The sequence below is a fragment of the Atractosteus spatula genome, chromosome 12 (assembly GCF_055471065.1).
Source record: "Atractosteus spatula isolate fAtrSpa1 chromosome 12, fAtrSpa1.hap1, whole genome shotgun sequence".
Classification (NCBI taxonomy): Eukaryota; Metazoa; Chordata; class Actinopteri; order Semionotiformes; family Lepisosteidae; genus Atractosteus; species Atractosteus spatula.
In genome coordinates, this window is record NC_142717.1 from 14,102,626 (window position 1) to 14,174,714 (window position 72,089).

General features: G+C 35.2%; 1 protein-coding gene and 1 long non-coding RNA gene across 2 annotated transcripts in view; both read left to right on the forward strand.

Moving 5' to 3' along the window:
• The first annotated feature begins 24,719 nt into the window (after positions 1-24,719).
• Positions 24,720-54,376, forward strand: LOC148822692 (uncharacterized). Its single transcript, XR_016093862.1, has 2 exons — positions 24,720-24,943; positions 51,760-54,376. It is a non-coding gene; the product is annotated as an uncharacterized LOC148822692 (long non-coding RNA).
• A 16,000-nt stretch (positions 54,377-70,376) lies between these two features.
• The window catches only part of znf385d (zinc finger protein 385D), a 65,508-nt gene continuing 63,795 nt past the window's right edge, over positions 70,377-72,089 (forward strand). The window contains exon 1 of the mRNA XM_088929511.1: positions 70,377-70,450. Coding sequence (XP_088785637.1) covers positions 70,377-70,450 — 74 coding nt within the window. The remainder of the gene's footprint in view (positions 70,451-72,089) is intronic.

A 72,089-nucleotide genomic window follows, 5' to 3' on the forward strand; every position in this document is an offset into this window, starting at 1 on the left:
AGAGGGGTTAATGTGCTCATGTTTGCCAAAATTAATAAAAGCATTTTGGGGTGTTTCAACTGCATGAAGTTAATTTTTTTTAAAAAGCAAAACAAAAAACTGAACTAAAAACTGGAGATTGTTTCAGTAAAGATCAATAGATTTGATAATGTGCATGGTAATGCATATTAATCAAGGACTAAACACCTCACTGATCTAGCAGTAGATAAATAAGACACAGTATTGAGATCTGAGACTCCAGCCTCATTATTCCAAATTTAGGTGTTTGTGTAGTTAACACTACCAGTTATATACAGGTGTATGTATCTGATATTTTTTTTATTATTTATTATACATACAGTAATATTAGTTACACGATTTCATATTGATATTCCATATTAAGTAGATTTAAAAAAGTACAGTAAGTACAGAGTACGGAAGTACTCAAGGGTGGCAAAATAATTATTTAATCAAAATAATTTCTCTTATATCCTAATTTTTCCTCATGCCACTAGGACTTGTGGCTACCATAGTTCATACTTTTGGAATTAACTTGAAAATGCGCTCATCTCTGTGACACTGCACCCTTTATAATGAATGGATAGCTAATGCCTCCAAATTGCTTTCTCAGTCTGTCCAAGCGGTGGAACTGAAGTTTCAAACTCCTGCTCCTCTTCCTCAGTTTAATATCTGATACTTCCACGGTGTCAGATATTAAACTGAAAATAACATATTTTTAATGAAATTTAATCTCTTATCTAAATTTTGGCTCTAAATTTGTTTCATTCTCCATTAGACTTCAAAGTGACATCACCCAGAAAATAAAAATGATGATAAATAAAAATAAAAATGAGCAAACTGCTCTAAGGTCATAGAGCTGGCTTTATAGTATAAAGATGATTTGGATTGTACTTTTTTAGAGAAGAAGGAGAATGCAAATAAGAGAGAAGAAGGAGAATGCAAATAAAAGAGCGTAGCCTACACCCAATTCCCCACCCCTCTTTGAGGGGAGACAATGCAATCACCAAAATATGAGACAACCCCACCAGTGTTGTTAAATGAGAAAAGTTAAGCACAAATAGGCGCTGAAAAAGAAGGCACTTTAACAACTTTGTTGAAGCCAAATGAGTATAAAAAACGTACAGTAAATATATAAACTACTAAGAAGACAAAACAGACGGCAAAAAACATGTATTTCACACATGTAATTCACACTTCTCCTATCTGGGAGAAACCACTGTGCCCCCAGGTGTAAAACCAACAGACTCAGGAAATCTTTCATTCCCACTGCAATTACACTCTTGAACAATGCAAAGTTACTACAGTACCTTGTCTCTTGTTTCTTTTCTCCTGTAACACTACGGTATTCTCTTCCCTTTTGATGATGTGTATTTGTCATTGTGTTGTGTTTGACTGTGCCGTAAAACAAATTAAAAACAAATTAATTTATTAAAAGCACAACTTTTGTATAGGCTTGGATCAAACCTGGGCCCTGTCGCATCAAAAAGGCAAGACTTGTATTACTAAACTGCCAGCAACTAACTTATGAAGCTCTAAAACAATTTCATTAAACACAGGAGTATGACATTATTTTTTATGAATGAAAATAACTTTTCATGTTTATTTCATTTCTCCACATTTCCCTGAATTTTTTTTTTTAGCTGAAGCTCACTTTTCCTTTTAATATACACTAACTAATCAATGTGTACTGCTGATGGTACAGTACAGTGCCTCAAATAACAAGATTGTTTGTGTGATTAAAGGTGGTCCAACTCCTTTTTTATGCTGAGACTGTACAATCTATTTAAAAAGGAACAGGAAGTATTTCCTTCACAGCACTGTAGTGCAGTTTAAAATGTTAATTAAATACGTGAAAAAAGACTACAATTTCCGATGTGCCACATGCATCACATGAACTGATATCCACACATTACCAAAGAGTATCATGCAGTACAAATAAATTAACTGCAGTATGATAAAGTCTGTATATAAATACCACACACTGTATATACAGTAAATACAATATGATACTGTATGGTTTTTAAAACACTTAAACATATTTAATTTGAAATACAGTATGTTTTAAATCAACTATGTATAATATATTACAATCAAAACCTTAAATAAATTATATTTTCTAATTCCTAATTATGCACAAATACTAGCAATTAGGTATATAAAAATATTAAATTCTGTTTGTCTTTCTGAATTTCAGGAATGCTCTAAAAGGCTACACATTTAATTTTTATTAATGAAATAAGATTTTCTGTACTTCAAGTTAGACACAAGCCATGTTAAGCATTCATTGTGTCTCCTGGTGGTTTTATAAAGTAGTGCAATCCTACATCAGAATATAAAAACGCCACGTACTTATGTTCTGGTCATGATCAAATTTTGATGAATATTGGGACAGAATTATATGTCCTACTAAAGAAATTAATTTAACTTTAAGCTTCCCCTGGAACCAATATTTATTTTACTGGGCAATGACTCTGTAATGCAATATAGAGGGAGTACAAACAATAGATACTCTGTATCAAGATGTGAAAGAAATGAAGTGAAGAATGCAGAAATAATTCAGTGTAGTTTTTTAAAAAAAGCTTTATCTGAAAAGTATTAGGGCAGGGGGTGAATAAATCCAGGTCAAAGTCGAGGATCTATTTTGATGTAATAGTGTATTCATTACTTGGTATTATTTAAAAAAAATATTTTTTTCTTTTCTTTTTGAATAAGGTTTATTGTGCTTCTTTCCTTGTCCTTGTATAGTACTACTTTATATACGTCTATATACAGTGTATGTTTTCTTTTTTAATAATGCTATGCTTGATATAATAATACTGGAAAAGCTCTGCTTGGGTAGAGGGGGGAGGAAGTAGGTGAGAGGGGAAAGGGAGCTGGGATGGAGATGGCTTGAAAAGGGAGGAAAGGGTGAGATGGAAGGAATTGATTTTCATCCTGTATTTTTATTTTTTATCATTTAAATTAAACTATTAATTGCGAAACCCTTATAAACATATTGATTATTAGGCTTAGTAGTTTCTAGGTTTAATTGTGTACTTCTAACACAGTATATTAGAACAATAGCTAGTGCAGCTATTAAAGTCTCACACTGTGTTTCGGTTATCAAATATTATAAAAACTGTTTGACTTCCTGCTATAAAAATAGAAACACACTGTTGGCAGTATTGAAGAACAATCATTATGATTGTAATTAAATGTCTTTTGCACTGCATGCTCATTCCATGTCAGGTTTTTAATAACTGGAAAAAAAAATTAAATACAGGCAGTATAGGTTCTAAACAGAAAAAATATTCTGTCACTGACGCAGTAATTTATATAAAATCCCATTTTAAGACAGCATATATAAGAAATACAAAAATTACTGTATTCTTTTACAACTGAGGTTCAGTAGGTACAACAATATAAATTTCCAAATGTCATACAAATGTTAAATAAAGCTTATGTGTTTATATTTGTTTTCTTTTATTATTTTGTTCAGGGATAAAGACTGCTGTTTATTTAGTGTATACTTCAGTGTTTATTTTGAGGAATAATGTGTTCTAGGGTTTGTTTAGCTGTTTGTCTTGCATGTTTATTAAGTTGTGTAATTGTGTGACTAAGTACAGTCCTATATGTAGAAAGCATAGAATAAGTAACAAATTAGTTTGGTCTTGCTGTTTCTGCTTTTTCTTTTCTGCTTTGGTTTGTATTGTTTTAAAGCTATGCCTGTTTTTCATCTTTCATCTTTTTGTTATTTACACAAGAAGACCCAATTGAAGGTGCAATAAATACTACTTTGCACATTAATCTGAAAAGTAGTAAAATGCCAGAATGAATCACTTCACTGAAATGGAGCTTAGCTGTGAGTATATTGATTTAGGCTGGTGCACTTAAAACTCCAGGGACACTGGGTCAATATAGATCTGATGTGAACAACATAGAATTAGTTGGATCATCATAAATATTCAAATATCTTTTAGAAACCTGGATAGCAACGCTGAGTCAGGAGTAAAGGGATTAAAAATTCAATAAACTGGTGAGCCTAGTACATTAATTGTAACAGAGATAAAAAAAAACAGACATGGTAAAGTGGCCAGATGTGAAACTCCTGCTGTGCTATCTTCACACAAATGACATTGAAACTTCACACACTTATTTTGTTAATCCTGTTTTATTGAAGGATTTTTTTTAATGTGTCACTGGGTGATGCAATGGTTAGCATTACTGCCTTGCTGCAATGAGGCCCTGGGTTCAGTTCTGGACCTGGTGTTATTTGTGTGGAGTTTATACAGTATGTTCTCCCTATTTTCTCTTGGTGCTCTGGTTTGGACTATGGTAATAGCTTTGGTCCCACAGTCCAAAGACATGCTGGTAGGTTAATTGGATTGTGAGAAAATCGGCCCTGTTGTGAGTGTTTGTTTCTGTGTGTGGCCTTCAATAGGTTGGTGTTCTATCCACAATATATCCCACCTTGCATCTGTTGCTCTCCCGCAACCCTGAATCGGTTGTAAAGGTTAGTAAATGGATGGATATATGATAACCATTTTAAAATCATTGAAATTTTAAAGTATTTTTATGTAATTACTAAAAAGAGCAAGAAAATGGTAGCTTTACATTTCTTGAAAAAAAATGCAAAGGTAAATTAAATATGGTTGAATGATATTGAGCTGAATTTTTTTCTTTATTTTCTCATCAGTCCCCTTTGGTGTCTTCCATTTTGTTTTGGATTTCTGCTTTCCTTTAGTTTATACAGTAAAGGTCACATCACCATTGAAGGTTTAATATAAAATCATTTTCACAACATATATTGTGTGGAACAATTTGCACTCACTTTTCACAGGAAAGCATAAGGAAGCTTTTATCCTTATTACAAAAACAAAGTTTTACAATGTGACTTTGGTAACTGATCCAAGATTTTGTGATCTTGTAGGTATTATATTGATATACTGTATTGACTACAGGAGGAAAAAGTGGCCAATAAAATCAATATTTATTCTGAATAAGTCATTAAGAGCTTGTGTATTGAAATTTTAGATTTCTTTAGCTCCAAGATCGACAACATCCATCATCACATTCTCTCCACAATGCCTGTGACTTCCACACCTCTTCCCTGCCTGTCTAACTTTACTAGTTCCCTTCTCTCCAACTTCTCTCTTCTTGACTCTGCATCCATCAGTACACTGGTTACGTACATGAAATTCACTTTCCCTTTTGCATGACACACTGTTGCTTTACTGAAGTACATTAAGTTGCCAACACAGTAAATACTGCACCAGTCACAAGAAACCTCAGCTTTATGAACAGAGTTTGAGTTTCTTTCAACACTGAGCCTCGATGAACGTTACTGACAATGTACGGGATTTAGAGATCATGATTGTAAAATTTTCCCCGGTCTGCTGAAATGGTATCTTTTAAATAAAAATTCTCATCGAAATGTAAAGAGTTTTGAACTGTTTGGTCTGTGAGTCAAGCTCAAAACCTAGAAAATCAGGCTAACATTAACTTAACCTATCCTGGAGCCTATTAAGATTGGAGAATATGTTGCTATAGTTACTTCACCAGATACAATTCAGTCTTGCTTGTGAAACTGAAAATCCAGACTTTTCTCAAAGCTTATTTTCATCCATGTATGTGATTGGTGCTAACCCAAACCACAATTTAGAATACCACTTTATATGTATAATTAGATATATAGAATTATTTCATTTTAGAAAGATTTGATTTAATGTGTTGGGTGTCAATGTCATTTTCAAATTCAGTATTATAGTATTTCTATTTTATCAAGACTTTGTTCATTGCAAGAAATTCCTGTTTGATGTACTGTGCTGCATCTTAACTGTAACAATTTAAAAAATAATACTGATCTTAAAATATACAAAAATAAACTATGGTTTAAAGACATAAAAATATGGCTTTCTAAAACTCACTTTGCTTCTGGGAAGTACAAACAAAATTTTAAACTAAGCAAATATATTTAGTTTGACTGGACCAAGCACATTGACAATATTTACCTGCAAATAGAAATAGTGTGTTGTAGACATTTCAGTTTTCAGCTATGTCAATGCTGTCTTCAAGATAAGACAGTCAGAAATCAGTTCTGTTATGTTTATTTGACTATAAAAACATGTGATATTAAAATTACAAAAGCAAATAATTGAGAGGAATCTTGTTTTATACTGTTTGTGTTTTCTAAGATTATTATTTATAGCCATTCAAAATAAAAAGGTTTTCTTAAGCACTTTCTTAAAACCCCTATACCCCAATAGCTCTATTTTGTCTATATTTTAATGAGAGTGTGTTTACTAGGGCTGTGCCGGGGGTGGAATCTCTGTATCTGAGTAAGCATTATCTGTCCATATCTGTATGTATGATATCTTCTTGAATTGGCATCACTTGCTCAAAATGTCAAGGAGGTTTAAGAAATGCACAATAAAAATTACAAATGAATTGTTCCTTAGCGCTGCCCAAGAAAAATGTCAGTGAATGTGCAAGCAAGAAATACCAGGGCTCTGGATCCAACAGCCATTCTGGTTTCAACTTAAACATCACTGCTCTTGAGTGACAACAACAGGGCTAGACATGCTTAGGCAATGGAAACTTATGTGCAACAGATTTCTGGCCCTAAAGACTAGTTTTTTAGGTTATCACAGCTGACTGAGCTCCAAGCCCTGGTACTATATTATTGCTTATGATTGAGGCTTCGCCAAACCTAGCCTAAGACACTACTTGTCTCGATCTCCAAAAAAGTCAACTACCCTTTCAGCCTTTTAATCTGGCTGGTAGTGATCAGTGCAGAACTACACCCACACCTCTTTGTCAAGTCAATGCCCATCCTTACTACGTTCAACACATTACTCTGCTTAGCTCCCTTAGAATTAATAGGTCAGGTTTAGCATTCTCTAAATAGTGCCTGTTCAACTGGATCATGGTCACAATTCAGATGTATTAATAAACTAAAAAGACTAGGATCGGGTCTGGTAGAAATACAGGGGGGCATGTTGATGGTGCACTGGTGCTCTGGGGGGCATGGAACAGGCAAACAAGTCTGAAGGGTCCGTAGGAATATCCATGGTTGATCAAAAGTCCAGAGCTGGGTAATCCATCCATGACAGACAAGACAGGAATTAAAAGCCAGAGTGGGATCCAGCAAAGGGTTGGGGGAATAAAAAGGGGTAACGGGACCAGGCACTCCAAGCCCTGGACCCAGATGGTCAGGACACCATTGAGAAGCCTATGCCCTCAAGCCTTAACTGGACTCGCTGGTAGGCAGGCTTCCGGGTGTCCATCTTCCAAAGCGGAGCCTAGAATGGTGGGACTGTCTGGCTTTTAAAGGGAAGGGCTGAACAGGATCAGATGCAGGAAAATCAATACAAACAAGGAAGGGCTGGAGTGCCCTTAAGAGGAGGGACTTACGATCCTGACATTCTGCACTTACTACCCCTAGTAATCCTCCAGGCACAACCAACCAGATAACTGACCACTTTTTGCACTCTTGCAACATGCTCCAATAAAGGACATCTGCATGGCAGCTTTGTCTCCATCCTTATACAACAGATTACTACTTTATTGTGCTGGAGTCTAACTAATGCAGCTGGCCACCTTTTCATTACTGCTCAGGTGTTTTGTCCACATACTGTAGTTGATAGCAGCATTCTATATTGAGAGGAAATATACCTTTGTTCCTTGAAAAGGAACATACTGTAATCATCCTCCTTTTCACCTGACAAACAAAGAAAATTAAAAGAAAACATGTACCATACAATTTGATGTAATACCATTCCTGAATAGGAGCTAATAAACTTGTAGTGTTCAATTTGTTGATAATTAAACAAACATTATATCTGTGGCAAGGAAAACATTTCCAATACCTGGTTTTATACAGAAAATGTACTTATCATCATACATGTCAGCATTTATTATATGATTATGTAAAAGTGTAAATGAGCATTCCTTAAAACAAGGAAATAATGAAAGCAAAAATTATTCAGGAAAATAAGTTTTACAAAAACATTTAAAAGATATGTAAAACCAATATGTATAACATATTTATGAAAACATATTTTTCTGTTAAAGTACACTGGCAATAAAATGTCTTAATGGCATGGCTCTCTTGACCATAGTGGCACATAATAAATAATATTAATAATAAATTGGCTTAATCACTCTGTTCTCCTCCCCACTGAGAGCTGATGTGTGGTCAGCGCACTGGTAGACTATGGCTGCTGTCGCATCATCCAGGCGATGCTGCACATTGGTGGTGGTGGAGGGCAGTCCCTATTACCTGTAAAGCGCTTTGAGTGGCGTGTCCAGAAAAGAGCTATATAAGTGTAAGGAATTATTATTAATTATTATTTGCCCCACTGTAGGTGATGGTGCATATACCTGTAGGTGCAAAACACTTAGCAGGAATGCAAAGGACACTGTAAAGCATAGTTCAGGACCCTGTGCAGACGGTATAATCCGGAAGTAAGTGGAGAAGGACAACAGGGAAAAGACGTAGAGGATCAGGGCGGGTTGACAGACAGGGGGGCTCAGGGACCGTGGCGAAGGCAAACAATCCAAACAGTCAAAAGCGGGAATCAGGGGTGCAGTCCAGAGTCCAGAAACTGGGGATTCATCCAAGACAGACAAAGGGATGAGAACGGGATCCATAACAGGAACAAGGAGTAAAAACAGGGTAACGAGGCCAGGCGCTCTGAGCCCTGGACTCAGACGGTCAGGACGCCCTGAGGAAGCCTATGCCATCGGGTCTCTCCTGGACCCACTGGTAGGCGGGCTTCCAGGCGTTCATTTTCCAATGCTGAGCTAAAAATAGCGAGAGCGCCAGGCTTAAATAATGAGATAGAAAACAGGGGCAGGTGTACATAATCAACTCAAATACGAAAGGGTCGGAGCGCCCTTAAGAGGTGGGATAATGATTGTGACAGACACTGGGGCACAGGACATTTAGGGGTGACCACATGGAGCAAAAAAGTACATGGAGAATGGAACCATGTGGTTAGAGTGCCTGCAAATATAGGAATAATTGGTAAAAGCCGTATGAAAAGGAGTGTAGTACAGTTCTGTACACAAAAGGCAACTGTTTCTTCTCACTTTCAATATCCGCCAAAAAACAGAAGAAAACGTAGGAAGACAAAAGGTGGCACAATTTTCAAGAGGTAACATCAAGTAAGCACCCTGAAAGAGAATGAGAACAAAGGAGGTGGGGGGGGGAGGATGACAGTGCTGAAACAGACAGGTCTGTAGACAAACTACTGCACTCAGGTTCTAATCTAAAATGTGAGAAAGAAAAAGAAACTCAGAAGCAAACAAGCGGTAAAAGAACAGAAAATACATGATGTTTGTGGTGTTGTGATGAAGCCATTGAAGAGACATTCTGCAACTAATGGACAGTTTATGAACAAAATAACTTACAAATTTTAATCAGATTTTAAAGCAAATTAATCACAATTAAAAAAGGTTATATATGCATCTCATACTGTATACTGCATATTTCAATACTAATTACTAATATACTGTATGTGTGCTATAAGAGACATCTTAAATATGTGAGTTTATAAAGCAACATGAGAAATTTAACAGATTCTGATAGAAGTGAAATGGTTGATTTCCGAATTGCAGGTGCATCTTTCACAAAAACTGCATATTATTTAATGTGTCAAGGCGAGCAGTGTTAAAAATCATGTCAGCATGCACCACAAGAGAAACCGCCTCAAAGAAGAGGAACAGTGGTCATAAGTTAGAGATCACTGGCAAGGACAGATGGAAATTTAACAGGATATTTGCTAAAACCTACAACACAATGGCTTTACAAATTACCACAGAACTAAATACACTTCCATGACCCAGACACAACAAAAACTATATGTCTGGAGCTTCACAAAGTTGATATTTATGGTAGGGCTGCCACTTTGGAAACTGTTTACAACCAAGGCAAATGTGTAGCAATGCAAAACCTGGTGTAATGAGCACAAAGCCTGGATTCTGAGCAGTGAAACATGTAATGTGGTCTGATGAGTCATCTTTTACTCTTATCTAGATGGGTTTATGTTTGGATAAAGCCAAAGAAAGCCTTCAACCCACACTGCCTGTCTACAACTGTTAAAAATGGTAGTTGATCTGCTCTGGTATGGGCAGCCATCTCGTGAGATTGGGTCTGATTATTACTCTGCTTGGAAGAATTATGGCGAAGGAATGCAATGCCATGTTAGGCACGTAGGTGCATTCTGTGGTGGAAACATTGTTTTCTCAAGATGTTCCAATATTCCAAGATGATAATGGTCTCGGGGAGAGGGAAAGAGAACTGCAAATTGGATGATGCAGTTTGCAGGGATGCTAGGGTTTGGTATAGGAAAGTCACCCAGGTCAAACAGAAAAAGCTGGTAGAAGACTGGAGGAGCATGGGTGGTAGAGAGAATGGGGCAGGATTAAGGAGTAAGACAGTAAAGAGTAGAAAGCAGTGATAAGTAAAAGAGAAAAGGACGTTAAAGATTATATCTACTGGATACAGTACCTAAAGTAGTGATATACACTACTAAACAGATTCAAAAGTGGTTTCAAGAAGTCAAACACCTCCTCAATCACCATATTGAAACATCATTGAACCATTTATAGGAAGTTTAGGAAAGTAGAATGTGGAGTAGATTTCCACCTTCTTCAACTCTCAAATATTTCTTGGTGTTTCCATTAATTTGTTCATCCCCTTATCATATCGTGAAGTAAAGTAGAAAGGTGTGTCAATCTGATCTCTCCTTTAGAACTGTTTAAAGAATTTTATATTTTGTGATCAGTATTGCATCCTTTTTTCACAACAACATTATTGAAGTTCAGAACTAGTGTATATGAATTTAGAAACAGGTAACAATTAGTTATTTTCATATGCTACTCAAACAATATGTTCAAAATGACCCCTATGTAAGTGACTAAAGAATATCCATTATGTTATGAAATTACGCTAGAATTTTAAAATGAAACCATAAAGCTGAAAGCACTGTAGTGTGAAGTAGTCAAAACTGCAATTAATCACTGAAGTGTGAAAGCAGTCAATACCTGCAGTAAAGTGATCGAAAACAAGTTCAGCTTAATGCATTGTGTGTAGGAGTTACAGTTTTAATACATTGACTGAAGAGGTGCAAGTCATGACTAGGTGCATTTTTGAATGTTTTTGTTTATCTGCAATGAAGCCAACTACATAGAATTATTTCTGCACAAAACCTGGAGCCTAACCACTTGATTTGACTTTCTCTAATCAAGCTTTATATAAAAGTTAGTTTATTTAATACTTTGGAACTGAATTAACAGAAAAAGTCCTCCCTGTTGAGACTGTTCAATCCCTCAAGGGGATTTAACAGCAAAATAATGCTTAAGAGAATCGCTTATGTTTTCTGCATGACAATCACTTCTGACTAACATCCTTTATAAATTGACTTTGGACAATTGGAGTCTTTTTTTGTTTTTAGTGTACATTCTGGTAGCACAATAGTTTTTTTACTAGATAAGTTTGTAATTGCTATTTTTCACTAGAACCCTATAGAGCACTGCCTTCCCTATTGGTATAACACTGTTTTAGCTCAGAGTACTATGTTGGAATACAATGTATGTTCTTTACCACAAGGAAAACTTTGCATCTTTTGTGGTTCAGTAAAATATTATTGTTATGTCTATTTCTAGTGATATAAATTACAAATCGTGTGAGATCTGTAATTTATATAGGGACGGTGTAGTTCATATTATATTCCATAACTGCAGACCAGAGTTTTCCAGCTTGATCATGACAGAGATTTGCATACTGAATATGGGTCCCCCACTATGGTAAATCTAAAAACCAATAAATGTTATCTACTACCAGTTCAAGTTAACTAATCCAACTCCATGACATCATGGCCACATACTTTCTGTGTAATACCTCATCAAAAAGCTAAAACATTCACTTATAAAAGAATCTAGAATCATGTACAATGTGAATGGTCCTTTAGAGTCGAGACAGTCTATAGGACCTATGGCTATTTACTGTGAACTACAGTGTTAGTACAGTTTTAATAAAATTTTAAAAAGGCAGAAATACAACAAATTTGCTATTCCAAATGTATCATCTTTCTTCTGGCTGGTGTCACCTTTTGTATTGATTTTGCATGCTCCTCCCATATTCATATTGTTTTAACAATGACAATTTAGAAATACCTGTGTGCTTGCCTTTGTATGTTGTGTGACTGGTATCCCACTCCAGGTATACAGTAGTACTACCCTTTTTTGATAGGTTGTGGGTTTCTCTAATCCGAACTAGGAATAAGACATTTTCAGATAAGAAAAGAATGGTTTATTTTTATTTTGCATTATAAATGTGATCCCTAGTACTACTGCTCTATTGCAATAATGTTTTATAGTCATTTCTTTTTATATTGAAGGAAAAATCACCAAAATGTACAAACAATGATTTGCATGACAAAAAATACATTCAAGTCAATAAGGTCTCTTAAACGCAGTTTAGTTTAGTTAATTAGGGTCGTCTGTAACATATCAGGCCATTTGCACAGCATTATAGATCACAGCTTGTGGCATGTTGAAGGGGTAAATCCAACTCAAGAGCTATGGCATTGGCATTTTTGTCACTTAATGCATGTGTTGTGGAATTCCTTAAATAGATTCTAATGGAAAATGGGTTTAATTAATGTCAGAAGAATAAATTAGTGCATTTTTATCACGCCAACTTCATTTTATAGATTAAGATGTAGAAATGTTTTCTGTGCATATAATAAATTAGACCAAAACATTACACATGCATATAAAACCCCACATAAGAAACTGTGACCAAGGGTTTCTTATTTATTACTATTACTGTAGGTCTTTTAAAGGTTTGGACAGGAACAGGCTGACTTGACTCCATTTGATGCAAAGTCGTTGTTGGTGACTGGCCAAGTTTTTTCTGCACAATCTGATGTATCCATCTAGTGCTTCCATTTTATTGCCTTTTCAACAAAGAGAAGAAAACCATTTTCTGTTTATTTCTGCTGATGCAAAACATATTAAGTTGCTCTTTTATATGGAATGCTAGACAGCTTAAACAATAAGAGGCAATACCCTGTGTTTGGTCAAAAGTTCAATCCTGTATATTGAGCTACTGCAGTTTTAATCTAACCTTTATTTTTACCTCAGATGGAGTCACTGCTACGCCTCTGTTGTAGAGATTCATAGTTTCTCTGCCTATACACTGTATGATCTGTGCATTTTCAGGAAAAAAAAATGTTCAATTTCTGTTACAAAGGGCACATTGCCATATGCCTGACAAAGTCTTGTTCTCATATATTCCTCATTTTCACTACACAATACCAGTATGCCCCCTTAACATTTGGCATTTTAAATGGCTTGACCTTGCTCTATTACTTTGTTTGGACCCTCAACCCCACCCCCAGGGTCCTTGGACCCCCAACCCCATCCCCAGGCTCCTTGGTCTTGTAGTTACCTGGTTGGGAACTCTTTGTGGAACCCTTCCACTCTCAGATCTCTTTTCTTATGCAGATACCTTCTGACCCATCACATCCTCTTGAGCTTTGTTCTTCTCACAAACTCTCTGTATGCTTGACACTGGAGACCACACATGCCCAGACAGCCTAGTGGTCTAAGGTACTGCATGTAGGATAGGTTTGCCCTGGAGGAGCAGATTTAAATCTCATCTGGCGGATTACTAAATAAGTATTTCACTCAAGTCTTCACTAAGAAAGACGTCAACAACATACTTCAGGGGGTAGAATGACAATGTTCTGCATTAAATAGTAAAGAATGTGAAGCACTCAAGATTAATAAATCCCCAGAGCCCTATGACTTTTTTTATAAAGTTCATTATAAAAAAAATTAAATTATAGGAAAGAAACACTCAGGAAAACTTGTGTGTGAACTGAGAATTGGTTAATAAATAGAAAGCAAAGAGTAATGATAAAGAGTGAATACTCAAATTGAGTACTACAGAGATCTGCACTAGGACCTCTGCTATTCTGAATTTATATCCATTATAATTTATACCAATAAATGGGTTGGTATAGTTAGTAAGTGTGTCAGGATTGAAGATGATAAATTACTAGGATTGACCAACATTGTAGCAGCAGCAAATCAAACTGGAAAAAAAACCTAATCAGATCAAATTCAAGACTGGGCAAACACGTGGCAGGTATTTGTAAACAAGTACAGGGTTTTGTATGCAGGTAGCAAAAACAAAAATACAAACAGGGAAACACTGAGAATATTTTACATAATTAAAAGACTTAAATGTTAAGACATATTTTACACAGTATATGCTATGTTAAGAAGCAATTCAAATATCAGGATAAATAATTAAAAGCATACTGTAGACCTTAAATTAAGGTGCGTTATGATAAAATTGTAAAATGTACTAGCAAGGCTTCATTGGGAATATTGTGTACAATAATGGTCACCACATTATTGAAAATATATTGCTGCTCAGGAATCAGTCAGAAGATCAACCAGATTCATGCGCTTAAGACTGACAGGCTGAAGGATCTGAAACATTTTAGTCTTGAACGGAGAAGTTTGTGAGGGGACCTGATACAACTATTCCAAATCTTAAAAGGCAATGACCGAATCAACCTCATGTTTTTTTTCTAAAATGAGCAGCGAAAAGTGAATCAGAGGATATAAGTGGAAATAACTGGGAGTGCATTTAAATGCACTTATTTAAGAGTTGTGGGAATGTGGAACAAGTATCTTGTTGAAGGTGATACCTTGGTTTCTTGAAACAACAGGAGGTGATGCTTGGATCAATTAACTACTAACTACCAAAAGGTTAGATGGGCCAAATGCCCCCCTATTTGTAACTGTTCAATGTCTCATTCATGCATACTAACTCCAAAACACCCAATTCTCTCTCTTTACAAAGTATCAGAAACTTTGATACTGATTATTCTTTGGAAATCAACCCTCTACCTTATCACTACTTTAGGTACTGTATCCAGTAGATATAATCTTTAACGTCCTTTTCTCTTTTACTTATCACTGCTTTCTACTCTTTACTGTCTTACTCCTTAATCCTGCCCCATTTTCTCTACCACCCATGCTCCTCCAGTCTTCTACCAGCTTTTTCTGTTTGACCTGGGTGACTTTCCTATACCAAACCGTAGCATCCCTGCAAACTGCATCATCCAATTTGCAGTTCTCTTTCCCTCTCCCCGAGACCACCTGTCTGTCTGTTTCTCTTAAGAAGATGGTGAATGCCAATGCCTGAGCCATGGAATGCAGCTCATGGTCAGTGTGACTCCTTAACATCTGCATGTTTGGGTTGTTATGATGGCGTTCCTTCAGCATCCCTTGGCTAGCGGTTGCCCAGGGAAACCATTATGTTCTCATGAGAGCTCACTGTTTTCCAGGGCTTGCTGCATGAACTGGATCCCCTTCAGGTGATTTGCCTTTAACAATTATTCCATTCACTACTCAATTTCTCTTTAAATACGAAGGCCCACTTCAATGGGGCTCAAAGGTCATTGTCCTTTTCACCCCTTTCTATTGCATGTCTGCACCTTTGTTCTCTGTTTTATTTTTATTTACTTCACCCCGTCCTCTCTGCTCTCCTGCTCTCCAGTTCCCTGTCCAGATGGTGATCATCTCGCCCTGGATTCCGAAGCCCGTCTGCCCCCCCGTCTTTGACATCAGGATTCCGCTCCAAAGTTGAATTTCCATTGTCCCTCATGGCTCGGCCACAGGATCCCGTTCAAAGATCGAGATACCCAAGCGTCCTTCTTTTTTCTTGGGAACTCAGCATAGGATTCCTCTCCAAAGCCGAGGTTGCCCAATCCCTGTCAATGGGCTGATTCGCCAGATTTGATATCCCCAGGCTGGATTCACTCATGAGTGCAGTCGCATCTTCCGACTGCAAGAAGGCACCTAGTCTCTGCTTTGGATTCCCTGGACTTTTTCTCTGCTGGTCTCCCTTTCCTGTAGTTCTGTCCCATGTCCAGGAGGCAGCTTCTCCGCGTACAGCCCTGTTCCAGTTTATCCACTCCACTCCTGGATTTCATTGTGCACCACAGTTTCTGAACCTGACTGTACAGAGGTACTCTGCTCTGGATACCCTGGACTCCTTCTCTGTGGTTCCATCCAGCTTCCAGGAGGCCATTCTGGCTCCTCTTTGGGGCAGCTTCCTCTCTTGGTTTAGGGCTCTTTTCTGTTTCTCCTGTCAGCTCTGTCCAGAGAGCATCTGATAGCCTGAGTTCCCTGAGGATTCCTGTTCCCGGTTTCCAACTGGCACCTTACCTTGCAGCTGTGCTAAGTCAGAGCTCTGACAGCTGAGAGACCGTTGCAGATGTCTCCCCCAGATCTCCCGGGTCTAGAGAACACCCGGATATCAGATTCCGTTCGCACCCAGACGTCTCAGTGAAAGAATTTAACCTGGGAGACTGTGTTCACAGTGCACACCTGGCCTGGTCTTGGAGGAGACCCCCCATAAGGGCATGTGCTTTGAATCACTGGCTCTTGAGCCCTCTGATTGGACCTCAGTGTGGGGGTTTCCTGCCTTGCCATCTCGGCAAGACCCCTCCTCTCAGTAATGCCCCTGGGGGCAAGTGCTGCTGCATCCTGAGGAGACTCCTTTCCCTGTCCTGCACTTCGGCCTGTGGGTTTGCCAGCCTTCACCCCTGGCTACTTTGAAGGCTGCCTTCCAGAACTGTGTGGCCCCCTTTACTTTCGGGGGCTTGGTTGCTGGTTCCATCCCAGAGCCAAGGGTCCCAGATTCCAGTCGACAGGATTTGTTTAATTAGGGGCTGGTACTTTGCCGTGTAACTTAAGTTCCTCTTCCGCTCTTTCACTCTTCAGTCGATTTCAGAACAGCTGGAATGGGAGAATTTATCTCAACCATTCCATGTCTCTCAATTGCATGAAATGCAACTTTGTCCCTTTTATACAGAGACACACTGGTGAGCTTAACTTAACCCTTTCACTCAGTTTTCAAACTTCACTTTAATCAATTCTAATCACCCTTTGTAACAAGAAACTGGAACCTTCTAAAGTAAATACCAAAATATTCTACCCAAGTGAATAAACCTCAGATCACTATCAGTTACCCCCTATACTAACTACAGTATTTGTTCCAGATCATCCTTCTACTACAGAAATCGTGCAACTGTCTGCTGGTGTTAAGGAGACCACACTTATGGTATCTAGACTCTCTCTACTTGTTTACTGGACCTTTGGCAAAGACTAATTGCCCTTTTCCTCCTAGCTGCTGATATACACCAGATTATTCATCCAGGGGAGTGGCCAATCACCCAAAGAGCCAATCATTTTTGCCGTTTTCCACATGTGGAGTCTCCACCAAACCAACCTTGTTCCACAACTATGTATGTCCAATTGGGCCAGGAAAATGGGTTACCCATGCATCCTCACTGTAGAGTAGAGAGTAGAGGAGTTTATTGCCTATATATGTGTACATTGAAATTCTTATTCATGCAGATCTCTTGGGACGTACACAGTACAGCAGACAGCACAGTACAAACAGGCAACACCACACAATGTAGACAGTACATTTACAAACAAAGAATATGACCAGAGCAATAAATGTGTTGTGGAAAGTGTACACAGGTCCACTTTGTACGGCCTACTATGCACCTCAGTCCAGCATTAGCATTCTCTTTGACTTTGTCAACCATACCAGCTCGCAGAGTCCCACAGACTTGTTAACCAGCCGAATTTGTTTAGAGTAAAAACTCCTGACTATAGATTTCTCATTTCCTCTCTCTCCCTGTTGGAGCCCAAACACAGATTAAATCCCTTTCTTTCCAACTGTTTTTTTAAGCCTCCTGATTACTATGTGGCAGTGGAGCCAAAGCCTATCCCAGCAAACAATGGGCATATGGCCAGATACAGCCTAGATGGGAGTCTAGTCCATCACGGGGCAGCCAGGCACAAACAGACACACATGCACACTCACACCAGGGCCGATTTTACAGAAACCAATTAACCTACCAGCAAGTCTTTGGACTGTGGGAAGAAACCGGAGCACTGAAGGAAACCCACATGAGCAGCAGGGAACAGGGAGAGCATAAAAACTCCATGCAGATAGCACCCCAGGAACTGAACCCAGGGCCCCAGCCCTGCAAGGCATTCCATCATATACAGTATTTTACTACTATTGTACTATTAACACTTGAATCATGTCCCCTTGTAGTGTGTCTGTTTAACTTCTCTTTGAAAATAAAATAAACATTTATGCAGAGGCAGCAAGCACAATTTAGATTTTTTATATGATCAGATTACTGTATGTTACTACAAAAATCTCTTTTCTCCAGATTTTGACAGGTTGGGTTTTAACTTGTACAAATTAATTACTTGTTCAGATGTGTGCACCACAATTTCCGCATTAAAAATAGTGTCTTAAAATTATGCAGAATAGTCTCATTAGTCAAATAATCCATCTTATTTAATCATGTTTTAAGGAGCCAGTTGTGTTACGTTCAATACTATTGCGCTACTTCACTTTCTGGACAATTAAACGTTATTAAAAATGATTTTAAAAAGTGCAACTTTGCCTTATTATTACAAGTATTTTTTATTGGATATTTGTAATGATTCTAAGGATAGAGATTCATGCTGCATATGCAAATGGTATTTTCTTAGTTGACCATATTAATGTTGTGACACATAACAAAGACACTGTGGAGATACTACATGCTACAGAATCTGCTTTTACAGTTCCCATAAAATAAAATTTACTCTTTAATAAAGCTGTTTTAATATGCACTAAATTCATTAACAAATAAATGTAAAAGAGCTAGTAATTATACCTGTTACTGAATGTTCCCTAGCTTTCACAATTAAGTACTTGCCATGAATAGCATTACAAGCCATAAAACAAATTTTCATGGCTAGTGGTCTCTGTTTGGTCAAACAATATGCTTTTTGCAATTAGCTATCTGATAGTTGCAGCCTGTAAGCACTGATTCTAAAGGTGTTTATATGTAGCAGTTTATGCATGCATGCAATATAAATATATTTATGTGAATGTCTTACTAATCACATTTTGTTATCCAAGGTCTGTGATAATGCAGTACTACTAAAATGCAGATTAGAATTATCCATTATCATTATCAAGTAATTCAAAAATAAATATTTTGCCATATGATTGTTAATGGATTTTTCCCAAACTAGGCAGCTACTTTACATCTGAATGGAAGGCTAGCTAGTTAGTTATAGTCAAGAACATTCAGAGTTGCCAGTTTTAATGTACATTGGCCAACAGGAATTTCATCACTTCTTAACAAAATAGCAGAAAATAAATTAAAAATGAATGGATAGTTCTCTTTCAACCAAGTTATTCAGCCATTAAAAATTAATGCAAAAACTTGAGTATTTGAATGTGATATGTGTGCCCTTAATATACACATTTGTTCAGACTTCTTTGCAAAAAGACCTTTATGGTTTTTAATAACATTTACAAAACATTAATTGTGGAATTATGAGACATGATTTCAATTTCAAGGTCTGTTTATTGAAAAAAAAACATTACAGAAACTGCTTTGCAAGCAGCTAGGCACAATTATAAGTGAACACATTCAAATTTACCCCGTTTGTTTCTTGTAACTGACATCGATCCTGATATGACCAACTTAAATGACTAATTGGCTGTTTTGGAATTTGGCAATTGCTTTCATATTCACCATGTTTTTTGTTATCAATACCACTTTATGTTCATTGATTATATTTGGATTAAACTAATAAAAACATGTACAGTATACTTTATTTAATATATCCTACATACAGTACAAAGTCTACATTTTGCACATCAGAGCAAATAAATTGCTTATATTAAGAAGACAAGCTTTTTAGAAAATGTTCAGTATAAGCATATTTACATGAAGTCTTCCATCCAGTACTGACTTGAACCAGCCTTCATCGGTTTCTGAAATTTAACGTCAAGTACAAATACTAATGCTGCAAGAATGGATCTAAAAACACAGCATTAAATAAAGTTCTAATTTAATAAGTCTTCTACAAAAAAGTATGATAGTAACACGCATATATAGATTTTTTCTCATTTACATTTTTGGTATGAATGGATATGATTCTTTTTTTTCATTAAAAATATAAGATAGCAATATTCAACCTAGAAGGGGTGGCTTTTAAATACTGTATCATGAATGTCTTACATCTGCAAAGCCGGTTAACAACATATTCTGAGTCAACAGATATATTTAAATAATATACAGTATATTGTTATGGCTAGATTGAAATAAATAGAAATTAAAAGCTTTTATCTCCATTTTAAATTTGGAGAAAGAAGTGTCTCATCACATGTTCTATTTTCCATTGTTCTGTACAGTGTATTTGCTTCCATTCCTCTGATGACAATGTTCATTGCAGTGTAGTTATTGTAGGTCATTTGTATTGCATACTTGAATAAAGACACCTCAGCCATGTTTCTGTAAAATATTGTTCTGCATTTTTTACTGCCATCCCCCTGATGATAATGTTCATAGCAGTGTAGGTGGTAATAGGTCATTCATATTGCACACTTGAATAAAGACATTTCGGTCATTTTCCTGCAAAATATACGTGTACACTTTATTCTGCTAAATTATAAAAATAACATTCAAAACAGTTTTCATTGAAATGGCATTTGTGCTACACTGATAGTTTTCAATTCAGCTTCTTAAGCAATAAGCTGTAATAGTTTCTCAAGATATTTTTTATTTAGTCAAATGTTCATGTGTACAAACATAATAAAAACAATAAATCTTGGAATAGGACAAGAAGATTTGGAGCTACATATTTGAGGTAATATATGGTGACTCAACTTGGCCATGGTGATACCTTTACATATGAAAACCTCTCTCTTGTACAGTATATTGATAATAACTGCACTTTTCTTTATTTTTGTCTCATTTTAATTATCAATTGTTTATCAATGATTTGCATTTCTAGGTTTTGGTGTCTTTCTAAGAATTTCTAGCTAACCTATATTTTTTTTAAATGTAGACTTCTTGAAATTAATGGTGAACATCTGCAGCTCAGCTGAAACAAAGCACTGAGGAATGTGTCACATTCCCAAATGCCTACTTGCTTTATATAACCAAATATAATAAATCATGCAAAATCATTGTTTTGAGTAAACTATACAGAGGAATGAAAACAGAAAAGATTTTCAACAGATCCTGTATGTTGAAAATATGCTTTTGAAAAGTTATCAACACAAAAGATAAAGGAAACAGATTCATAAAATGTGAGGCCCATAAAATAAATTTACTGATGGCTCAGTCAGGTAGAACAGCATCAGTTAATTATTAAAAGAAAATCCAATAATATCCACAAAATATAAAGCTTTCTTTTAGTGGCTTTTATATTCTAGGAGATGTCTACTATAGCTTATGGGATAATACTGTTTGGATATAATAATAAATAATCAAACAACTGTTGTATCCTTTCTTCTAAGCTTATCATTGTAATCAGATGTATGCATTATTTATGGAAAAGATATTCAGAAGATAATCAGCAGCATTCATCATTCACTGGCGGTCTTCATAATCGGCCCACATCAAATTTTATTGAGAAGATTGAGCATATTGGTAATCAAGGAGTCCAGTGTATTGAAATTACATTTTCTCCAGTAGGATAAAGGAGAACCATAAGGTTGTTCTCCTAAGGTACTGCGCTAACAGGTATAGCTACGGTAAAGATAATGCTTTCATCTGTGCAGTCTGATAATCCTCTCTGATTCTGCTCCTGCAGTGCCACTTACAAAGCAGTTTAAGAAATGGTAGACAAAATGTAATACATTTTTTGCAAAGATAAAGTTCCACTGTCGTGCTGTCCAGATGTAAATTACAGTTATACACTAAACTATTGAATTTTTTTAAAATTAAAAAGCAACTTCATTAATTTGCAGTTTATAGAAAGTGTTTTCTTTTTATGTACTTGTACAGCATATTGCACTGTATAATTTCTGATTGATATGTCATGATAACGACTGCAGCAATATCACCTGCCTAGGCCTTCTGCTACACAGTGCAGTAGTGAAGGAGAAGACAAGTAATTATTATCCCACTTCTTACTGTTGTGACAAAACAGCATAGTAAATGGGGAAAACAGTTGTTAGATGGATCACATTGTCTCTCTAATCAAGACAATACTGGTGTTATCGCAAAGCTGTTGGGGAAGTCAACTGCTGCATATGGTAATGCCAATATTTAGTGCAGGTATCCAGAGGTAGTATAAAAAGGTAGGAATAAGCTTTGGAGGTAGTAGACCCAGACGATCACAGACTGATGCAAGTATCAGTAAGAGGGTACAGCCAGCACTCACACAAGTAAAATTGAAACCTAAAGTGTTTATTTAAGCAGTGAGGAAGACAAACTAAATCAGAGTAAGGAAAGATAACACCATACTTTCTGGAGACAAATTACCAAATTGTCAGTGCATCACAGATTAGCTCAGGATACAGATTTAGGTACAGAGAAAAATACAAGCTAGCCCGCCACCTGAAGAAACATCTAGGGTATCATACCATTAATGCCAACAGAAGAGACCTCTGTATGTCCACACAAAGTGGAACATTAGAATCTGAGCAGCCTATTGTAAGATTTCATAGCGGACACCTTGCCAAACCAAGCTCAATCTATTTTTTCAATTAAGACCCCTTTTACTTCTGAATACTGCATTTTCCTTTATAGTGTGGCCTAGAGCACAGGAAGTTTTTTGATGTTTTAAAATCATATAGGCATAGACTCAGTTTTATCTGTAAGGAAGCTTGTTGTCGAGTAGGTGGCACGGTGGCATTGCTGTTTTGCATTACGTGGCCCTGGGTTCAATTCTGAACTTGGGGTGGTATCCGGTTGAAGATTGTACTCTTTACATTGTTTTCCTCTGGGTCCTCTGATTTCCTTCCACATACCAAAAACATACTGGTAAAATGATGCTGATTATCATAATAATAATTTGTTTAAAATTAGCATATCAAAACATCTTTATGGTAGATGTAAACATTTATGAGAATAGAAAATAACAAAATAAGCATATAAGAAAGAGAAAAGCAGAAAGAGGTGCAGCAGAAAATACATGGTCATTAGAAAATGGAGTAGATGCTCACACTAATTAAATAGCCTTTCTGAAAATAAATTTAAATGCACTCAGGGTAGGTTATTAAGATACTGTATATTTATCTTTTTACAACATTTTTTGTCATAGTATGTAAAGTATTGCTAATAAATGTTGTGTATTTTTATTTTATTTTAATCCAATCTATGATGGAAATTTAAAGTGGACTTTAAAGTTTTTCTTGTTACATGTAGGGCGCTGAATGCCTTTTCTTGTGCTGTTCTTGAATTTGGCAAGACCCTACTTGGTTGTAGATACTTTTAAACACTCTTAGAAACCTATTACTATAAATGTTAATGTACAATTTTGTTATTCTTTTCGCTGTTTTTTTGCTTCTGTTATGTGTTCTATGCTTTCACTATTGTGCAGTGCTTGTTTTCAAAATCACAAGGACTGTATTATTCATAATCTTTAGGATATTTCATTACAAAATTAGAAACGTTTAACCTAGAATATTTGAAATTTCAAGGAATTATTTTTCTCCAGCATAAAAACAAAACACCTCTCTGGAACAGTAGACAAGTTTTTTTTCCTCACCTGACCTTGATAAACATGTTTTATGGGGTTAACATTTTTATAATCCTGTGAAAGACTATTTTATTTGGAGGTATTATATCTTTGACAAAAGTAGGGTGTTTCTTTTAACAAAGTAATAATGAAAATCTGTAGGTGAGTTTATTTTAGGTTCCTAATATCAAATGTGAAGGCTTGTTTTCTTCTCTTCAAAGCGCAAGCAAGACTTTCCAGAAAGCAGTTAAAAGGTTTTCCAAATACAGACAAAGCCGGTTGATCAGATAGTACCATAACTAATGGAAAGCGTCGTTGAAGTGACAGCAAGATTAATTAAGTTCCTCCTGTTGTATTCACGTGTGGCACTGCAGAGTTCCTCTGGGTACCAGCTCAGTTAAATGGTATTCATTGTGACAAATAATGCACTTTTCCAGAACTGACACTTCTGAGTCAAGGTTAAAAAACACATGCAATGGGTTTAGTTTGTGGAACTGAGCCAAGACAAAATGAGAGATTTGCTTCTTTTAGATATGGAATAAACTTATTTTCTTAATGTAGGCTCTGGGGACAGGATAGGAGGGATGGGTGAATTCAAAATTAATTGAAAACAGCTGCTGAAGGCAAATCGTCTACCATATCAGGAGAATTTTTATAGAATGATTTTCATGAGAATGATGTTGAAATTTCTCAATTAAAATAGTTAACTTTTCATAATTTAAATACACATTGATCAATACACTTTGATTTACAAAATTCATTAGTAATCAATAAACATAATATTGTTTAATTGCAAGCAATACAGGTTGACCTTCAAAAGGATTGGTGTGTATTTACTGTATCAAACTCAACAGGACAAATTATGTATTTAGGGATTTATAAGAAGAGATCAGTTTTTCTTTGCTGTACATTGTTATCTAAGCATTGCTATAAGTAAATTGTTAGGACACAGATGTGCAAAGCACACTAACCCACCCTTATCATTTAAATACGAGTGAAGCAATTCTAATGGAGGCTCAAGCAGAACACTTGAGAAGCAGACTGTTAGAACAAATCTTGTTCTGGCACTACTGATGTCACAAGCACAACAAGAACATCATAAGGAGGAGTCAGATTTCAGTAAGAGCAAAAGCACAGTATGCTGCCAGTGTACATGATAATCAGGCAGAGACTGTGTTGGGGATAAGACAGCATAGAGGCAACCTGGCTGTAGAGCTGTAATGATCAAACTGAATCCTGAAGGGAACGTAACTGAGCATGTAGAATGAAACTTCCCTATTCTACATGTCTACACATGTAGAAGCTGAAGTGGAAACTCAAAACAGTGGGATTTTTTATTTATGATTAATGAAGAACAGCATGTATTTCGGTAAGTATTACTCATCACTGATGTTATTTTGCCTGGGAGGAAGGCAGAGGAAATTTTCAGCTTTCACCTAAAGGAAAATATGATTTGAAAGATACAGAGTTTTAGCTTGTGATTGTGCAGTGTTTAAGATTTTCTTAACATGTACAGTACAAGAACCCTTTGGAATCTTTTTATTTGTTTTAAAGTAATTGAAACAGGAATAACCATACATGTTTTACATTTATGGTGTATTTTGTGCATAAATGTTTTTTAAAGTAAGGTTGCAACTAATAATGCCTTAGTAATCAAAAATCCAAAGCTTTCTGACATTTAAAAGGATGGTCATCATTGAGGTGATGAGAAATAGATTTAATAACGAAGGAAGTGTTTTCTGCATAAATGATTTATTTATCTAAGTGGGTTATGTACAGTATAGATGTTGAAGGCAGAAACTTATCAGCAGAGTTTTAGGAATATTCTCTAGATCTGTGTTCATTCATGCTGATACTGTACATGGATGAGTATGACAATATTACTCTGAAAATGAAAGAGATGAGACTAACACAAATTAGTCAATGTTACCATTAATAATGAGAACTTAGTTACTATATAATGAAACCCTAAAAGACCACAGCTGCTAAATGTGCTTTTAACTGTATATATTTCAAACCTGAGCTTTAAATGGTACTTAGATGAAGTTGCTTTATGATGCTATTTCATCCTGGAACGCAATTCATGATAACACTTGCTTATCTGACTGAGTTTCTCGTAGGATTTTAACACTATTAATCGATTTGATTAGTTGAAGAGCAAATATATTTAAATGCATTTTGGCAGGGTGTTTAATTATATTCAATGTGTTGTAGAGATTAAATAATTGTTTGCTGTTCCCTTCAAAAGACAGGATTCAGACTGATAGTTTAACCCCCTTATACATTTCTGAATTGATGGAATTTAATCCACTATAAGCCACAGTTTTTAGAAATGTTATTCTTTTTCATCTTGCTCTAAAAATGTCAGCCATATTAATTTATGTTACGCTTGGTTTCTATAAATTGTGTCTATACTAGACAGAATGTTTCAGTAATATGGTGTCTGATGGTAAAACTTGCAAGTTGGAAATTTACACTTTACCAACTTATCCAGTTATTTATGTCTCATTATTTTTTAGAAAATGCTGTCATTAAAGACATTAAATTGAACATTTTATTTTCCTACAGAAATAATATACAGTATATATATATTAATAAGTACAATATAATATATACAATTTTAATATTTTAGTACTATAGTATAATACTGTACTGTACTGTATATTTGCTTAAATGACAGAATAAAATAAGGACCTGCAGAATATCTTGCCATCTCTTTAAAAAATGTGTATGAGGTTTGGTATTAAGATTTCAGAGAACAAGTTGGACAGTTTCAGACCATGTCCTTATAAAAGAACTCTGTAGTGTCTTGTATAGTCTATAGTTTCTTCGTTAACCATTACATGTTTCTAGATTATTCATCCATGTGTTATCAAAAAGCTGTCTGTGATGGTGAGATTAACAACAACCTGGAGCCTCTCGGAATCACAGGGTCAAGTTGGGCTGAGAGCACATGACTGCTCTTGACCTGAATGTGATGAGATAAGTGAAGCTTTGCCTTTTTGAGATGTGTTACTTTTCAACAGAGGTGAGGAGGAAACATTAAAAAAATAATGTTGCTTCTGAAATGTGTTTTCACATCAAATTGAACAAAAATTGAAGTTATGCTTTCACAGAATAAACTTTCAATGGAAGACTTGATGCATTTTAAAATAACACAGAAGGTGCTACCAGTCATTAACTGCCATTGGACTATCAGTAAAAGCAAGCTGTGGAAATGTGGTAATCTACTGCAAAAACTTGAGAAATTCAGAGCAGTAGTCTTGTTTGAACTTACAATTTAGCTAGCAGCAGTAAATCACTAACGATTATTTCATATTTCATTCTTGTCTTTATTTAATGTAAAATGTTCAGGGATGCCTTATTGTTTCTGATTGTATTTTCAATAGCTCATATATAGTGGTGTGTGGGATTTGTCTCTTAAATGAATTTGCAGGATTTGTCACTTTTTAAATACATTCTGTATAGTTGCCTGTGAGCAGCTTTGAGAAAAGTACTGAATCCCGAGTTCCTTGTGCTGGATATATTATCTCATAATTAATAATGCAAATAAACATTTCTTTTCTTTAAAGTACTGAAAATCTCATTACCTTCATTATGACATGCAAAACTGTCTGTGAAACTCTGGAGTTTTCAAATTAATACTAATGAGAAAAAAGTTGGCTAATCTGTTTATTGTGATCATTTCATGGCGTAATAGTAATATTTCCTATAACAGGACAAATTATGACTGGATTTTGTACCAGATTTTGTATCAAATAATCATTTTTTATGAATTTGCACTAGATTTTTGCTATTTTCAATTTATCTTTTTGAGTTTAACCTTTTCTTCTAGTAAAGATATTTGAATTGTCTGCCGAAATGATAATATCTGAAATACTAAAAGCATACAGTGTGCTAGAGACACTTGGCCCTTGAGCATTAATATTCTACAGCTCCCACTTTTCAAAGACCTTCTTTATTGGCTGCTTCAGTAATTAACAGATGCATGTACATGCTGTTAATTTGAAAAATTGTACAAAATAAAACTGAGGGTTTGTTTGATAATGTGAAATACAATTCTCACAGAGGCACTTGAAAACCTACAATGTAAGATCTAAATATATATTTGTTTCCCAAAAACATGTTCGTTTTTAAAACAACAATGTTCTCTTATTCATATACGTAAAATACATTTTTCATATTTTACTATATCATTCAGAAAGAACACATGTTAAAAAGCATACATTCCTCAAATGCAGTAGTAGGCTAGATTCCTTCTTTACAGTTCTGGTTTAGACTAAAACATAGGGCTTGTCCATAAGCTATTCATTGATATTGTAATCACATTGGAATCATGATAATTTAATATTTTTACTCACAACATTAAGCATTTCCCCTGGGTATTTAAAATTGTGCACCTTCTGACTCTCACCAGAAGACGCACCTCGCACTGTTTTATGCCACTATGCCCAGGAGGCTATATAAATAGAGGCCACTCCTATAATTTTTGTTACAGTAGAAATCCCATCACCAGGACCAGTAACACACACTAAACGTGAATAATTTCCCTGAAATAATATTTCCCTGAAATAAAAGTTTGCATGACAACCTACACTGTCTGTACTGTATATGCACCAGAAAAAATTGGTTGAGGCATTTGCTTTTCTAAGGACTGATAATGCCCACTTTGAAGAGCTCCTAAAATTACATGTTACAAGTTACAATATGTTCGGACATTGCCAGCTAGAATGCCGACTAGGTCGTGCTTAAGTGATCACACTCGTTCAGCTGATACTGTTGTATTATGCCATTCATTATCCCATTCTTTGCCTACACTATATATGTGCTCCAAACACCTGATACACCATACCAAAAGAAATCCACTTTCGCCGCTTTTACATCTAGTTTGAAAAGGTTTTAGAATGGCATTTTGTGATTGTTATATCTTGTGTACTGTATATGCTTTTTATGGGTTTGTGAATTTATTTAAATCTTATGGTATTGTGAAAAGTGCTTTTGAAGATTTTAGAGGTGCTACAGGATATAAAGAAAAGTTTTAGTTGTACATCTGTTAGTACTCAGTTTTCTCTTTAACTCCACATTGAGACTCGAGCTATTGCTAACCCTTTTGTGCCTTAGACATCTTTAGAACCCACTGAAGCAAACTTTCAATAAACAGAAAGTTTTAGGAATCTTGTCCTGTTTACTTTGCACTGTAGGAACTCACTACTAGTTATTTTAACACTGTATAAATAGAGCTGATGAGCAGGCAATAGATGTGGTACTTGATAATGACCTATGGCCCCAGAAGGTCAAGAGAGTTTGAAATCAGTCTCCACATTGAGGAGCTTAGCCTGTGAAGTATGGCAAAATCCCAAACCCTGATTAAAAACAGCTGGAGAGTCAATCACTCTTTTTTGAAGTACGATATGTGGTTCCCCAGCTGCACAGAGAAAATTCTCCTCCTCTACAGCTTTTCATTAACCACACAGCTGATGGAACACAGAAGAGTGATTATATTTATCACTTGACTGGCTTTATAGAGGAATATAGCATCCATTGAATATATGAAGATCAGCTATTTACTCATTTCCATGTTTTTTTTTGGGGGGGAGGGGGGGTTAAGAAGAATACAAGTTGATCAATATAATTACCAATTAATATCCACTTTCTTGCAAGTAATAAAAAACTTGTGATTTGCCACCAACTTCTCAAATATTTCATTTAGCAATCTTAGAAAAACAATAACTGGGACAGTGGCTATTGTCCGATGAAAGCATGTGCACTTTGGTTTATGTAGGCTGCTTGCGGGTCAACTTATAGTTAAATCCTATTGCTACACAACACTCTGAAATGATACTGTGAGCAGTCACAATGAAGTACACTGAATGAGCTTCTATAAAATGACACAGGTTTACAGTATAAATTGAAGTAGCGTTGCTTGCTTCTCATTTATTAGATGTCTATTCTTTTAAACTGCAGCCCTAATATTACACAAAGCTTATATTTCTGTAGAAATTCAGTTTCTTCAAACAAAAAACACTTAAACACAATTAAGAAGTAAAACATTAATACTTTTTCATAAGGTCTAAATAACTTAATGGGTAAATGGCCTAATTAACAGTTTTTTAAATAGTGTTCTTAACTGAAGTTCAGAAGAGATGATGACAACCAAGTCATTCTTTGCCCATCACATACAGTAAATCATAATTAGTCCCTACGTCATTTCTCAAAAGTCATACTGTATATCGGCAAAACCGTCTTCTTCCATTTCGTCTCATGTAATCCTCCTCCATCCCATCTCCATCTCTGCAGCTGTACCTTGGTTTCTTTCTTATGAGGATCTTATAATCCTTGTTTTATGGAAAGGATGCTGGTCCTCAGTCAAGCAGGTTAAGCCAAATCACACTACGCCTACGTCAGACAGGTATTCTGGTTAAAGCACTTGTGCAGGAAGAATGAAATGTTTCATGGGAAATTGTTTTGATCTTGCCATGATGGACAGCAGAGAGATCCCTATGTAAAATCCTTAATTTGCCCCCTTTTTGAAGATTTTTACAATCATGGTATTATTTATTCTAGCTCTGTGTGGTAAGAATACGGAACTGTCATATTAGATCCTGTCCACCATGCTTAAATATTTCAGCAAGAAGTCCATCGCCACCTGCTGATTTACTGTTCTTCATGTGTATGATGGCGTTCATCACCTCATTAAGAGTTGCTAGATTTCCAAGCTCCTCTCTAATTGGGTATTGTGGGAATTGAATATATTATCATTGGTAGCAGATTCGTGATTGAAAATGCTCCTTGCAACAGGTTGACTGTGGCAGTGAAGAAATCGTTTGGGGTTACTGGGGATGGTGGAGTAGGGTTGAATGCTGGGAACAGTCTAAGGGCATATATTTTGTCCTTCACCAAAACTTTCTTGATGAAGAGCAGTTATTATGTACTTCATTTCCTGTGAAGAGGACTGTTGCTTTCCAGATTATTGCAACGAAACAATTTAAAGCTTAATTCCGCAATGAAACATAAAGAAGAAACATCATATTCAGTGTCACACCTGAAAAACAGCATTCTCAGAAAATGCTCAACAGCATTAATGTTTACTTATTACTTTACTGCAAATGCATGTTGATACAGTAGCTTCCTCCCCACTCATAGCTTTCCATATGACTGTAATAGTATGCAGTGTCTGGTATTTGTGATACCTCTGTATATTTTACTTTATTCTATTAAGAACTATAGAATATATGAAACTTTTTTTACATTTTTAAACAGGAGGTTTGTGAAATATTTACATTAGGTACTTAATAAAAACATGTCAAATTTATGATCATATCATTCAGTTATTTAATAAAGATTCCTACAATACGTTACTGTACATCATAATGCTTAAGTTAAGACTCATTCCACAAGAGTATGAAGGCATAATTCAAGAGTAACACTTTTGAGCATTTTTATACTGTAGATGAAGAACTATCTTTGTAGAGATTATTGTTGAAGAACATGTCTCCAAAACTGTCACCTGCCATTTTATGTATTTTAAAGTTAAAGAATAAAGAAAATAAATGATTTCTGTAGGGTTCTGCTGTTTAACAATACAAAACATCACTTACAAATATGTTTATATTCTCAAACAATGCAACAGATGTTCCCTAACACCTGCAGGAGGATAAAACCATGTGGGTGCAAGTTTCTAATGTTAATGCTGACAAAGGCAATTTGTATAGGTTAAGCTCTAAATCAATTCCCAACATTACAAACCTGTGAAAATGATGGGTATCAAAGTAAACCATGAATATTTAATTGGAACATACTGTATAAGAGTAAAACAGTAGTGTGGTGGTTAGAACTAAGGATGGATTCCTGGATCATCTTCTGTGTAGTGTTTGCACATTCTTCTTGAGATTGCATGGATTTTTTCAGGGAGCTTCAATTTCCTCAAATTGCTTCCTGAAAATATGCTTAGTAGATTTACAGTAGTTGGTTATTCAAAAATTGTTAATTTTCCCTAGGCCCCAAGATGCACTTACAATGATAAAAATCAAAAGCAAGTTTTAAAAAACATATGCTTAGTAAACTATCTTTTCTCAATATTTTTTTAAATTGTTAACAGTAACATTTATGATTTAAGCTGATTATCAATTTCCAAAGTTAAAAATAGATTTTTTTAACTCTTTTGCGTTATGTTATGTTGTATCAGTTTGGACTACATAATGTCAATGTTAGTACAAGAATTACATTTATGTGCTTACTACATTTATTAATATAATGTTTGGTAAGTTTAAGAGTAAATGTTTGGTATAGGGTTAGGATTTAGATACAAGTTCAGAGAGAACTAGGGGTGTAAAAAGTACTTTGAGAAAATTACTCAATTAAAAGTACAAAACTACAGCATCATCTCTTATCAGTACTCAAGTCTTAGTGAATAAAAAGTGGCAGTCCTTTCTGCTGTTACCATGACTTTATTTTCCTGCTTATTTTCATTAAGTTTCCAGACCTACTATAGTTAACATACTGTCTCAGTTGTTGGTTTGACACTTTCAATGCATAACTTATAGTAAAGTGTGAAAATAGTTCTACCTTTAAACAGATGAATGTCTTAAGGAAAAAAAAGTCTCCGTTTTATAAACAGCATTTGTCACACCTTAGATTTGTGTCTATGAGATTAGTTCCAAGCAGTTGTTGACAATTTCTAGTCTGACTATTAATACAGTAAGTGCGAAGGGTGTTGCATCTTCCCTAAAATGTTCCTTTCTTTTCAATACATTTAACTTCAAAGAGAACTCATTACACCATTTATTAAAAACATTCAGAATGGGCCCATGGTTTTCTGGGTATTTTAATAAGTTGACCAGGACTGAGATGTCTGTGTTTGTTCTTACTCTTATTGGTGTACAAAATGTACAGTAGGGGGGACAGAACACAGCCCAATTGTGATCCAGTGAAAGTGTAGTGAATGTCACACCTGTTGAGACCTGTATGTTAAGAAGTCTAGGACCCATGAGAGTTTCTGCTTAAACAGAGAGTTTTTGTGAGATACTGTTTGTTAGCCTGGCAGATTTTGGAATGGGAATAGTAGATCTCTTCAACAGAAAGGGGATAATTTGTAAAATAAGGACATCTGAAATTGTTAAAGTTAAAAATGTCACATAATTGATCTGCACAAGATTGTAGTAACTCTTCCACATTCGTTGTCTAGACCTGCGCTTTTCCTTACATTAATCATCTTAAACTGTCTATGCACTTCTGCTGATCAGCTGAGGTAGTTATAGGTTTAAATTCAAAACAGGTGTAAAACACATTTAAATTAATTGCATCTATCAAAATAAAGTTAGCTTTTTAGATTAAACCAGCTAGCTAAAGAAGAAATTGCACATACTGTACCTCCGTGTTTCTTTTAATTTGTTGGTGAGTTGGTGTAGGCTGAGACTTCCACCACTCTTACTTATTGCACTAATAAACTGGGGTATATTATGGACTGTGGACAAAAATTTCCCACTTTTAATGTAAACCTACCATACAGAATGGCAACTTTCTAGTAATATTATTGTTATGAATTATACAAAGATACAGTGTATATATTATTACTGTATTATATAATTGTATATGTTTTAAATGTATACAGTATGTAATTTTATACAGTACATCCTTTTAAAGCAAAGCACCCTAGCAAAGTTCACAGAAATGTCAAGAAGCACAGACTGTGTAATCCAACTTTATGTAGTACTATAGAAGAACTCTGAAATAACTATTTAACATACATTATTAATTATTTATTTTAATCTTGCTTTCACAAGTTAAATGTTTAAATGAATGTAATGTCAATGTGACAGAGGAGCCTGTCACGAGGTACAGGTAGCACAGGAAATACTTTACTCATACACCTTCCATTGAGCGGTTGCTAGATAAGTTTCTGAGGGTACACACTCAGGGCTTGACTAGTAACTGCTATTACTTAACTTCATATACATTCACATATATAAAACACAGGTATGAGTGAGTATTGTGGTGTTAATGGAGAGTGCTCTTAAAATGGATGATACTCACCATTTGTTTGGTGTTGGTACTTCTGGGGTGGGTCAGCCTATGGTGGCCTCAGAAGGCCAAACCTAATCCCGTTCTCAAGGTTTATTTATGGAGATGGGAAAAACCACATGCATGTGAAGAGAGGGAAATGTTATTGTTTGTATTGTTTATTTTAACCAGGATCAAAAGAACTGTGTAATTAGGATTTGTGATGTTCTTTGGTTAGAAAGGAATTAATTATGAATGTATAATTTGTGAAATTATTATGAATTGGAGAAATGGTTTGTTCCAGAGGGGGAGGGGGTTACATGCTGTTTAAGCTGGCTCCTCAGCCTAAGAGGGAGTTATTGTCGGTGCTTGGTGAGTTAGGTAGTGTGACTTAAATCAGAGAGAAAGCAATAAGAAAAGGAGGATTTGTCTTTATTTGAAGAGTTATTTTTGTTCCTTTTTGGGATTTTGTTTTTCTGGTGTGGAGGACTGGGAGAACTGTAAATAAACTGCACTTATTTTACTTGAGTGCCTTGCGGCAGAGCCATTCTTTTATAAAATGGACCTACTTTGGCCTTCCTCATGTCTGACAGTCAAACATGTTGTCCATCGCTCAACACACACACAATTGTTAATTTTCAAATAGTCCCCTTAATCCTATATCTTTTTGGAAATAATTTCCGCTTAACATCCATGTTTACGGTACACATGGACTCCCAAATTCCTTTCTAGTGGTATCAGTATGTTTGCTGAATGATTATTTCAAGCAACACCACAGCTTGTGGTTGGGCTTAAGAATAGTACGTCACAGAAGCATGCAGACACTTTGCGCATGCACCTCTACTTTACCCAATCAGAATCCTAGCCCGTATAAACGTCGGTATCTCAGAGGGAACAAGGGAAGAAGACGCTGCTAAGAAATGCAGTGGAGTAAAGTACTGATATTTCTAAACCATTGTATTTCTACTCACTGTACATGAAAAAGTCAAAGTCAAAGTATCCTGCAAATAAAATACTTAAGTAAAGTACAGATCTCAAAAAAATGTATTTAAGTACTGTAGTGAGGTAGTTCTACTTTGTTACTTCACACTGCTGGCGAGACAAACTTCACACAGATAGCACCCCAGGAAATGAACCCCAGCACTGCAAGGGATTATTAGGTTATTATGCACTGCAAGCAATAATAACCATTGCACTATGATGCCGCCCATATTAGAATTATTTTTTCTCATATTGCGCACACAGTAATTGGCTTTTCTAATTAATCCCTACACTGTGGTTCCCAGAAACTCTATGCCTCAGCCTTAGTCTAAACATTTGCATGGTGATTTGCTGTGAAGCATCCGATTTTTCTGATGTGGTAGGGTGGTCTACTTTATTTATGTATAACCCAGGTTGAAGAATTGGAAAAATATTAATTAGATTTAGAAAAAAAATTATAACGTTATTTTTTTCCCTTGTTCTCATTTTTCTACATGGTGCACCAGTCTATAAAACATATCTGTCTTTGAAATACACTTTAACACTGCTTCAAACACAAAGCCTTGGTGAGACATACACTAAATTGCCAGCAGCCATATCACCCTGCAACGCACAACTGAAGCTAAGCAGGCGTGAGCCTGATCAATGCCTGGATGGGAGAACTCCTGGAAAAAACTAAGCTTACTGCCGGAATAGGTGTTAGTGGGGTCAGTAGGGGACACTCATGCTGTGGTCTGTGTGGGTCCTAAGGCACCAGTATAGTGACGGGAACATTATACAGTAAAAAGGTGATGTTCTTCAAATGAGACATAAAACTAAGGTCCCGACTCTTTGTGGTCTTAAAAAATCCCAGGGTGTTTCTCTGTTACCAAATTTCTCTGTGGCCAAATTTCCCATTGGCCTTTATGAATCATAGCCTCCTAATAATCCCCATCTATGAACTGGCTTCATTACTCTGTTCTCCTTCTCACATATAGCTGATGTATGGTGAACATACTGGCGCGTCATCCAGGTGGGGGCTGCACATTACCTATAAAGCGCTTTGAGTGGAGTATTCAGAAAAGCAGTATATAAGAAATAATTAAGTATTATTATAAAATCAGTAGAACATTAATGTACTTGGCTAAGTCTTTTCCATTTGTTCATCTTTAAGATACAGAGAATTGTGTAATTGTTTTTAATGTCATTACAGCAAAACAATGAAAAAAATAACAGTTAAATATACAGTATAAAACTCAACAATATGTAAAAAGAATTTGTAAAGAAATATTTAATAAATGTTTCCGTTTTAAAATAGTTGTGAAAATATGAAAACACACTCAAGGTTATCGGAGATAAGCTCCAAATCTAGGAGCTATTAATGATCAAATTATGTCTTACAAAATGAGGAATATGTTTGAAAGGGACAAGTAAAGTTTTTAGCCAATACAGAATGGAGGGGCTGTACTTGCTGAGTAAAAAAAAAAGAAAACATTGTATAAAGTAATACCAATAGGAAGGAGTATATACTGTACATATAAAAAGCAAATGAACAAATGTTCAACAGTATATACTGAGGTACAGTAAAAAAACGTTATTTTGAGACTAGTGTGAGGGCTTAAAGGATTACATTTAAAATATCTTCCTTTTGTGTCCTGTACAAAGATCAGATCTGAAGATAACATAAGATTACGAGGGGCAGATATCAGAAACCACAGAAAGATAAAGAGCTCTACAAACACAGTTGGGCACAGATGGCATCAGACAGGGCTGGTCTGCAGGCACCCAATCCTACAGGTTTATGGGGATTGTTTAAATGCCAATGTATTCAGAAATAGGGAAAGTTGTTATTTTTGACCAATTAATCAGATTGGCTTTAATGGCAGGTTGGAATGGTATTTAAAACTTCACTAAGGTCAGGGTAAGGCTTGGGTGTGATCATCCTGTGTAAACAAAGTTCAGTGTAAATAAAGACAAAATGTTATGGATCTATTACAGAGATCAACCGTAGATATTTATCTTGATCTATCTTGATAATGTTATAAAGCACAGAACTGCATATTTAGAAAATCTGAATATTTTATGTGGTGTTATACTCTGAATGACAATGGTATCATGTAAAATTATGGAACAATACCTTACAGTATTCAGTCATGACATTAATATTCCTCATCCAGACACATATCAAATGGATTTTATTGTTTTTTTTATTCTAATTTTAATTCTAATCTAATTAGATTTTATTCTAATTTGAAAAAAAATCCTATTGTTCTATATGTCAGTACACCAAATCCATTATTTAGATCTGTCACCATTTTTTGTTTTGGCAAAGTTATACTGTAGCTGCTTTGTTTATTTAACAAGTTCAATGTTGTTCGCAGTACTGCACCATAATAGTCAGTGTGTGGCATTAAAGTACACGGTATAAGCAACTGAGTGAGAACTGTGATTCCTGTGACTATAAAACAATACATTTGTCTTTTCCTTGACAACAATTCTAAAATAATTCAGTTTGTGTTAAAAGAGCACTGGTGGCTGTCACATTCATCCACCAAGGCATCAACAAAGAAGAGGAAACCACAGCAACAGTAACTCGAGGACACACTGTTTCTGTGGTTCTCAGAGGCAAGAGGTGAAAACATGACAATCAGTCATTATGTGCGTGACTATACTTGTTAAAATAGAGCACTAAACCCACAAAACTAAGTGAAGTATAACTTATGTATATTTTATATGTTGTGTTCCATGGAATACAGGCAAGTACAGTATTTAACCCTGGAAATACAGATACTTGAAAAAACTTTATAGTTAAAGGGGACCTGCCAAGTATTTTTCCATCATTTCAGTGATAACTTTCTGAAGTGGATTAAGAAATTGTTGACTGTATTATTTACTTTCATTCTTTGTAGTATTTAAGAGAAATTTAAATTCACTTCAATTTGTCACAAAATAACAAATGCATAGTAGATATTTATTCTCAAATATGCATTTATAAAGCATTTTCCATGTAAATGAGAACAACAAAATGTCATAGAAGTACTTCATAATTAACACACGTTACAACAATTTCTTGACACTGTTATTGTTTTTACAGGTTATAAATAACTTATGAATAGAATTTACCACTCTTAATCTAAAGACTTACCAAATCTATATTGTACTGTATAAAGTGTTTAAGAAGCAAAATATTTAAAATGTCAAAGATTGAAAGTACAGTATTTGTAAAATCATTATGTATTTTTGGACAGGAATATGCAGTACCTTTTGAGGGCTCTGATGAGATATTCAAGGGCTTGAAGAATAGTCAGGTAAAACCAAAACCAAGAACTTAGTGACAGAATGGTGATTTATATTTCTAAATTGGCAGAAAGCTGAAAATGAGATAACTGGAAAATTAAGTCTGTTCGAGAACTTGATGTACTTTTATTATTAAAATGCTGATTCTTTTAAAGCAAATAAAATAACAAATTCTTAAATCCCAAAAGAGTAATACTGAATTTAGAAACATTTCCAGTATGTCCTTAGAATGAAACAGCAATGAAAAAACCAATGATACAAAAATATAATGTGAACTGAAGTTTCTTTTTTTAATGTTGAGGCATTGATTTTGTTGTGTGTTTAGATGTTTTTCCTGGACATGACCTATATCTTTTTCTCATTAACACGATACTCATCTTACAGCCCTCATGTAATGCTTTCCTGTAAGGTTGTTGATGGTAATCTTGATTTAATATATCATCTTTCATGATACATAATCTCATGTTGCTTTTACAATAAAAGAATCAACAAAAGAGACATATGCGGTAATGCATTGAATCAAACATAACTAAAAGCCTGAACATAAACGTGAGTTTAATTAAAGTGAGGATTTGAAAGTGCTGCCTGATTTGCAGGGTCTGATATGAACTGGGAGATCATTACACAGCCTTGCTTTAGGAACTGAAAGAAGGCCAAAGAGCACAAATGAAGTATACTGTAGGTTTAGGGAAATAAAGTTCACTGATTCAGGTGCCAAACCACTCAGGGTCTTAAAAGTTAAAGTTTATATTTTGAATTTTGTTCTGAAATCCACAGGGAAAAATGAAAGGATGATAAAGCAGGTGCTATATGCTCATAAAGTTATGTTTAAGACTTCTGAACATGCAGCAGCTTGTTCAAAATACATTTGGAAACACCAAAATGTATTGCATTACAATAGTGAAGCCAGAAAAAGGCAAAAACATACTTTAAGTGTTTAGACATTGGGTGAGAGAACTGAAGAGGCTCTGCTCATCTCCTGCATGGGCACTGGATCAGAAACATAATGCACTTTATCAAACTAAAAAATTTCGACATACACTGAAAGTTTCCACTGAGAAATGTTATTGCGTTTGGCAATGTTTTCTTACCTACGGTAATGAGCTTACTCTTTCAAATTCTGAAGATGTATCCTAAACTTTTTTTAGTCTTATTTAATTTTAAGCTTGTGTCTTTTCTTTGATTTTTTTTATCTCACTGCTTTATCTTTGTTTTTGGTTTCATTTCTTTAAGTTGATTACCTTCACATTTATTACCTTTTTCCATATTTTTATTGTTTAGTGTAAAGAGAGGGGAGATCTATGGTTAACAATTTAGAGGATTTATAAAGTGGAAAATGTGTTCAGTTGTTTATCTTGATGTATTGCTCCCCTTGCAAAGCTTCAATAAAAAAGATTTGAACTAGACTGGTTAAGATGTGAACAAATACAGTACGTGCAATGTGCAATGAAGAAGAAAAATGACACCTTTCTAACAGTGAGCTTCGAATGCATAACTTGCATCAAGGATAACACCAAGATTCCTGACCTGAGTTATTGAACTGATACTAAGGCCCACAGTAGTCATATTTACAGCAAATTGACACTTGCTGGGTTGGTAAGGAGAATCAGCCTGACTTTGTCTTACCGAATTCAGATGATTTGATTTCTTTTCGTCTTCCTTACCATCTCAAACTCTTCTTCTGTTCCTTGACTGTCCCAGCATTTATCTGAGGTCATGCTCCTGTTTAGACAGAGAGGAACTCCTGAACTTATAGTAAAATTATTGACAAATAACATTGAGCTATTATGGTGAATTATCCATTATTCACAAAGACATTTCACGTTGTCATGCTTCCTTTGCCTGTCATCTTTTAATATTTCAAAAAGCAAACATGAGCCTTCATTATTATGAATTTAGAATGTAGTTTTTCAAAGATATTAAAATAAATCAAACTGATGTGTACATAACACCAGGGCTTCAGAATAAAAAGATATCTGAATTATTCTGATTGAAATTAATTTTCCGGTAATTATTCATATCTCCTCTTTCTTACCGGATAAAAAATGCTTGGAAAGAAAGTAATTGTGTTCTTTATTGAGTGCAGAAACCCATTCATATTCTGGACTGTTCCTTTTTTACTCCAAGTAGAACTTACTGTACAAGACAAGCTTTTAGTTCTTTCTAAAAATGAAATTTCTTTGAAAACACTTGGCCTTTATTTTTAAGTTCAATACAAATTGATATTTAAGTGAGAAATTCAATCTTTCCTACATTATATTTTATGTATGACATGCTTAATCAATTTTTCTTTTAGAATTTTAAGAGATGTATCGATGTACAGTATATAGTTTGTTATTGATACAGTATGTACAGGATCCACCAAAGAATAACATTGTACACATCTAGTTTTTGGTTGTAAAATACTATACTATTGCTTTATCCTACACAGACCTGTTAAAATAACCCCATGAAAAGGAGATTAATGTAAAGCTGGTATATTTAGCGTACCCTTTTGAAGTGTAAGATCTTGCACCCAATATGCTTTGCCTTCTATAAGTGTAGGTGTTAAGTAGGTCAGAGGCAGGGACATATGGCATATCAGCAGCAGTGCTAAAACATGAAGCAAGGAATGCATCCCTTCTTCAGAACAAAAAGCATGGTCATACATGATCATCAAGGTGCTATTTTCCCGTGGCATGTAAAACAAAAAACACATTTCACATTGTGGATAAGCTACATGGCTCATGCCGTCTACTTACTGTATGTTTCCAGCCTATAACTGACCATTTTAGCAATTATACTTCTTGTTTAAGAGATTGATGTATCATTACATGAATTATGCAAATTAGTTTTTCTCCTTGTAAGCTATTAGACACTTTGACGTGTGGTTTTGCCTGTACAGTAGCAAGTGTGACCTTAGGAAACAATAATTGGCTAAACAAGGATACACATCAAGCAGATTGAACTGAAGTGGAGAACTACAGTACATGTTTCAAAGACCTTTTCGATTATTTTCGATGCATATATAGTAGTACATGACTTCAAAAGCCACAACTGGGAAAAGAACAACCATCTGGCCTAATCATGTTATGTAAGCCTGAGGGTTCATTTGTTTGATGTCAGTTGTATATGTTAAACCTGCGATCAAAGTCATATTTGAATTTTAGTCCACCATTGTTTCAACAAATATTCCTAATTTAAAAAAAGAAAATGGTTTCACAGTCAGCTTTCCTAATTTCAGCTGGACCACACAGTGAGAATCTTCAAATCTAACTAAAGAGCACTTTTCCTGAAAAGCATTATTTGAATGCATTGTTGTTTTCCAGCTTCTATATTTTGTTAATAAAACAATTAAGATTTTTTATTATTTTCACAAAACAAGAAAAGATAAAGTTGCATGTTAAACTTCTATTTCAGTAGTTATGAAGGAGAATCACATAACACAATAGTACGATTTACTGTATGTGTTATTTGTTATGTGAAATCAATCTTTTGTTTGTTTCAGTTGTTCCCCATGTACATACTAAAATATCTCAAGGTGCTTTACATTGCTTATATCGGCAATTTTGAAAGTACTTATTAATCTTGTCAAATATGAACATCTTGACAATAGATTTAAAAACAGTGGGAGATAGAAACAAAAAACAGGCATCTAATGCAATACTACAAAATGAAAGTGCATAAAGTAAATCAGCTGTGCATATTTAATTTTGAAAATACAGTACATCTTTACAAGTTCAGATAAAAAGTAGGTGCATTTAATGTGCGCAGGATAATTGTGTCCCATCTTCCTCAAGTTATAGTAAATCAGTGATGATAAAACAATGAAACATAAAAACGGCACTGCTTGAAGGCAAGAGAAGGAATGGTAACCCATCTTAATGGTACATTTCATGATACAGTCATATTGGAAGTTCTCACCCATACACTTAAAAACCATTTAACCATTAACTTCAGCAGAAGACATAACTTGTCTTAAGTGGCATTAGTTTCTGTCTGAAGAATTCTAAGGTAGCTGGTGTACATAAAATGTCACAATGATGTGTTCAGAAAATTTAGATAAAAACATATCTTGCTCTATTATCAACATGCCCTTTAAATGAACAAGTAATACTGTAGGTTTATTCCATGCTGAAAAAAGAATAAAGAAAACACAACGTTTCAGCCGTGGAGCCGTCTTCAGGTGTGAGAGAGACAGGGAAGTAGGCAAAGGTAATGTAGCGGGAGAACAAAAGCTGGGAGGGAGGAGGAGTGAGAGGCGGGAGCAGGGGACAGAAAGAGAGGCCAATCAAGAGGTGTGAAGTCAGGATAGGTGTAGGGAGGTGTGAAATGAAACCTACATTGAATAGAGAGAATTTAGAAGAAAAGTAGTCTGTCGTTAAGAGAAGGGGAAGGTGTGATCCTAGTTGCAGGATAATTTTGGTTACTGTAGTCTTTCTGATGTATGAGTTCAGAAATCCGTCTTTGAGAACACAGACGGAGAGATTAGAGTGGTCATGGCCGTCAGAGGTGAAATGAGAAACAATGGGCTTGGAGAGATCTTTAATCTTCACAGCCCTAACATGTTCTCTAAAGCGGTCTCCAAGTCTCCTTCCTGTTTCTAAAATGTAGATGGCTGGGCATTTACTGCAAGAGATACAGTAAATAAGGTTGCTGGAGGTACAAGATGCCATCTGGGTGATCCGGAATTGTCCTGAGGGACCTTGAATGTGTGTGGTGTTAGTTGTGTACTTGCAGATGATACAGCGAGCTCTGTTACAAGGGAAAGTGTCTGGTGTGGATGCCCTTTAATGTTGACCATTTAATGTTGTTTTGTTGACCATTATGATTTAATATAATTTTCGACTGATTTACAATACTGTATAGGGAGATTTCTGACATTGTTGAATAGCATAATATGCATATTACAGAGACCAATAAAATGCATACTAAGATATAATAAATGCAGATACACATGCATAATCATTGCTTTTACTTACAGTAAAACATTGCATATGGTTAAATAATAAAACAATATTTTTGTTATGAGTGAAAGGGAAAAACAGTGCCATATTTGAAAATGTGAAATTTCTCAGTTACAGTACGATCAGCATTTTCATTATTTTACCGGCAATGTTTTAACATTAATTGTTGTAGTTTGGATATGTACGCAAATACTGCTGGTTTTCAAAAATGTTATTAGTAAAGTTTTTATTAGGAAGTTTATATAGAAAATTGTGCGCAACTAAAATTATTTCAAATGTATATACAGTATAATTATAAAGTTGCACTAGACATACCCCCCTATTTTTTGATAAGGCTCTTATTCTCTCACTTGCTATATGAAACAAAATCCTTCAACTGAAACCAAGTTATGGAAAAATGTTTGAAAACATGATGACATGGCAGATTTTATTTGTCATTTTAACGTTTGGTGTTTTTATTCAGCTGAAATGAGCTGATTCATTTTCTATTGGTATTGTTTTAAATGTGAATTAACTTTAAATTAAAACATCAGTAAATTGAGTTCCTGTCAATAAAGCATGTATATTGTATTTATATTAATAGTTTTTGAGTGCTAAAAAAATTACAAGTCTTAAATATTTTCTTTTCAGATTGCCTGTGGGCCTCCTCCATGATATACTTTTAGAAATAGCTTTCAAATAGTTAGGCAACACAATTCAATAAAACACCTGAAAATGTTATCATTTCAAGAACTGCTCATATTAAGTAGTATTTTACAATGTCATTAAGTAATGAGGAAAATACTTTCTCATACATAGACTATGTGCAGTGTATTTGGGATATAGCTCTCTCAATGACTCTACAGCAAATTAGGTCAATACTTCAAAAAGCATAATTTGAATATGAGGATATGTAAGAACATTAATCCTGCATTTAAATTTTCATTCTTCATAACTATACTTGTAGTGGATTCTATTCTGACTAGAGTAGTATCATGCAGGAGTCTGACATTAACTCTAATAATATGTTGCACGGGCAGAACAATGCTACTGTATGATGGTTAGAACCATTTCCTGCAATATCTTATGTCCTGTATTCAATTCTGTCTAGAGTAGCCTTCTGTGTGATGTCTGGATTTATTTTTTTTGGTTCTCCAGTTCCATTCCACCTTCCAAAAGCTTGCTGGCTATTTTAATTAGTGTCTGGAAATTGTCTTCTTGTTTGGCTGTGTGCTCTGAAATGGACTGGTATCCCTTCCAGGATGTAGTCCTGTCTTGCACCTGGTGTTTCTGAGATCTGGGTCACCACAATCTTTACCATGAATGAACAGTTTCTGATAATGGCAGGGATATACTGCATAACCACAGATCTTACCCAGCGTTGTAGTTCAGTTTCCACCAGATCCAGTTTTTTTATTTAGTATATTGTTTAAAAAGATAGGATAAAGCAATATGTTTTCAAATAGACTTTAAACTGCTGCTACTATTATTTTAACAGATTGCATGTAGTAAAAAAAAAGGCCAAATGTTGCAAATTGAGTTAATTAAATATTTTGCCTCCTGGGATAAAGCTACAGTATAGTGGCAAGGCATTTACTGTACACTAATAGGTACAATTACTGTTAGTCTCATTAAAGATTTGTAATAAATATTCTGTTGACTTGATAGAGTAGTTTAGTCTCTGTGTTAAAGCAGAGGTATTCAGCTTAAAGCATCCTAATGATACATGATGCCAATGGGGTCCATTGAGTCTAGTTATTCCCCATTCTGCTAGGACACTGGCTCAAAGGTCAAAGTCCATCACCCAACAGCCGATCCACCAATGAGGGACGTGCAGGATGGGTACCAGGATTATACTTGATAGTAGCCTAAACCAATCATCAAATGGGATGTCATACCTTAAAAGCTAGTACGCAACTCATTTTCACTGGGTAACTGTAACACTTGGGGAAGTGCAGTCTGCAGCACTACAGTACTGTAGGTCACTACGGCAACCGATCACAGCTCTGCTCCCTCCAGTCTCGGTTGAGCTCAGATCTGGGCAGTTCCCTGTGTGCTGTTTGCCTGCTCCTCAACTCAACTGCCTCTTACCTACAGCAGCACTTGGGTTCTCTCATACTCCTGGATTGTGCTCCGGAAGTGGAAGTTAAGAATGTTTTCCGAATGGCAGAACCCCAAGCTCTGTAATGTCCAAATATTTATACTGAACACCACCTGGAGTCATGATCACACCCTTTCCATGTGCTCTTCAGTGTAAATACTAGGATGTGATAGTGGTCAGCCTACTGTCATTGAGATTGGACACTGAGCCCCTCAGGTTTTATCTCTGAGTTTGTTCCTTGCTTGTTCTTGGAACCATGCTTTGTTTCCTGACCATTTTCTCCCCATTCCAAATTTTGTGTCTGTCTCCCAGTAGGGCTGGGCGATATGGCCAAAAACATTATCACGATAAAAATTTTCATATCAGTCGATAACGATAATTATCACGATAAATGTCAAATCATTATTTCTTTCAAGTTTAAAGGCAGATTTTTTTATCCTGAGTGAAAATTAAAGAAACCAGACAGTTAATTGGTAAATTAAAATAACTCTTTATTTTAAGAACACAACAAACACTTGCCAAACAGCAGAAACATTAAACAAATCTGAGGTAGAGAGTATTCAAGTCTTTTTTATGTCAAAATATGCATGAGTAAAATTTACAAAATAAATATCTTATTAGAAAAATTAAATACTGCAGTGTGATAAAACACACATAGAAGATGGCTCAGACAGACTGCAAAGTTTAAAGTGCTCTGTTTTATGTCTGATCATAAAAAGCCAAAATATCTCCAAATTACCGAAGTTGAATGACCTTTTCTGTCGACGACGTCATCGTCCTTCGAGCTGGTCGTTGGCAGCACTACATTTGCTTCAGTGTCGCTCATTTCTCCACTCTAACTACAATCCTGTCAGCCACCACCGTGGGGGTAAACAACACCACGTTAGCTGCCCAGTCTGCAACACGCACCTGCACTCGCGCAGTATTTTGTGCGCATGCGCATATCATGTGCAAAGGATAAACATATATATCGAACATTTATCAAACTTTTGTTAAATAGAGGAAAATTATATCACGATAATTATCATTATCGAATTATCACCCAGCCCTATCTCCCAGGCAGGACGCTGGGGTGCGTTTTCTTGCATTGCCTGGAGTTTAAAGCATAATGAAGGGGTATAGTAACACCCACACTAGTGCAGGCTCTCTGCCACAGGTCACCACAGCAACTGTTCACATCTGCACTCTCCAGTCCCAGTAATGCACAGCTCTGAGCAGTTTGCTGTGAGCTGTTTGCTGGCTCAACAACTCAGCCGACTCTCACCTAACACTTGGGTTACACCCTGGATCGTGCTTCCAGTGACATCTCGGGAGCAATGTTCCCTCTAAGTTGTGTGCACATAGGTTATGAAATCAGAGCAGACAGGAAATTGAACTGCACTCAAAAAATTAAATTCCAAAACAAATATGATAATAATAAAGTAAACACGGTCGTTAAATGAAAAATGCAGTTATTTGAAAAACTGCATGAGCAGTGAGGTAGTCTCGTACCTCACTGCTCATGCTCACTGAACACTCAGTCTCTATGACTGGGCTCGTTGAATCACTGTCCCTGTCTTTTGGATCTCTATGCTTCTATGAGAATTACTATATTAACAAAAAATAATTTCAGGTTTACAATTTTACATACACTCAGTTTAGTGTGCACAAGTTTTTGTCACTGGGGAAAAAATTTGCACAACTTGAAACTTTTGCGCACACCGGCCATTAAAAATTAAAGGGAAAATAGCTCGGGAGCACTTAATTACATTAACTCTCTGACCTATATTCTGGTTCCAATTAACCTCTGATTTTTTTCAGCCATATGACTACAAGCAGTCCTAGTCTGGACTTTAACCCTTCTCCAAGACGCCAGGCCTGGAGAGTGAATTAGTGAATTGTGCCCAAGATATTCTTTCTGTAAAGGAATATTTTTTTCTTCCACAAACCCACTGTTATTTTCTCCTGATTAAAGAAATAAGACAGTTTGACTATTTATGTCGATGTCCTGAATATTCAGGTACTGTATATTCAGCAAAAAGCTGCAACCAAGATGAACCAAGTTCCCCTGCCCATCTCAGTTGTGGCAGGACCCAAGACATAACTGTTTAAAAGACAACAGTTCAGTGATGCTAACTTGGGCAAAACTCTCTGTCTCTCCTTTGTGCACTGGAACACTTCCAGCACACAGCAAGCAGCTGCCAAGTTGGACCATGGACCAACCCAGCCAAGGGCTGTCTGCTTAGCAGGAAGTTTAAATCCATCAGGAACATTTGGCCAAGTGACTTTTGAGTATAAGACTTCTTTATTTACATTACAGTTTAATTATTTTTCCAAATACATTTATTTTTTTAGTTCATGATAGTAAACATATACTGATGGAAAAAAGAAACACAACACCTCCTCCTCTACACTCTGGCCCGCCCATCTGTGTGGAACAGGCTGAAGAGTGACTCATCCATGAAGAGGACCTGATGCCACTGCTGACTAATCCATCGCAGCCTCTGTCTGGCTCAAGCCAGATGGGTGTAACGTTTAGGAGGTGTGAGCAGAGGGCCTCTGACAGGTCGCCTTGCTCTAAGGCTAGCAGCCTGGAGCCTCACTGTCCTGGCACTGATGTGGGCATTGTGTCTTCCAGCAGTTTCAGCAGCAGTACGGGTGGCAGATATGAAATGATCTCTGAGATGGACCAGTCTGATGTGTCAGTCTTGCTCTGGTGTGGCCACTCGAGGGTGACCGGATCTTGGACGGTCGTCTGTCCTGCCGGTCTACTGAAATCTTCTCTGCAGTTAGGACACAGTGGAGCAGCTTATTCCTGCAGCATGCCAATGGCCCTCTCCCTTGCTTCTGGTGATATTTGAGGCATTATCGAATGCACAGAAAAACTGAAAAAAAGTGTGGCCTATTTCTTGCAGTGACCTAAGCTTTGAATTAAGGCCTTTTTAAAGGTTACCTGATCAGTTATTGTTTCACCTGGATCTCATTGGGTAAAAGTGCACCCAACGAGCTTTCCTGTGATTGGCAAGTTGCAGTGCCTCAGCTCTATTGCTGGTCAGAGGGCTTAAAACAAATTGACAATTTTTTTTGAAAATACTGTACATGAGTTATAACTATAGTATTCTCATTCCAGAAAATGTTGTGTTTCTTTTTTCCATCAGTATATAAGTCAGTATATACTTCTATGTAAGAATATAAATGTGATTTAACTATACAAGACTATTCTATTGTGTTTGTTGTTTGTAATGCATGTTTCATTGCAATATCAATTAATAATATATTGTATATTTAGCATCCGTGAATGAGAATTTAAATTATGCTTCATTGATTCCTAACATTCATCAAAATACTCTCACAATTTACTATTCCAATTTATAATTGTACCCTCAAATCACTACAAAGGCAACAGGGAGAAAAATAATCCACAGAAGTTAAAAAACAGGAAGTAGTTCAGAGAATGGAATTTCAGATGATACAATAGTAGACAAGGTTAAAAACAGGCATGTAAACAGCATTAGAGAATGGACCACATAAATAGGGAAAAGAAACAAACCAGGATCTGGAATATGTCAATGCTGTCTTTATGCATTAGGAACAAAAATTGAACAAATGAAAGTTAATGCAAGTTTACATAGTGAATGATACTCTCATCTGTTTATTATTAAACCTGCAGTGTCTGTTTATCAAACCTTAAGATATGTGTATATACATATATTTCCTGTTAAACATAATGATCCTTATGTTCAAAACACTTAAATCTCCTTGGACTTAATAAGGATTTAAGTACTTAGTTTTTTTGAATATGCAATTGCTTTTCCAACTAATGCAGAAACCACGTTTTAAGTATTACGATTATTTAAAAGAAAGCTATTTTACTGTATATAACTTTCTTTAATGCTGTTGCAAGGACTGATTCAGTTTTCATTTTATTTAAAATGTACAATAAAATAAAAGGAAAATAATAATCAAATGAAATAAATTGATATGTTTTTAAAGAACTAGAATTTAATCCAAGGATCTTGTAAAGCCTTGAACATGTCCATGGTATATTAGTCATGTGAAGTGAAAGTCATCAAATTCAGCAAAATGTCCCCTTGAGCTAGAGGCTATATGGAAATCATTTTCAGTAATTTGTCTGATAGATTGGTGAAAAACTAATCATGTCCCTGAAATGTGAAGTAAATTAAAACAACCTGGTTATTTCGATACAGTATGAAAGTTTGACTATTACACTGGTTTTAAAACAATAACACTGTAACACAGACTGAAAAATCAAAGAAAACTCATACCCTGTAGTTTTAACATACTGTATAATTTACATTTCCTGTTAGGCAGGATAACATATATTTTCAGATTTCTTAAAAAGTGTTTTCAGATTTCTAAAAATGTAACACAAAGGAAGTTGACCACTGGCCAAACTAACACAGTTAAAGTTTCTACTGTAGAATACAAAATTATTCTAAAAAATTAAAATTTTGACTAAAATATATAGTGTGGCTTTTCAGACACATGTCACAAGACTAAAACCACTGGTATTTCATCAAAGAATAGAGAGCCGAAATGTAAATGGTCAATTTAAACCTACTGGTTTAATAGTAAAAGGGAAGCCCACCATGTACACAGAACTCTGATTCTAATCAGGTTAGCTTTACATTTCTAACATGCCACTGGTGGACCATATCTCATTGCATTATTTCCTAGTCAGCAGTATTGCTTAAAGTTTGAAGAATGTATATTCCATGCATATTCTATGTGAAGGATGGATTGTGCTCTATTCTATTAAGTGTTAATTTCCCTGTTGTCTCCTTGTGTAAGAAATGGGACAGACTTTGAGAAAGTTTGCTACTTCCATCTGAAAAGGAGCATCATCATCTATAAACTTTTCTGAACATAAAGTAGCAGTGGAAATCCAGGTTACATAACAAAATTTGCTATGGTGATTAATGATGTGTTAGTAATTATTTTGGAAATCCTTAACTAGCCAATAATGCCTGTAGGGGCAGTTCATACTTCCTGGTCCACAGAGCATTATCTGCTAATTATGTATGATGACATCTGGCTGATTAGCACAGTTTTTATTTACAAAGAGAAAAAATTAAACCCATACTTCTTTTGGAGTTTGTGGCATTTTATGCTCAACATTAATTGCACAGATGTAAGACTAGGACCTTGTTAGCATTTCAAACACAGTTCTACAATGATCTAACTTTTTTTCTTACTACATTAAAAATATTACAATTAATGATAATTATAAAAAATATTAATGATAATTATAATGAAATACAACACCAATATTTTCTCAGCTTGCATATCTAACAAAATAAAACTAAAAAAGAGGTATATTGTGTAAGCTCTATATTTCTTTATGGTGTTGCACTTTGAACATGATTAAATGTAGTTAACATAGATGAGACTAATATATGCTTTTTGTTGTGTGTTAAATTAGCATGCAATACACAATAATCAGAATAGCTATGGAAAGACTGACTAAAATACAACCTGTTATCTCCTTATCCTGCAATATAGAACCAAAATCAGCAAAAATATTAAGATAGTTATAGATGCATATTTGTTTGTGTTGATTGATTTAAAAGCAGTAGATTTTAGTTGTGGATTGGGCTTGAAGGTAAAATAAAGGACTCCATTACATTAATCCTGCATTATATTGAAATATACCAACTATTATGACTCTCTGTGATTAAAGACAATAAACTTCAGAACATTGGTCTTCTTGCACTGTTATAGTTATAGTGTTCTAAAAATGCAAATATAAACTCAATTGTTTCATTCTGTTACTTTGTCTAATTTCAGTGGTGTATGATGTGTACAGTATGTAAGGATAACTTCACAGAAAGCATAACTTCCTTTTCTGTAGAGTGTTATCTCTACAAATACTTATACCTAGAAGAGACCTGAGTATTTTGTGTAGAGTATATAAAGATTGGTACACAAAAATGCTACACAACGAATCAACAGTTATAACATGCTGTATATAAGTATATATACAGTATATATATACAGTACAGTATAATGTGAATACACTACTGTAAGCACATCAACGTTTATGTCCATACAAAACCAATTCACAAGCAATATGTAAATGTGTTTTAAGAATGATAAATATTCAACAATTTGCTTCTGTTATACATCTGATTAATGCTTTGTAACAGTAGCATATTACTGTTGTACAGTAGTAATAAAACTTTGTATAGGCTTAATAATTGAACATTTTTAAATAAGAATAACTAATTAAGCTATTTTTTATCCAGTCCTATACATGGTGTGAAGAAATATTCCCTAACAATATATTAAAGTATACACAATAAAAAATATAGAAGTGTTGTAGACAATGTTGTTCTTACTCTTACTATATAACACTGTTATGGTTATGTTTTAGTTTTTTAGTTACTTATGAAGAATGATGAAACTTCCAATTAACAGATGGGCCTTTGAAGCTCAGTAAATTGCTTTTTATTAAATGGGGCATAAATGCAAGGCTACTGTGTTTCGAATTCCTAAAGAGAGCTGAATAGTGGGTATCTTCAGCTTCCTGATTCCTTGTGTGAACTTCTGCTGTCTCATTTCACTTACACAGCTCTTCTGAATGTCAGAACTATATGATTATTCACACTTAAAATGAACTCAAGAGTATGGGTCTTCGCTCTAGAATTCCCTGATCATAATAGAGCAGAATATAAATGCTAACCTGAGAGCAAAAGTGTATAACATACAGTAAATTCTCATGTGCCTTGGATTACATAATGCTTTTAATAAGGTGGATTCCATAAGAGGTCTGGAAATGTCTGATATTGACAAGAAGCATTCTATTATGTAATCACAGGATATCTATTTTCACATGCAATTTACACTGTTGTTGAGAGTTATGCTGTGAGTAACCTTTAATCTTGTTTCTCCACTTTACTGTAGGTAACACATGCCAGAATGCAGTCTTGCCTGCTTTGGTGCGAACTCCCCTGCCTGCAATGCAGCCTTCTCTGGATATGAAACCATTTCTTCCATTTCCACTGGATACAACGTCTGCAGTTAATCTTTTCCCCAACTTTAGTGCGGTGAGTGATAATGAGCCAAGTGCAGGGAAAAATAAAATTTAAAAATGAGTCACGGTTAAACAGGACCAGCAGATTATTATCAAGACAACAGTTGCTTACAGCTGAATAAGCTTCGGATTATCTCTGGAACAGTTTGACAATAATCATTAAAAACAGTAAAACAGAATCACACACAATGTGTAATGATAACAGAAAAGTAAGATCTATAATAATAGCACAGTGTAAATGATTTACATTCTTTCTGCCAATTCACAAGGCCTTAGGGACCTTACAACCTTACAGTAACTGTATTCAAGGTAATACAGTTTCCTTGATGACTTTTATTAATGTACTAAATATATACAATAATAACCCCATCCCAATTGTATTTCCAAGACTGATGTTGAAACTTAATTTTTTGGTGAGATGCACCTAAAGAAGTGCTGTGAAATGTACTTCAGTGGTTTGGTTACATATAAATAGTTTGTGCATTTCTAATATAATCTCCTTTCAATTAATTATCTTTGATTACAGGTTTAATAAAAGTATTTTCTCCTTTAAAGCTTGATTACAATATTTGTGATTGTTAAAGACAAAATGTTTTAATTATATGATGACACTACTTACAGTATAATGTTCTCAAAATATCTTTTTCATGTGTGCTACACATTTGATAATGACACTGGATTTTAGCATCTTACAATTTTTCAGACATCTACACATAACTAGTCCTTTACAGTTTACAAAGAACCAGGCTATGATGTTTTACACAGTATATTCTGTGAATATGTGTGCAAGTACTGAAAAAAGTTCAGATTGAATAAAGAACCATAAACCACCTGCAATGGTAACATTCCTACTCTACATAAAAGGAATACATTTGATGATAGATTTACAGAATTCAGCAAAAACAGTAGCTAATTTTTGTTTTTAAACAATCCTGTTATGCCAAAATAAAATGTTATGGAATTTTTTTAGCTCTTCTTTTTAACAATGTGATTCCATTTGTTTTTCTTCTATCTTAGATCATATTTTCTGAGTGCATCATTAAACATTATATTCTATATTTAAAATGTATTAAATTTACAATGCGTAACATTATACATTCTATAACCACAACAATTTATTGCACTGTTCATTCATTTGTGTTTGGTTTGCAGTTCCATCAATCTATTAGAAAGCCACATTTCAGATAGGGGTTGCAATAATTTAAGGCCTATCCATCCCTAAAATGTACAGTATAGTGGACAAAGCAGAACAACACAGTGGACATAATTATATTCAGAAAAACTGACAAATATTTAGATAAATGATTGGTATGACTAAAAATAAACAATGCCAAATAATGCGATGGGTGGTTTATAATTTAGTCACATTTTAGATCACTAAAAAGCTTCCCATAACTGAAAAACAATATCTAACAGATTACCTGCTTACAGATAATGGCTTTCAATTCAATTCAAGCTTTATTGTCCCCTATGGGAAATTTGTTTTACAGCACAGTCAAACACAACACAATGACAAATAAACATCATCAAAAGGGAAGAGAATACAGTGTTACAGGAGAAAAGAAACAAGAGACAAGGTACTGTAGTTACTTTGCATTGTTTAAGAGTGTAATTGCAGTGGGAATGAAAGATTTCCTGAGTCTGTTGGTTTTACACCTGGGGGCACAGAGGTGTCTCCCCGATGGGAGAAGTGTGAATTCGCAATGGAGGGCGTGAGACACACACTCCATGATGCTTTTGGCTTTCTTAGTCAGCCTCTGTTTGTAAAGGATGCTTAAGTTGATTTGACTATTGCAGATTATTTTGCCACTTATATTCACTGATTTACCCAGCCTATTACAATTACGGGTACTTAAAGTTGCCAAACCAGCAAGTGAAGCAGTATGTTAAGACACTTTCAATGAATGATTTGTAGAAAAGTGTTAGAATAGTTTTATCTACCTTAAAGTAACTGAGTTTTCTAAGAAAGAAGAGTCTGTTGGCCTTTTTTATAGATAGTGTTACAACATTTGTCCCATTTTAGGTTTTTGTCAATGACCAGTCCCAAATACTTACAGTCATCGACATTTTCAACAGGCTGACCATCAATTGTAGTGGGTTGAGGGGGTGTGGTATTTTTCCTAAAATCAATAAACAGTTCCTTTGTTTCTGAAACGTTTAACTTTAAGGAGAACTGGTTGCACCAGTTAGTAAAATCATTTAGAATGGGCCCATGATGGTATACTGTGTCCTTTAATAAACTGACCAGGACTGTGTCATCAGCAAACTTAATGAGATGTCTATCTGTGTGTTTGCTTATGCTGTCATTAGTTAATAGTTAAAAAAAATTTGCTTACACTTATATAGTTCTTTTCTGGACACTCTACTCAAAGCGCTTTGCATGTAATGGGGACTCCCCTCAACCACCAATGTGCAGCATCCACCTGGATGTACATTTAACAAAATGAACAAGTAATAGGTTTATTCCATGCTGAAAAAAAGAAGAAAGAGAACACAACGTTTTGGCCGTGGAGCCTTCTTCAGGTGTGAGAGAGACAGGGCAGTAGGCAAAGGTAAAGTAGCGGAAGAACAAAGGTTGGGAGGGAGGAGGAGTGAGAGGCGGGAGCAGGGGACACCCACCTGAACATTTAACAAAATGTACAGCGGAGGGGACAAGACACAGCCCTTTGGATATTATTATTAGGGATGTCTGCTAATATATTTGAATTGTTTTAAGCAGTGACTAATCATTGTAAATATATGAGTTTTATGTGGATTTGATTATTTAATTAGACTGAAGGGGGGAATTTAATTTATTAAAAAAAACTATTTGAGAATACCACACGCGATTAAACTATATCTCTAATAGACATGACCTGTAATATTAAACAGTTTCTTTTTTAAGATTAGGCTTATTTTAACATTTCTACTCAGATTCTTTTAATAAATCATTCTTTCTCTTCTCTTGATAAATCACAGGCCTTCCCCATAAAACAACGGATGCAAATCAGTCTGTATTGTTCTGATTAATGAAAACGTTTCTCAGAGGAGTATTTTGACAGAGTGGGTACTGCTGAGGAGAAAAACAAAGCCCCTAATTTTAGCTGTTTTATTATTTTGCATTCTTTTTGCAGCATTAGTTAAAACAAATGTGTTGTTTTTATGTGAGTTTAAAAACCTGACCTATCTAATACCTTTTGGGTCCAGGAGGAAGCTTGCTCCTGTTTTGATGTCAGTGTCAAAGAAGACAATACAACAGTTTGTGGTCAGTTATTAACTGGATATGTGCTATTCTTTCAAGAAAGCAATTTGAAGTAGCACTTTCAGAAACTTTTGGACAGTAAATTGCCCAAAGGTATAAGCTATACTTGCATTGTTCACAGGAATCATTTTAAAGCAAATGTTTTTCTTCAGGCAAAGAAGCATGAAGAAATCAAAAATACAACAGATAAGTTCCCCATGAGAGGTTGCTATTTTCTTCTAAAAAATAGAAAGTGCAAGAATGAAAAAGAATGCTAATGATTTATAATTTTGTCACAAAGACATACTGGATAGGAAGCTTCACTGAAAAAACACTTGCAAAACAGATTTACTTTGAACACTTAATTTGTGTTTTATATTGTTTTTATTTATCATTTGAAGCTAAAATCAATGAGGCTTCTGTTTCTGTTAATAACCATATTAATAGCAGTGGATTAAAAGTGTTCATTCCAAATTCTAGAATGGTCATTTGCATTAAATTTAAAATTTAACACATTTACTTCTATCTTAGTTTCTTCAGGTGTTCCTCAGAGTTCCAATTTGGGGCTTATTTTTTAGAATCTATACATTGTCTAACTGTGGTAGTATACCTTTGCGGTAAAGTTGTTCATTTACAGATATGAAAGGCAGGTTTTTAGTTTTCATACAATAATTGGATGTCCTTAATAAGTACAGTGCCTTATTGGCACCCTTGGTAAAGATGAGCAAAAAAAGCTATGAACAAATATCTCTGTTGTTCATCAGCTTGATCTTACACTGAAAATATGAGAGAAATCTAACCTTTCAGTGAGGTGTAATTATTCAAAATTATTCAAAGAAAAAATTGTCACGCCCTCTGCAGCCAGAGGGCGCTTCTTCTCTGTCCTGTCTCTCATTTCCAGTTCTCTGCTGTCCTTCCGGTGTTTCTCTCTCTCTGGGGCTATATATTTCCGGGTCTTTCAGTCTGCCTTCGCTCAGCATTGACGTTCGGATGTCTTGAAACCCGCCTAGCACCAGGTTGCCCCACGCCCGCTACCTGAGGACATAGGTTTCTATACGGCATTCCCTGAACAGCTGAGCCTGGGCTAACCCCCGTCTCGCCGCTACGCATAGGGTCTTTGCTCTCCTGTCATTCCACAGTTCGTCCTCTCCGACATCCGTTTAAAAAATAAAACCTTATAAAAAAATGAACATTTTTCTCAAAAACACATACTGTATCATAGACTTTTTTGATCATCTTTACCAAATATGCCAATAGTTCTGGAGGGCACTGTACATCTTCACATTAAAGAGCATAAACATACTGTACGTTTTGAGTAAACACAATATCTTTAGTTTTATTGCAATTTCTTTTTTTTGAAAAGTCTAAATTTTTTGTCCTACTACATCAGTGTATTCAATTATGATTATGTGTGTATTCAATTAAATGTAAGCATTTCTTTGGAAACTATGTATTTTCCAGAGTAGCTGTAAAAATCTGATTGAGGTTGCAAAGAATTGGTAGCAGTCTGGTTTATTGTGATACCCTTTATATTTTGTCTTTATAGACTGCCTTTGAATTTTGAAATCTGCAGCCTTTCGGCAAGTGTAATTATTGTGACAGAAGCAAGAGTGTCTTGTCTTTAATATAACGAAAATGAATCTAGTTTTACCAGTGAAATTTTTTTGTACCTACAGTATAGCTATTTTCACAGCATCATAACATTTTTTATTTCTCCAAAATACTAAGCTATATCTTAACACTTACAACTGTGATCCACTGGCAATGAAAACAGTATTGATATATTGATACAATATATACAGTATTCTTGATTTCTTGTAAAAGTATTAGTCTCCCTGCAAAGTATTCACATCTTGCATAAACATACAGTACTTATATTGTCAATGCTTAAAAATATTTTTAAAACTAGCAAACGTAATAAAACTTTTAACTGCACATAAACAGATTTATATATATACATTTATTTTTGTTTATCTCCATTAAAAATAACACACAAGCAATGTTTGAATCTATGGCTTATTCTACATTCCCAAATTCACCCTCACAGGGCTCCCAACAGAAACAAACTTCAGGCCAAATTATCAACTCCATCTGGCAAGTCTTAAAGCTCTCCCTGACGGAGTTACATTCCAAAAACCATAGTAACCAAGATACAGAAGTAAAACAAACACAAAAGACACCATTCTAATGCTCCATAACAAGAAGGAGATACTATACAGGTTTGAACATAATCAAATCAAAAACGTTAATATCATTAAAATACCATAGCTATTCAAAACATATGTGATCAAAGAACAAGCAAACTGAAACAAAACGGCCCATAAAGCTATATTAAACAGGATGTGGTATTTATTACAAAGGATGCATAACATGAAGTTAGCTTTTAAGAAATGATGTAATAGTTGGTTCTGCAGAATGATGAACCATGAGATTTGTACAGTGCATTAAAGAAAACATTCCTCTAAGATCTAAGTCTCATTCATTCATAACTAGCTGACCTCAAGACCAACAGCCGAGAAAATTAGTTTGTATTTGTTTAACATTTAACAGATGAAGTTTGCTTATATCTAAGTGAAGAAATATTAATAGGCTAATTTACTATATTTAGCTAGGATTAACCATAACAACTGTAGGTATACTGCGTGGAGTAAGAGTAGTTGAAAAGAGGTTCAAATATTTAATGATGTAAAAAAAAACATTAAAAGTGTGCATAAATAATTATAATAGATTGAATGTACAGTATCATACAGTATATAGCTAAATAAAACGATGAAACCAAGATTCTATATTAATTTGTTTTTGCTATGAATTTGAAGATGAACAGATACCATATTTGGATTAAACGCTATCAAATTAGAATGATTGTTTCTCAGTATATACAGTAGTACCTATTTTAAGTTTTATGTTCAAAACTGTATTGATCGAGTGGGACATCAGTAAAACCAGCAAAGAATATACAGTATATAATGAATAATTTACTGATTGCATAAGTACACAGTCCCATGTCAGTACTTGGCAGAAGCACCTTTGGCAGCAATTACTGCTGTCATTTTTGGGCTGGTCTCTACCAGATTTAGACAGTGGAATGGTGTAATTCTATACATTTTTCCTGAGAAAAATTGCTCAGGTCCTGACAAGTTCATTAGGGACAGTTGATAGACTGCTATTGTCAAGCCTCAACATAATCCAGTTTCTATTGAATTCAAATCAAGCCTTTGACTGAGCCACTCAAGAACATTCATGATTTCCTGCACCCAGGTGTGCCACCTCTTATTTAAACATCCAATTGTAGCAAGATAGGCTGCCTTACACAAAGGTTTAATAAAAACTAGGAATTGACAGCTGCCTAATAAATATAAACTACACATTTTATGAAAAAATTTTATTGAAAATTATTTTTCAATATAATATTATTTTATTGAAATTATTTTTAAATTATTACATGAATCACAAATTACTGTATTTTTCAACTAAAATATTATTAAGATTAAACATGCATTACATTATAATGATAACACAATTAAGCCATCATATCTATTTCTATTGTGGCTATTTGTTTTATGGAACACACAATAATAATAATAATAATAATAATAATAATAATAATAAACTTTATTTTATATGGCACCTTTAAAGGTGGCTTCTCAAGGTGCTTTACAGAATGAAAATGACCATAAAAATATACAAGATATGCACAATGAAAATACACATTGAGAAGAGACAGTAGATGGAGGGTACTGAATACACTAGGAGCAGAGGGATAAATAACAGAACAAGTTAAGTAAAGGCCCTTCTAAATAAGAAGGATATTAGTCTAGATTAGAAAGAGTTTAGGGAAGGGGACTCTCTGATATCCTTAGGGATAGAGTTCCAGAGCTTTGGGGCATAACAGGAGAAGACTGTCACCCACAGAGTGTAGACAGGCTTGAGGGACAGATAGGGGCCCAGAATTATAGAAGTGAAGGTTGCAAGGTGGGCAGTAGGACAATAGTTACTCAGACAGGTACTGAGGTGCCAAGCCATGCAGAGCCTTATTGGTGAGCATGGGGATTTTTAAGTCGACACAAAACCTAACAGGAAGCCAAAAAGGGAGTTTGTAAGGTTTTTTTTTTGGATGCTTAACTACTAAATCTTTGCAGAACAGAGAACATTTTCAAATTAGAAGGTTAAAGTATTACTCATGGCCAAAGTAACATTTCATGCATTTCCAGTCGATAACACTTCAATTTTTACCTCCAAGTTTCCACAACATCCTGGAATTCTGCAGTGCATTGTTCTTCTACACTAAACCCCAAACTGCTGCTGTGAAATCAGTTAAAAAGATTTGCGATTTGACTGCAAATATGCAAATATTTATGTGATTGGCTTTGTGAAAACCGTGAAAGGCCGTGATTTCTCACACATGTTGATTGCTTTTGACCTTAACCTGTAGTATCCAGAAAAAAAAAACTACGTGGTGACTGAAAATTTTGAAACAAATAATCTCCAATCAATTCCTTAGTTGATTAATCAGCCTAATTAATCTCTCAATCAGAAAAGCCCTAAAATACACAATATACCTTTGTATTTCAATGAGAGATGAGCTGATATCTCTCTTTCTTTGCACAGATATAAATCTGCAGCATCTGTTTTTGATTTCCTCAACACTTGATTTGTGGAAAATTGCTTTTTGTACTGTATGTTTAATAACAGATTAACACATTCAAATTTTGTTAATTTCTTAATTTCTTTTTGATTTGATCACAACCTCTTTCATATTTAAAGAAAAATAAAACATGCTAAAGTCATTATGTGATTTACAGACATATTTGTGTTTAGGTTTTACTGAATATATCCTCTCCTATAATATATCCTCTCTTAAAATTAAATTTTAAAAATAATGGTTTAATGTTAAATTTTATATCAATTGAAGTTCTATAAAATATAATAAAATTAACCATAGATATTCAAAAGGGATTAAGGTAAGTTTAGGGCTAGTGTTGAGGTCAAGGTAAAACTTAGGTTTAGGAGGTACACTATTGCATATCTGTAGATGTTTGACCAGTATTCTATAGTACCCCTATTGATTCTTTCTTTACAGTAGCATTACCATATATTTTTACATTGAATTTATGTAATTTTATCTTAATTTCCTTATTTAATTTAGAAATATCCATGATAAAGATACTTAATGCTGTATGTATTAATGCTTAAATGCTTATTTACATAGAGGTTCTTGGCACCTTGCCATTACTGTATGTCCTCAATAAAGTGCTCTTCCTATATGATAAAAGACCTTTTACACATAGAGTAAATGCTAGAATGCATGAATGGCAAAGCATGTTAATATATTTTTACTATTTATGCTTCATTTTGATATAATCTCAGGTATAATGGATTATAGAATGATCTAACTTTAATTAAAATTAAGCAGGATAAACAACAATGTCTGGTAGTGTTTCATTCCATACAAGTACAGTATGTTATATTGAAACAAAATCACTGTAACCTAATCAACAGTTTCGTTTAGTGTTTTACAAGAATTTAGGCTGTTAAGGCTTTCTTTGAAAGTTTACAGGACAGCAAAACTTGTTAATGCCATATGGAATGTCCAGTAACTATGGGTCCTAGCTGAGGATGTTTATACAGTTTCATATAATAAAAACATATTTCTAAACCAATTAAGGAGTTTAGAGTGCAAAAATAAAGGAGCTGGTTCATGTAAGGATTGATCCATAATTAAAGCAATGGTAAGTTTAATGTGCTCTGGGAAACAAAAAATAACACACATATAAGTGTGGGAAAGTGTTTATCATAATTATTTCTATACTGTAATTCACAATTTCTACAGTAAACCAGGTTGTACACACAACCCAACAAAAGTATTTGAAGAGAAACAACAATCATACAAGAAACCAAAACAATGAAACCTAATGATGGCAAAAATACAACTGGTGGGAATTGTGCTCTCCTTCTGGTCAAGATACTAAAGGTGCCATTTAAATATGTGCAGAAATAAATTGCAATAGCAAAACTGGTGTGTGTTTAAACCATTTTTAAATGGATAACATGTATTCTTAATATTTTAATCTAATCATAATTCATTGGAGAATAACCAGTCTAGGACACCAGTTCATTATATCAGCCATCATAATTCCCAGACAATGGCAGTATAAGACAGATAAGACCAAGATAAACAATTACCATAGTTATCGAAAGGATAAATAATGGAACAAACAAAGGAAATGTAGATGTTTAAAAGAATACAACTTCATCTGTGAAGCTCCCGGCTTGGGTATACCTGGCTGCATCTGGAACTGGCTCACTCATTTTTTTGGATGATGTAGAGTAACTGATTATGATATCAGTAAAATGAATTGTGAAGTTTACAGAAATACTGTATTTTATTTACTTATCTAGGTAAAAGTGCTTCCATACCTATTGGCCAATGCAACAGAGTACTTCACTGGTAAACAAACATTTAAAATTTCAAATTTGCCCAGTCAATCTCCAGATGTATTGTAAATTCAATTTAGCATGCATTTTATAGTCTAAAGAAAAAATAAATAGGCAAATACTCAAAATAGCTGCTTCAAGAGTGCACTCGATAGACTAAATAGTTTCACAATGAGATAGGTTAGCTCAGTGAGTCATAGAATTCATGATGTTTATTGCATCAGAGGGACACAATAAATGGTGACTTTTACACCTGTGGTCATTTAAAATCACTGGATAAAACCCAAGATATTTTGGTTCTTAAATAATAAAATATAAGTATGACAATATTCTCCTTTATTTATTATCCTAAATACAAACAGCTTGACTGTAAATCAAAAATAACACTTGTATGCCATTACTTTTGTGTTCTTGAACATAATTTGGGGAAACGATAAAAAAGCAATATTCTTGTTATAGAGCAAAAAGTTGGAATCCAATATGGAGTATAGCCAGAACGCATAAGCTTAACTTACGAGAAAGAAGATGAAGAAAAGATGCAGTCAGAAACTGGAGCACTGCAGCACATGAACACAAACCTGGTATCAGTTTCTGAGGTCCTATAATCCTCTACAAAGGAAAGAATAATAAATAATATAAGGCAGAGAATAACTTAATCTGAAGTAGGAAAGATTTCCCCCTCCAGTTGAGAATGTAAGCAAGAAGAGAAACAGGTGATCCTCCCCAGATCTACTGGAATGGAAAAAAAGCAATTGGACATGAGATCTCTAGACAATCGATTGGTCCACCAGACTGACTGAAATCAAGCAGAATGCTGATCTGAATAAACTGCTTCAAGTGTGCACTCAGTAGACTAATGAGCTGAGTGTGAAGAGTGGAGCCCTGGAGGCTGAACATCAGCAAATGAAAAGCTTAGAACACAAGATATCTGCCTGTTAAATGTAGATGTGTTTAAATGAAGCGAATGAAAAGCTGGGGGAATCTCACAGTAATGAAAGCATCCAGGAAGAGCTGGAAAAGGCCAGGCTAAGTTATGACTTCTCTCACCAAACACCCATCTAGAGTGTCCACGACAAGCAGAAATGAAAGATAGGAGAACACACGTTGAGGGTCTTTAGTTCCAGATGAGGCAGACCGTTACTGAAAAGAAACAGCTGGAGTAGAGGATTCTCTCTGTAGAGGCCATGGAGGCCAGCCAGAGGGATGAAAAAGAAAAGGGGAACTAGGTTTTAATACTTGAGAATGAGATTATCCAGCGGAAAGAAGAAAAGGAATCAAATAACAAAAGATAAAAAACCCAAAATCTATGCATGTAAAACCTTAAAACAATCTAAAATCCCGAATCTGCAGAGTAAACAATACAAAAGTGTTGTGGCTGAAATAAAAGGAGTGCTGAACCTCGACATTCATTTGAAGATGATGTGGAAAGACAAAACAGCTGAGAGCTGGGAGCTGACTTTGGTCCAACAGCACCTGGGTAATGTTATGGAGCATAAACAGGAAAAAAAAAACAGCTGAAAATCAAAGAGAGATGCAGCTCAGTTAGTTACAGTTACAGCTGCATTTACTGTATGCTTCTGTTTTTCTGGCCGAACCTACTGTATGTGAAACATCACATCACCCCCAGGTGTATCACAGTATATAAAATTGTAGATGTAGTAGACAGGGTCAATTCAATTCACACTCCGTATTGAAGCAGAGACATTGGTTTACAGTTGGAAAATGAAAACGAAATTTATTTTGGACAGACAATAAAAACATTTCCTTACATGAAGCTTTGTGGGTATCTGGAACAGGTTACTCTGCCAGGTTGTTGCACTTTTAAGAAAGCAGTTATTGATTTTTTTTTTATTCAAGTAACCACTTAATTATCAAACAGTCAAGATGGGATGAAATGACCATCTCTAGTTTGCTTAAAACTTTCTAAAGTTGACTTTTTACAGTTTTTACATTCTTGGCAATAATAGATGTCTGAAGACTGATATAATTGAGTAAGTGGATGTTTGTAAGAAGCTAAGAAAAGACACCTTGCTGAAGATCAAAAACAAGCAAATGTCAGTCAAGTGCATGACCTCTTTGGCATTTTCATTTTTAACGGTTAACAACCATTCTGACTTCTGATCTGCCATTTTACTATGTTATTTGTTGTTTGTTTCTCTCAGAACATAAATTGAGCCTGTATTATTTCCACCTACTGCAGGATATTGAGTTCTGTCAAAACAAAATGAGGAAGATCTCTCTGACCTCAAACATACACTAACAATTCTTTATGAAACCATAATAAGCTATTTACAGTGGATTATACTGATACTAGATTTTAAATTTAGATTTTACTAATTAAATCAGTTTTTTCACTGTGAATTTAATAGATAATGTATAAAAATGATTATTTCAGTCTTCATATTACATATTTCACATTGATATCAATGTGAAGATTTTCTTTTTCTTTTTTGGAAACATTTTTTTTCTGTTGCAATTGCAGAATGAAAATCTTGGAGAAGGATAAGCAAACATATTTCTTCAGAGATTCAAGCACAGTTTGAAAGTAATAATCAAAGTCACTGCATATCATACAGTAGCTACAGTACGTAGTAGCACAGTGCTTTGCAAAATACCATCCAGATACTCCCAAGATCAGACTGTCCCTCCAAATTGAGCCACCAGGCAAAGGAGGGAATTGGTAAGGAATGACATAGTGAGGCCAATGGTGACTTTGTAAAAGTTAGAGCTGTATGGCTGCAATGGGAGACAATATTCATACATTAACACTATCCAGGAACTCAACAAAGTGGGCTTGATGGAACTGGCAAAAACCCCATTTCAAATCACACATATGACTTGCAACAAAACCCCAAGAGATAGTGCAAACATGCGGCAAAGGGATTTGTGGTCAGGGAAGATAAAATTGGAACGTCTTAGTCAAAATGTAAAGTGTTCCACCTGATGCAGACTACTGTCAAGCATGGTGGGGGCATCATTATATTATAGTTGTGCGTCTCATCAGCAAGGATTAGGAAGCTTGTCAAGGATGATGGAAACATAGAGTAAAGAACTAGCAAATCATCGAGGAAAACCTCTCACCTTTCAGCAGGAAAATGGCACAAGACCAAAACTGCATTGGCTTAAGAATGAAAAAAGGATGTCCTTGAATGGTCTAAGTTAAATCCTATTAAGAATCTATGAAAAGACTTGAAAACTACTCTTCATTAGTGACCCCCAAGCAAACTGACAGAGCTTGAGCTTCTTCCAAGAAGTATGGACAAAATTTGCACCAAACCAGTGAGACTTACCCAAAAACGATTTGCAGCTGTAATTACTGCCAAAGGTGCTTCCACCAAATATTAAGATCACAAGTCTGATTACTTATGCAATCAGTATATTTCAGATTTTTATCTTTACAGTAGTTGTTGCTGACATTTGCCTACCCTCAGAAGTCTTTAGCTGTTAGAATTCAGGTTTGGAATATTAAAATATTCATTTTTTAAAATAGAATATGAAATTAAAATTTATTAAATAATTATATTTAAATAAATTACATTACATTAAACATAGTTTTTTAAATGTGTATGAATCATTTTCTAGTTTCACAAAATTTGACACACTGGAAGGGTTTGAATAGTTTTGCAAGGTACTGTATATGGTAACATTTGTCTATAGTTTTTTTCAGGTTAATATGTGCTTTTTTTCTTTTGTACCATGTGTTAGCAATTATGTCTCTGTCACTCTACAAGCCTTTATATATTCTACCTTCTGCTGTTGGGTATTCATTTCAAATAATCTTCATTGCTACAATGGACATTGTGCAGAACAGTTTAAAAAAATACCAACTGTGTAAAACAGAAAGAGCCCTGGGATTAAAGGTTTGTAAATGACTGGTGATTTTCTGTCCGGTGATGTCAGCAATACATCACGATTAAGTTAATATTTTACTGTGTTGGTTTAACTATGGTGAAAGACTTATATATATTTATTTTGGACAGCAAAGATATACCAGCATGCAATTGTGGTAGTTCTTAAAGACATAAACAGCATTTTAACTTTGGTTCTGCCAGCTCCATGGATTTAAATGGATATGGATTTGTCTGAATTATTTATTTAGGAATATTTTTTACTCTGTTACAGTATGTGGAGGTAGCTCTTCGTTTTTGCTTATTTTAATATTTAAAAAAAATGTTTTTGCTTATTTTAAAGCAGATGATTTTAGATTTCAAGTGTGTTTGTATTTTCAAAATTGTATGTACTATAAACTAATTTTTAACATTATAGAAGGAAAAAGCCAAGGAGAGATATAGTCATGTACTCTATATTCATGTATCTAACAAGAAACTGCATTATAATTAGAAGGTTCTGGGTTCAAATCCTAAGTGAAACTGCTCTACCATTAAGCAAGTTACCTTGCCTGAATTATATCAGTTAAACACATCTATATAAATGAGTACAAATGTAAATTACTTTAGACAAAAATGTATGCCAAATAAATTAGTAATTAAACAATGGTGGCTAATAAGGTAACAAGACAACTTAATGAAACAAATATAAGGGGGGTAGAAAATGAAGTCATTTTGAACAAACAGAATAGTAGTCAAGATGTATTTGATCCTAGGAGATGGTTTTCTCTGTGAAATGCCACTTAAGGGAGGTAAAGTATGTTATGTTACTTACAACGGATTGTATAAGCATCTGGTTTCTGTCTTCTCTTCAGCTAAGTGCATGCTTTCAAGGCTCTTAATAAAAAGAATTACAGAAAAGTTGTATTCACAAAGTTTAAATAAGTAAGCTTTCTTTAGGCTTAAGTCGGCAGGAAAACAATTACTGTAAAAAATGCACTCTATGGGAAATCACGAAGCAAATTAACATTTTGAAAAGCAGTGTGGAGACATTAAAGAAATTGAGGTTAAACATGAATAGCTGCCAAATACCCAGCTGACCAAATTTTGTTTGCTTATTCATTTTTCATTTTAGTATCTGTATACTGTGTCAGCACAGTGCTATGACAGGTGTCACAGCTCTTGAATTGTAGGTACAATTCCAGACTAGGAATTTCAGACAGGTTCCATTCTAGGAAAATTCTCTGTGAAGTTTACACGTACTTCCTTTGTTCTTTTACATTTTCTTCTGATAACCTTTTATTTTTCTTTTGTATGTTTCAATTTAAATTCTTCCCACTTTCCAAAAACATGCCGGCTAGAATATTTGTTGTCCAGGTGAGCTTCAGGTTACTGCAATAGCAGGATTAGGATGTATTATTCATTATGAGGACAATATTGGGAAACTTCTAGAAAGTAAAGGGGGAATGGCTTATGCACTAAATGAATATTTACTGCAGCTGATCTGATGTAGTTTTAAAATGATTTAAAAAAAAAGAAGTCTAGTGTATTTCAACACGGGTTGGCGTCATACCTACTGTAGATATCTCAACCACACACAGCTCTCTATTTCACAATATTTGACATCCTACCGGTCATCTGGGTTACTGGGATCTGCTTTATATCCATTGTTGCTTTTGTATGTCTAAACTTGCACCTGCACAAAAATAAATATAAAATACTAGTGACTAATACAATGTAATTTAAACCATTTTTACTATCTCAGTTTTCCATTCAATAAATTGCTGTGGCAGTTTACAAAATTACTTGCATTCTCAATTTGCAATTCACCATTTTATATGAATGCCCACAGCTAGATTTGCTATCCCACTGTGCTCATAAGCTACAACATGCTTCACTGCCTAGTACATAATAAGCGTGACTTTGCTAATGGATGGGAAACCTATCTTCATCATGGCTTTATGTACATAAAACTTTCAATTTCCGTTCCATGGAAATTTTAAGCATTATTATATTTTAAGGATCATTTGTGAATTATGAATAACAACATGTTCCATTGCAGTTTTTTTTTGCCCATTCAGCATCCCACTTTAATTCTACTGTATATGACAGTAACTATTTTTAAAGAAACTTTAAAACTTTAAAGAAAGATTCAAGAAAAAAACAAAACAAGTACAGTAAGAATAAAATAAATGAAATGAGTTAATTATGTTGTATACCAAATAACGTGACTCCCAGAACTAGTGGAGGAGTTTGAGGTGTCTGGATTGCCTACAATGTGTGCTGTCCCAATGCAAGTTTAGAATACTAGAGAAACCATTTGATCATTTTTGAAACCATCAAAGGATGTCTGTGAACTAACTATCACACCACTAAAGTTCAGAAATTCAACAATCAATATCAAGTACCACAACTGTTGATAAGAAAAAGCTTGACTTCTTCTTTAGCTATCATACAGAAATAATAAAAACAAATGGAATGGTACAAAATCTGAAACAGAAACAGAAGCTTCTTGTGTGTTTCAGAAATAGAAGTTCTTCTTCCTACAAGCATTCTTGAAATTTGGCTGTGGCTAAAGTCCTTATTTGTGTAATGAGGCATAAGCAAAGCTTTCTTACTTAATTCCGACTGTTTCTATGACAATAGGACAAACAAACAAAAATGGGCTTGTGCATTACTTTGCTTTTTGGTGTAATAAACTAAACTGTATTTTGGTTTATAATTCATTATGAGTACAATAACTGGAAACTATTTCAAAATGAAAGGTGGATGGCTTATGTACTAAATGAGTATTTCACTCAGGTGCTCAAAAAGGAAGAAGTTAATAACATCCTTAAGGCAATGAAGGATAAAGGGTGTTTTATTAAATGAAAGTTATTAACTGAAGTTCAGGAGGGATAACAATGACAGGTCAATCTTACACAGCTGTACCTGATCACCATCATTATGAAACTACAGCAGCTACATATACTGAACTCAAACATCTACCTTTGCATTGGTCTCAAGCATCTTTAGCTACTGTGGTAAAACCCACACTGGTATATTTACCCCCATCACCTTCTTCAGATTATTCCACTTCATGTCCACCCAAATTATTCCTGGTGAATATCTCTTCCCCAATCCAAATTCCTAAACTCACCATGGAGCTCCAATCAAACCCTGAGTCATTTGGTTTTTCTGCTTGTCTCTACACTTCTTTCATCTCCTGTTACTGGTAAAACTCTTGTTTCTGCACTTTCCAACCCTGAATCTGTGGATACACTGCTTGTAACCAAAGTCCAGTGAGGCTTTATAATAGACCCCTTACATTCCCCTCTATTTCCAGTTTATTGCCTCAGCCCTATTGGAATTGCTATCTGGAAATATTCAGGGAAGAAATGTTTAGTAATAAATCTCTATGCTCCTTATAACTCATCCATTCCAAGCATAAATGGCTTGATTCCTAGTGAAGATTTTTCTCTTTGCTATGCCACCATTGAAGCAGGTTAATAGACTGCTTTTATTGTACAGACTGGGATGCTCCCAACACAGATTTAAATGAGTATATGGACGTGGTAACCAGCTATATTAAATATTGCACCTACAATTGTGCACCAGAAAAGACAATTTGGACATTTTCCAATCAGAAACCTTGGTTCAACAAGGACATTCGCAATAAAATAAAAGATAGATCCGCCGCATTCAGGGTACAAAGAGCCGTACAGGGAATCACAGTATGCATTAGAGAAAGCCATAAAATGAGCTAAAGGGAGCTACAGAATATGGCATGAATATGCGCTGACACCTGGAGACTGTGGCAGGAATTACTGTCAGTCACAGGCTACAAGTGCTGCAGGCACTTGACACGAGATTGACACGAACAACACATCCCTGCCTGATGAGCTGAACCATTTCTATGCCTGCTTTGATGCTCTGAACACGGACACTGCTGAGAAGACCCCAAGTGTACAGAGTTTGTTCTGAAACTCTCGGAGCAGGACGTGCAGACAACTCTGAGTAGGATGAAAATCCGTAAGCCTGTAGATACCACCCTGCATCCTCAGGATATGTGTGTCCCAGCTGACCACAGTGTCTATGGACATCTTTAACTCCTCCCTGTCACAGTCCATTGTTCCCACCTGCTTAAAAAAAACACCATTGTTCCACTCCCCAAAAAGACAAAAGTGACATGCCTGAAAGATTACAGCCCAGTAGCATTAACATCTGTAGCAATTACATCTGTGGAGATGAAATGCCTGGAGAAGCTGGTGTTGTCACACATCAACTCCTCCATCACAGAGTCCCTGGACCCCTTACAGTTCCTCTACCAGAACAACACATCAGTGCATGATGCTGTCGCCATAGCTCTGCATACAGTCTTGGAACAACTAGACACCAAGTACTTATACTGTATGTGAGAATGCTGTTTGTGGACTACAGTTCAGCATTCAATTCAATCATACCTAGCCAACTGGTGACAAAGCTCAGGGGATTAGGACTGTGCAACTCGGTCTGCAACTAGCTGCTGGACTTCCTAATTGAGAGACCACAGGTAGTGCGGATAGGTAATAAAACATCAACACCACTCACCCTGAGCACTGGCACCCCACACGGCTGCTGTCTGAATCCAAGGTTGTACTCCCTATTCACTCACGACTGCACAGCAAGACACAGTAACAAACGCATCATTAAATTTGCGGATGACACCACTATAATAGGCCTGATCAGTGATGATGACGAGTCCACTTACAGGGATGAAGTCATACAGTTGCTGAGGCGGTATCATAGCAATTACCTGGACTTGAACGTGAGTAAAACAAAAGAACTAATGGTGGACTTTCGGAGGCACAGGGTGCACACTCACAGCCTACTCAGTATTGATGGAACGGAAGTGGAAACAGTCACCAACTTTAGGTTTTTGGGAATTCACATTTCTAATGACCTAACCTGGACTGTGAACACAGACTTTTTCTTGAAGAAGGCTCAGCAGCTCCTCTATTTCCTGAGGTGCCTCAAGCGATGGGGGATGCCAGTGCTTGCATTGGTGAACTTCTACCGCTGTACCATTGAGAGCGTCCTCACCAATGGGATCACTGTGTGGTACGACAACACCTTTTCTCAAGAGAGAAATGCTACTGTAGAGAATGGTGAATGTGGCCCAAAAGATCATCAGCTGTAGTCTCACAGAGATCAAACAGCTCTATGAGGACCCCTGCCATGGTAGAATTCTGGCCATCACAGAGGACAGTCACCACCCCGGGCATGAGCTCTTCACCCCACTGCCCTCAGGCAAGAGATACAAGAGCATATGGACACTTACCGCCAAATTCTTCAATACCTTTAAACTCCTTCAAATCCAGACTCAAAAGCTTCTTCTTTAGAAGAGCCTTTACTTAACTGGTTCCATTCTTTACCCCTCTACTCCTAACATACTTAGTACCACCATCCACAGTCTCCTCTGTATATTGTAATTGGGTTTTATCTTGTGTATTCTTATATATTGTTGTTGTCATTCTGTAAAGCTCTTTGAGAAGTCAACTTTAAAGGTGCTATATAAAATAAAGTTTTTTATTATTATTATAGCATTATGTTGTTTGTTTCTTCAGGTGGATGACAATAAAACATGATAATAGATACAGTAACAATGGCAGTTTGAAGATTTCATGAAAGAACCACATGTTACCATATTAACCATATTGCCACAATAATGACATCTCCCAGGTTTGGTGTTAATTTTCCAAACAATTCTTTATCAAAAGAAGTTTTATTTTAGAGGTCATGTTTCACCACGTTATTGCTAATAAGGTGTGGCCAATAAAATTATTACAGGAAAGGAGTTTTTGAGCATCAGTAGCTTGTTTCATAGACTGTGATTGATTATAGCAACTGTTATGGTGCAAACTCAAAAAATACTTCAGTTTTTCATTATATCTGCCTAGTGTAATCAGTGCAGCACTTCATAAGAAGAAGATATTTAAAGTGTTAAATATCTTCTGTCCCAGTGTACCTGCTTAGTATGACATAACTTGGCTGACCAATTTTTAAATATGAGCAGTTTCAAATTCAAGAGGAAAAACAACCTTTCCAATATATTATAGGTCATAATTATAGGTCCCTTGGTAACCTAAAAACAGTGAAGACGTTCACCTTTAAAACAAGATCGTGGTCTTATCACAAGAAACAGTATGTATAGTAATATTAAGATAAGATGCAGATGTGACTGTGACCTTGGTAAATCACTTGTACAAGCATTTTGAAACTCAATCATCCTATATTATGTGTGTGTACCTTTTGCTGACTTCTCATCGGCATTGACCACTATTCAAGGAAACAAGTTGGGAGAGTAACTTTTGGTAATGGGAGTACATCATACCCTTAGTGGATATACAATTTTCTTCCTGATCACCGTCAGTATGTGAGAGTGAGGTGGGGGAAATCTCTTACCATTAGCACCGACACGGGGTACCACAAGTCTGTGTGCTGTCCCCATTCCTTTTCACATTGTATACTAATCACTGTGTAAGTCACTTTGACAGCTATTTGATTATCACGTTTGTGGATGATGTTGCCTTGATTGGACTTTTGAATGATGAGGAATACAATTACAGACAGGAGATCAATCTTTTTTATATAATTGGTTCAGGATAATTCACAGTATAATGAATTGTTTTTTAACACAAAACAAAGGAAATGATAATTGATTTAAAAAAGAAATGTTCTAACCTATGAACCCTATAAT